Source organism: Trachurus japonicus, chromosome 10 (assembly GCF_045865225.1).
Source record: "Trachurus japonicus isolate A0001 chromosome 10, Traja_1.0".
NCBI lineage: Eukaryota > Metazoa > Chordata > Actinopteri > Carangiformes > Carangidae > Trachurus > Trachurus japonicus.
In genome coordinates, this window is record NC_140916.1 from 18,303,881 (window position 1) to 18,373,487 (window position 69,607).

The window sequence follows — 69,607 nt, forward strand, 5'->3', positions numbered from 1 at the left end:
GTTCCTTAAAAGGCAGAAATAGAAGAAGGGCAAGAGTAGAGGGGTAATACTTGAGGCCTGAGACACTAAGACCTCCACCATTCCTCCGTCAATCCATCTTTTGTTTTGCCTTTCACTCCCATCCCTCCATCCAGAGTTTGTGTTACACCAGTTAGCCCTGTCTCTTTCTCCGCTCACCTTGTTCATGTTTTCTTTCCCTATAGCTCATCCATCATGTGCTGTCGCCAGCGGTTCAGATGCTGTCGTGTAATTATCTCATATTTATGCGAATATGCTTGTTCTATGTTGCCGCGTTGGTTTAATGCACACTCAGGGCTCTTTTGAATCCGTGCCCTCGACTTTAAGAGCTTCATGCCATAATTCAAGCCAGAGGTAGATGTTTGATTGGGCCCAACGGCACTGAGGGAATCTCTTTGATTTTTACTTTGCTCTCAGTGGTGTCTGTCATTCTCAACCAGCAGGCATCCCCTGGAAAGAAGAGGGAAAAAAAGCGATGAGTGTGTTAATCACCTTTAGGCACCTCCTCGCCTCACAGGGGACAAATGCACCGTAAGTAATTTGGAGGATACTTTTTATTACTGGTCTTTCAAGACTGTGCAAACATACAGTTTCTATTTGAGGAGCAACAGAGGGAGTCTAACTCCCCTAACCACAGCGCGGCCAATGCCATGCTCTGCCCATTGAGCTTCAGAGCAGGAGCGTGCAGAGACACAGCAGGGAGGCTAATCACAGCCTGCACTCAGTGCCCCGAGGGCCCACGAATGCCCAACGAAAGCATAACTCAGGCCACATTCAAACTGGACTCATTTTTCACATCTTCTTTTAATTCTAACCACGTTCTTATTTTGTTAGAATAAATCTGATCTCATGTACTATGTCTTTCTTGCCAGCATGCCTGGCCCCTCACTACAAAACACAATCTCGAAAGTTCCCAGGGTCTGCTTCTTCTGAAGCGAGGGTTATTGCCAAGAGGTTAAAAAGTCAAACTGAAATTTAAATTTTCTTCACTTTTCTGTCACAGGAAATAGAAACTACAATGCAGCTATTGTTCTCATTGTTCTATTTTTAAAACGAGAATAATATAATAAAGACTTTTTGGACATACCTGAGTGGACTCAATTCTCACAGTCAGCATTGAGAGCAGACACACTGTCAACTTCCATAACGTGCAGCTGACTGGAGCATGTAATACCCACACATGGCCAACGAAAAAGTGAAACAAGAGTTTTTATTTTCCTTTTTTACAAGCCCATATAGCATTGGTTGTGCACCATTAGCGATTGAAAATGTATATCCCTATAGCAAGATAATTTACCATTTTCACAAGTAACACAAAAAAACTCACTCACTGCTGTTAAGTTTGTGTTTTATTTGTCTCCATGAAGATGTTTTACCAGCAATATCTCTGCCTTTGACTGTTTGTAATGAAAACCACTGAATCTTCACAATCTATTCAGATATTTTATAACCCGCTAGACATTGTTTGTTTTTATATGGTCTCACTTACAAATTCTGCTCCAAATATGGTAACATTGCAAAACTAGCTAAGGTAGGATGTTTAAATAATGTGGCCACAAAGCGCTAGCAGTGGCAAGTAGCAGAAGCCATACTGGAATAATTCTCCACAGTCTGGAGGTTTTCAGAGACCAATCACACAAGGTAAACAAATAAACATGCTTTAATTTCTTTGTTTCTTAAGAGCAATTTTGTCCAAATAAAAACACAACTGATTTCAGAAGAAAAATTATTCTAATCTCAGGTCATCTCCCCCAAAAAACCTTTAAAGTCTTATGTTTCATCTTGTTTTGTAGTTAACTTTCCCATTATTGTCTCAGTATTTGATACGATGCAAGAGTGTGTGTGTGCGCACAGGGGCGTTGCAGGTTTTGGATGCATTTCTGGTGAGTCCATTCATCTTACAGGACTGGAGGATCACAGCCACATAGAGATGATGCATAGAGTCCTGCAGTGAAGCAACCAGTGAGATAGTGAGCAGAATTGTTGTACAGAAGAATAATGGGGAAAATAGTTTCCAACTTGGACAAGGCAAGAGATATACGTTTTTTTTAAGTTACAGGAGGGAACAAGAGGCTGGAAAACAAGGAGATGTGTCAAAAAGATGTATATGTGCTTTGTTTTCTTGGGTCAAAGGAAGGCACTGGTTTGTATTAAGGAAAAAGCTCCTGCTCCCAAGTTTTTTTTTTAGTTTTTTTTTTTTTTTACCGGCGGGTAAATAACCTCACTGGAAACTGTTTTGTTTCAGCCCACAGTGCTGTTTCCTAAATGACTGGCCAGTAGTTAAAGAGGTTAAATAGACTTCTCTTGTAAAAAGTAGCACCCAGCTGTTTTTATAGGCCTCTGTTGCCCTCCTGTGGCGATTAGTGTGTGTTACTATTAGCTGTTCATGACTTCTCAGGGGCTGCGAGCGTGTTCGACCACCTGTGTGTAGTTTCGAGCTGAGAAGAATGATGTGTTATGGTCTTCTGCTAATGGAATCATGGGATTAGATATGTTTTATGTTTCAGGTACCGTGAGACTCGCCCCCTCCCCTGCCAACCCTCCAACCGTCCTCGCATTAATGAAAATTAAGACCACATTGAGTTTGTGCGAGTGTGTGTGTATGCGTTCGCTGATTGCTGTCTGGACCCTATTTAAGTAGAAACAGATTGAAGAATGATAATTAGGTCTAATAAGATGGAATTTCCCTAACTATGTCAAACAGCAGCAGCATCACAGGGCTGCTTTAAAAGGGACCTCTGATCAAATGAAACCACACACACTCATGTACACACACATACAAAAGGTAATGTGAGGCCTGTGATAACTCTACTTAGTATTTTCCTGATAAAAATGGTATAACATTTACAAGTGATGTGGATGCATGCTACATGCAAACTCAGCGGTTCAACTCTTTGGGAAAACACGTATCTGCTTTTCTTCTGAAAGTCAATACCGCTTTCATACGTGTGTACACTCCTATAAGAAATAGCCACACACACACCTAGGAAAAACTAGTATGTTTTTTACACTTTTGTTTTTGTGAACAATACAGTATGTGTTTTTAGGTGAGTTTTAGTGATGCTCGTAGATTGTTTTCAGTATTTTCATATCTTATTTAACTAGTACTAATAAGATGGGGAGGCTCGGCCCAAAGATAATAAAAATCTGCCTGCTATCACCTTTAAAGTTCACTAGTTCACATGTCGTATCTTATTTCTTTATCTGCACTGAGGACTAAAGAATAAAAATAATGATTTGCTGTTGAAAAACTTGAGTGAATTGTCATTTTTGCACCATCCTTAACTAAAAAAGCATGTAAATGTACCTTTTTAGTTGATTTTTGAACTCTAGAGATGCTCAGACAGGGCCAAGCAAAGCAAAGCAAAGTCACCGATCAGCCTTTTAGATTAATGGACAGTGGTATTTATCTTATTCAACTGAAGTTGCCAAAAATGTCAAACTATTCCTTTACATTTTGAGTTTCCTTAGAGCCTACTCAGATCAGTGGGAGTCAGAGAAAATATTATATGTTAGAGCCTTGTCTCATTTCTCAAGACTTTTGCAAAAGCGGCAGCCATCCTGTCCGATCTGGATCAGACTCAGAGTAACTTTGGCCTTCACCATGAGAGAGAAGCTATCAGCGTACGGATTTCACAACCATGTCATATCATGATCAAACAAAATCTTCTTCATCTCATGAGAGAAGATGTTGACGCCTGTCAGTCTGGAAATGTTTCCAGAGTCATTCCAAAAGCTCCAGGGCTCCGCTGAATCCCCGCCAGCTACATATCATACAAGTGGAGAAACTGTGGGACAGCAATGAATCTTCCCAGACGTGGTCATCCTGCCAAAACCTCTCTCAGCTCAGTAAGTATAAAAATCATGCAAATGAAAATAAAAAATAAAAAAAGAACCTTCATTTCAACACGCAGCGATCTGCAGGCGTCTTCGTCCTTGGCTCGGGTCAGCGCTCAAGAGTCCTCCGTTAAAAGGAAGCTGGAGAAAAATGAGAGTCGTGGCAGGGTACCAAGACAGGAACCACTGCTCTCTAGCAAGAGAAATGAACGCTTGTCTCCAGTTTGCCAGAACACACCTATGTGATCCTTAAGAGTTAAAACCTTTTGGCAAACTCACATACAGTAGGCTTCATAACTAACCCCCTGCCGTTAATGGTAGAAAAAATAAATGGTGTATTCATGTCAAGATACTGTATATATTCACAGTCAAACACAGTATAAGCAGCATTTCTACTTCTGTATTGACAGTGAATCTGGAGGCATCCTGCTTTGATTAAGCTAAATTAACTTATCAAAGCCAGAAGTCTTGGCACGACTCTAGATGCTTGACTAACTCGGTTGTTTTCGTTCCTTATTATCAGGACCATTGTTTTCATTCTGGCAATTAGAAAAACAAAGGTATTTACAACTGGTTAGCCAGAACATGTAGAAAACAACCACTGCTCCTGAACCGTTTGACCCGCGTTGACATTGAGTTTGTGGTTTCGTATTCTGACAGAGAAACTCTTGAGATGTCTGACTTACACAGAAAACCAACATCAGCCAAACGTGGTGTTATATTGCCAGTGAATTTTAACATAAAGCTCTGCAATCACACCACATCTTGACGACACTTGCAGGTCTAATTAACACAGAACTCTTTCCCGCCTTCCTTCCTACACGATACATATGTGACTAAAGTGCAGGTGTTGTTGATACCAGTAAAAACAGCTGCATCTCATTTAACTATAGTTGGCACCAGGTCAGCCGGTTGATCGTGTGCACGCTGTCTCATCGCTATATGACTTACCACTACACTACTACTGAAGTCAGTTCAGTCTGATGTGAAAAAATGATTTTATATTCAACAAAATGTTGGAAACTAAAACAGGAACTTAACACTCAGAAGTCACAGATGTCTCCGGGGGTGAATCAGTCCTGAATTGAACAGAAGGTCAAAGCGAGAGGAATTCACACTGTGAAGAGGCTCAGCTTCTACATGTTGGCTGCAAAAGTTATGTAGAAAAGTGTTAACTGCTTTTTGAACTGAAGTGGTTTTGCGTTGTTTCCCAAAGTGGGTATTTTCTTGGCTGCCTTCTGCATCCAAATGAAAAACATACTTTGTATTCACCGTTGCAGTGGAACATAACAGGATGTGAAATATATACTTACCTCACTTCAGCCTCACATGTTTTATAGGAAGCCAATGCAAAAGGCCACTCGTATCGTTTCAGACTCGGATTTCGGTGACATTTCAGAAGCCGTTTTTGGGTTTCACATCTTTTGGACTCCTCCATCAAACAGACATGTCTTGTACATACGATGAAAACCTTCATCTGTCACTGTGAAACTGATCTTTTTAAACTGCTCAGTGTAAATCTTAATGCATAGCAGGTTTTTTTTTTTTTTTTTTTTTTACGATCCATGGTTTGCACAAGAGTTGTCTTTGAAGCGCCATCATAGATGAGAACAACAGATGATAACTTGATAATAAAGGGAAAAAAAGCCAAATACAAAAGGTCCTGGTTCAGATAAGGGACTGGTGTTGTGACTATGTTGCGTAAATTGTGAATTTAATTTATTCTTGTTAGTAAAATAATGTACAGGTATATTTTACATGTGAGTGTATTTGAGTATTACCATTTATTCAACATACAATTCATAAAAACACCAGTTTAGAAATGACTACATTGTTGATCATGAAATGTTTATTTAGTTTAGATTTTAACATTTATTTATTTTTGATAATCAATTGCAATGCTCTTGACATTGGTCGCCTAAAAGTCAGTTAATTGGAATATTTCGCAAAGCTCCCTTTGTCGTCCATTCAAGAGTCTCTGAACTTCTTTCTGAATTTGATCCGTCTGTGCCTGGTTTATATACTTCACCCATGAATCAGTCTAAACTTGCTCCTGGTGTATCGTGGACGTCAGATGTCCTCATTTAACTCACCAGACGCTGCTCTGTTTGTCCAAGTTTGCCAGTCGCTCGTGGTGATAAAACAATTTCTTCAATCTCTGGTGTTGACACATCTGTGGAGAAGAATCAAAGAGTGTGTGTCACATGTGTCCCTGCACACTTCTTCAAATGACTGGCTTTGATACCTCGCTTCACTGTGCATCGTCAGCTGAATGAGATGCACAGAAAGCAGCAACGATGGCTGTAATTTGTAGCAGTTGGTCACACTAACGTCTTGAGACTGTGACCATCTTAATGACTTCTAGCTGCACGGAAAGACCTCATTAATACATTTTTCCTTTGCCTGATTTCCTTATGTTTATTCCAGATGTGTCACTCATTAACTAATTGTGTACATGCTGCACATCATTAAAAGTGCAGTTTTGCTTTGGGGAAAGGGGGATGTAGCTACAGTGAGCAGACGGACTGTGGACCGGCTGAAACGTCCTCCGGAGACATACTGCATCCTCTCAGGTGCTGCTTTGAAGTTGACCTAAACTTTGACCTCTCAGTGATATGTCTAAAAAAAGAACCATAATCACGATAACATCACTATATGATATTCTTACTGGGAGCTTTGATAATAATTCAAAGTTATTATGTAATTCTTTCTTAAATAATTCAAATGAAAGCCCAACTTCTTGAATAAGATCACTTCAACATGAAAATAAAAGGTGCATTTAGAGTGATGTAGTCTTTTGGCTTTTAGGAGATCAGGGACCTGCATGAAACTGGATATGTGTGCATGGTAAACACATGTTCACTGATCGCTCTGTTTAATATTGTATCCTTTCCTGTAGTTGTTGCCTGAATCCCTCATCAGTACTGCAGCTTGTCCTCCAGGTGGAGCAGTCCATCAAGAGTCCAGACAGCTACATAAGGAACAGTTTCTATCCTTAGATGTTTCCTTTCCTCAGTTTGATGAGAACTATAATAAGCGTCTGACTCCATATAGAAAAAGTTGAAACAGTGGGAATTTTTGGTGCACTGCCAAATTTAAAATGTAAAAAAAAATCCAGTTATGACGCACTGCAGAGTTGAACGGGGCCACAGGGAGTCATTCCTGTCTGTGGCCCTGTTCAACTCGTCCCTCTGAGGCTCAGTTGCTCAGAAGAAATAGACTGAGCAATGGACTTGATCTCACCCTGGTCCGCAGATGTTACCTCACTATTCATTCATTCATTCATTCATTCATTCATTCATTCATTCATATATTTATTTAGGCAAGTGACAAGTGCAAATATAAAACATGCATCCATATTTCTTCTTTTATATAATATAGTAAATGAACATAATATCAGTTGTGTGACTTAATGCTATGCTTTAATAAAGCAAAACTATGTTTTGTCATACGTTTAATATGTCTATTTTATGAAATGGATGGTTGTATAAAAATATTTTACTGCAAAAGTAGTTTATCTGGATGATAAAGACCCAGAATTGAAAATATTGAAAACCATTTTTGAAAATACAAACCTTTAAACAAATGTTGCAGAAAGGTGAAAACTGGACAGATATGAAAGTGTTTTTTTAAAAAAGAGAGAGATTCACAATCCTCACAAAATGCCTTCGATTCTGATTTTAGAGAACTCAGTCTTGGCGCTTATACTTGTAGGGGAGTTACACCACAGCAACAACGTGCACACATTATAATCCAATATACACATCACAGTGAGGCCTGAGAAATGACTGTCGAACTAAATCACAGAAACGTGGACATAGCGTCTGAAACATGACCTATATACTTCTGAGGGGTTCGTTGTGAAGCCAGTTGGTGCAGTCGTGTTATTTCAGGAGAAAATGTTGCACTTGTTGAATAGATGTCTACTGACCTGAAGCTGCTTTGAGCCTTAGTCAGAAAGTTAAATACATTAATTCATTGCAATGGCTCTAACATTGTTTAGTATTTTGGATATAGCTTATTCCAAAAAAGAATCCACCATTTTATTTTTATTTTTCACTAGTTTATGAACTCCCCCTGCTTCTAGCTGTTTCTGCAGAATCAGTCAGGCCTCGGTCTTTCTCTGCACAGTCGCTCAGCTACATATTTCAGTAGGTTACCCCACTGTGAGGAAAGTACATTATGGTCAACCTGAGTCTAAACTGACCCAACTTGGACTTGTTAACATGGTCACTGCGGTTTGCAGGTGAGGTTAAAGGTCACATTTCCAGGTGCCCACAGCTGGAGAGAGCTCACACAAATTCCAAGAGGATTATTTTATTAAGAAATTGGGGCCCATAGTTTCCTGATTTGCCCCTGCAGCTGGAACAAATGTTTTCCGGACCAAGTGTGTAGCTGTGAATATGCAGCATAAACTATGGCAAATTGCTATAGGCTTGAAATGGAAAGCTGGACACTTCCCCGGTGAGCCCAGCAGGGAGCAGATTTTTCTTTTGTGGTGTGAGTACAGAGCATGAAGGACTAATGCTTTTGTATGGAAACCTGAATTAGTTGAGAATTATTAGTTCTCAGTTGTGGATCCAAGGAAGCAAAAAAGATGGAGGCTGAATGTTCTGCACATACAGGAAAAATTAAGCTGATATAAGCTGATGATCCACACCACTCCTCCTCTTTGAAGAATATTTGCACTCACAGATATTTTAAGATTTATTACCAATAGGCCTCATTTGTGCCTTAAATTAGCAGGATCTACGTGTTTGAAGTGTTGTTCGGGGGCCAAAGGTTCCCAACCTTTACCTCTTGGGGGCCAGAGACCTCCTGTGATACCCCAATAAATCTGAAGGCCTAAATGCAGCAGAGACTCACAGCTTGGAAAGGCACCAACATGGCTTTTTTCTTTTTTTTCCCCTTTTTTTACAGTATGTAAATTCTGATTTCAGCTGAGGAATTTCTTATTTAACAAGAGTGTGTTCATTTCATTTTAGCCTTGGACGTGTTTGTCTTTCCATTCACAAATTCACATGCAGTAATAACCTACCACCTCTAAAAATCCCTTCACATTCTGTCAGAATTATTAGCTCATCTTAGTGAGTTTATTGTTATTTATTTAGGGAATAACTCACCCCCACCAGTGGTTTAATTATAATAATAGTAATTATAAACAACCTTTTGTGGTAGACTATCAGTGCTTTAATAGATAACGTGAAAATAATGAGGCAAATGAATAACTTGTGAATAAATAACACAATAAATACAGTCTAAAGGACTGTTTAGATGTTAAGAAAACTGGTTTACTGGAAAGTTTAGTTGTTAGGCCTCAAGGATATAGACAGTTCGCTGGGAAGAGAAATACTGAATGTAAACAGAGACCCTGTTTGTTGTTGTGCAGGTAAACTCCTCACGGCACCTTTTAGTTTTACATGTAAACACGTTAAACATTGAATACTTAGAATCTGTTGGCTCAAGGTCATAAATAAACTGGAAAATATAACAAAAAACATAGTCACTTGTTAATTTAGTTTACAGTAAATACAGAAGATTAGCCTACAAGACACTATTGCCATGCCTTTGAGTGTCAATAATGGTTGAGACCTTTATATGTTGTTGTAATAAAGACTACACTCTCGATTAAACGTAAAATTATGAAAGTAGTAAAAGTAGCAGGGTGTTTTAAACATCTTGTTGTGTTATTGCTCAATTGGATGCGTGAACTAATTTGCTTTGGTGAACTGAAATGTGTGTTTTTCCTGCTTAGTGAGTGTTATTTACACAGGGAGCAGAGACTTTAGCCTCAGTTTTCCATTTGTTTACATGTGTAAACAAATGTCCATTAACATACGTACCCTGCAACTGTCAGGGAAATGTGAGGTATAAAGTAGCCTACTGCAAATCTGTACCTACTGTCTAATTTTAGTTTTTATAGCTCAACATCTATTTAACAATGAGCAATATCATGCCTTATGTCTGGCTACGGCTTAATTTTTGATGCATATAGCTCATTTGAATTCGCCACATTTTTGTCTTAGGAGCTTCTAATAGTTCACAGCTGTAGGCACTGAGTGAGACATTTGCATTGAAGTGAGTGGAGTAAAGACATTTGTCCCTCTGCACAGCATGAATGAAGGGTGGTGACTTCTCTCCACCCCTTTGGCGGGCCAGAGAGAGGGAAGTCAAATTAGGAGAAGGGGAGTGTGTAATGAAACCAGAGAGAGAAAAGAAGTGTGGAGCCTCTCAGGAAACTACCACGAGAGCTCCACAAGGAAGAAAGGAAGCAGGGAGGAAGAGATTTAATTCAGGGGATTGAGGCTCACACTGTTTATTAATCAAGCCAAACAGAAATCAGCTGTGAGCAGATCTTTTTTTTTTTTTTTTTTTTTTTAATAATCTGACTTTCACTTAGTGAGCAACAAAAGCTGTTCAACAAAAGACACATTTCCAGCATTTCTCCTCTCTGAGAACAACTGAAGTAAGTAAAAGACCGTTTCCACCTTAAATCTCCACTGTGCTGCTGCTGCTGCTGTGTTAATAAGTGTAGTATTAACTGTAATAAAGTGTGTGTAGTGGCGGCATGAGGCTGACCGACCGGCTGCTCACAGTCACACGTGGCATCTCGTCTCATGGATGAAACAACACAACTTTACCAACAAAAAGTCAGACTCAAACTCCACAAATGGCTCCCTGTGTATGCGATGTGTGTGTGTTTCTATGTACAGTAGCCTATTTGTGTGTGTGGGTGTGTGTGTGCGCGGATGTGTGTGTGTTGTTTGTATTAGTAAAGGTATGAAAGTGTCACAAAGAGTAAAAGTGTCGGTATTTAGCAGCGAGTGGATGTCGAGGCTTTGTAGGAAGTAACTGAATGCGGCTTTTACTGTATTTTCTTAGCTAATCTTCTCGACGGCTAAATAGTAAACTGCTGCTGCTGTGAACTGACTGACGGGGTCTGTGGTAGTCTACGGACACAGCTACACACACTGTATAGTATTTAACTTTATTTCAAACACCCTTTTCTGTCGCTTGTTTCTTTTTTCTTTTCTTTTTTGTAAATCATGTTGAGCCAGACGCAGGCGGGTAACCATCAGGAAGATAACATGCGGATGGCGCCTTCACGTGCACCCATTAAAGTTAGTTAGTTAGTTTTCAAGACAGATAGCCTAATAATAGGCTAATATATGTTTTAAAAAGAGTTAGCAAACGCGTTTAAGTGGATTTTCTTCGCAGGAGAAACTGTGCAATTGAGACTAGAACCACCACGATGACAGACACGATTGATCTGTTTCACGGATTATCCCAAAGTTGTAGCTAGCTTACCTGTCAATACTGTCATTATTGATTAGTTGGTTCATGTCAGTCTGTGAAAAAGATCAGGGGGCAATCACCTGGTTAATTTTGTCTGACCAATTCATTCATTCATCATTCATTCATTCATTCATTCATCCAAATTCCCAGTAGGCTATGCAGCAGATCCTGAGGAGCTGGTAGCTACTGAGTCAGAAATGTTTTATTTAATTCTAGTTTATTGGCCTCAAAGTAGAGTTTTTCAAATAGTTTCACCTGCAATTCACTATAAAACAAAACTAGTAAAGCAAATATTCATATTCATGTAGGTAGGCTGTGTAAGAAATGATGTTAAAAGGTCAATCAATCATCAAAGAGGCTTATGTGGATCAATTTTCTGTTGTTGTAGTTTCAGCTTTCTTTGCTTCTCAAATGACCCGATGTACAGTATCAATCAGCAATTTCACCATCAACGAGCTTATCGAGCAGCCTAATCTCCTCAGCCCTTGTTGCCCCTCTGAGCAGGCATCACCGAGAGGGGGAATGGGCTGAATTCCGACATTTCGCACGGCACGTGAATGGGCCTCCTCCAGCCGGTAACCGGACCCGGCCGGGGGCTGGGGTCATGCTCGCCGCGGGGAGAGGGGGACAGCTGCTGGCCGGCCATGCAGGCGGCTCCGGGGCGGGTTGCTTCTTCTGGACTCCTCGGGGAGCAGAGGCTCCTAGGGCGCGTAGTTTATTTTCTTGGAAACCTGTGAGAATAAAGAGTTTGCCCTGCGGCCCTTTGTGTCCCGCAGAGGTCGGTAAACACGGCTGGTCAAGGTCAGAAACATCAACGCGAGAGAGAGAGAGAAAAAAGATGGTTGGATGGGAGCAGCAGCAGCAGCTAGACTTGAAAGAGAGCAAGACACGTGATGAATTAAATATGTATAACCATGCTCAAGTGTGAGCTGGGCCGGTTTGTTTGGATAACACTGACCCAAAGTGTCATGAAGCCTGATGATGAGCACACAACTTATCCATGGTCTTGAACACTAAACACTTCAGTCTATATTGCATCAGTCAGGTATTTCAGGAAACAGCCTCCTTATATGGTTTTCTTCCCAAAGCAGACTTCACCTGCTCTCCTTACTGCACACACACACACGCACACACACTTAGCAGTGATCCTTCAGTGGATCACAGCTGCCTGCCAACTTTAAAGGTGTCATGTTTTGGCTTGTTTGCAGGTCGTTGTTGTGGTGGGTTGACTTTCCCGCGCTCGCTCGCAGCACCGGGACACTCCTGACTGTGTACACCACAGCGTAGTTAATAGTTGTCAGTCCACTGTCCATAAGAGGTTTCCAAGCAACACAAGAATGTGTGACAACAAGCAAAGGTGGAGGTGGTGGCATCGGGCCAGGCTGCTGTTGTGTTGGATTTGCAACACTAGTGTGTCTTGCATCAGTCCACGTGGTCATATAACCTGAGCACAAGACGAGCAACTGATACCTCGGCCTTTCTTACAGACACGCACTCTGTTTTCGTGACAGACTCCCAGTTGTATTTACAACATTGTGTTCTCCTGGGCAATGTCCGTCATGAGCCTGGATGCAATGTGAAGCATTTATTGTGTGTTGATGCTCATGGTGCAGCCGCGACACTGGGAAAATCCAATCCATGTGACAGCAGCCTCTATACTTAGGCCTTTAATGGACTGTGTCCAGTTGAGTCTGAAATACTGCTCTGTCTGTCCACTCTGCTGCATCCGCTCATGAACAAATACTACATGATTTTTAGAGTATGCACACTTCATACTGAGGCTAATATGTTAAACAGAGTCACAAGACCCCGTGTCTTTGAGTGTGTTGGTTCTGAAAGTGTAGACAGGATTAATGAAGCTCAGACGACCACGGGCAGAAGTCGGCATTCAGCCTAAAAACCTGGATTAACACCTGGGTGTAAAGAGCAGATTAAAATCTACATGGTTTTTTTTTGTTCTTTTTTGTTTTTACTTCATTAGTGTTTATTAGAGCTAATAGTCTGATTTAGTTGATAGCAAGTTGAAAAAGTCACAATCTTAGTCTAAATCACCAATGACGCCTTCAGAGTCAGTTCTGGGTCTGCACCCATCTATCCTGAACTCTTATACTTTAAGAGTCTGATATTGCCATGACTTGTGTTTTCTTATCACTTTGGTGCACCTGTCCCCTGATCTCCCTGCACTCACTCGGTCTCATGCTCTACTGAAGAGTTAGTGTTGTTCCGAACTTGTTAGTTGTTTTAGTAGAAGTGTCTGTCAAATGAGTCAAATCTAATTGTTAGATGATTTGCATGACTGCTGAGATGACAGTTTAAATAATCTATTCACTTGCATTAAATTGAAGATTTGGCCGTTTGGACTGACAAAACAAGACATTCAACAAAGTCACCTCGGGGATTTGCTGAAGCTTGTTGTGACGGCCATTTTATTTGACTATTTACTGATGTGTAATGGCTTAAACATTTAATGGAGAAAATAACGGGCAGATTGTCTGATTCAGAAACAGTCAGTAGGCCTAGTTGCTGCCCTAGTTTTCCTGTCAGTTTTTACTGTCACCTCTGATGAGAGACACCCATATCCAAACCCCCTTGACTCTGTGTACTTTTATACACATTGTACTCTGTGCACCGTTAAGTGTGTGTTCTTAATTAACGGGTTAATTGGTGTGTTATACATTCACAGAGAAGGGTCAATGAGCACCCTCTTACCTCATTTTTTTTGTGTGTGTGTGTGCGTGTGCACTCAGTGGGTTTTTCTTTGTGGGGTGTCAATTACAAAGAAATCCCCCTTTTCAGACTTTCTTCTCGGCACAAAGCCGGTTCACTGGGCCGTAGATAATCGCATTACACGCACGGCCCCTGAGCACATACGAAGACTCATGGGCACACACAGAGACAAATCTGTCCCCATTAGATCCTGTCTCTGTCTCCAGTCACATGCATACACACCAACACACACCCCGACACACACACACACGCACAGGAGATGCCCTCATTAGGAACTACTGAAAGTGTTTCCTATTGGAGACCTTCACCGCCAGCGGCTGTGATTTTTCCGCCCTCTGTTCCTTCCTTCTTCTCCTTGGGCTCAACACTGAATGGAAAAGCTGGTTCATTTTGGGGTCTTTTGTGTTTTGTTGCCAGATGTGTGTGTGTGTGTGTGTGTGTGTGTGTGTGTGAGAGAGAGAGATCACCATAGGATGACCATGACTGTTACTCATATCAGGTTGAAATGACTGTGACATGTCCTGTGTGTGTCTGTGCCTGAGTTGTGTACCTTTGAGGTGGTCATGACTAACCTGAGTTTATTTGATGAGTCATGTCATCAGTTTCCCGTTTTATTTGTGTGATGTTTACATAAAGCCAGAATCACCTCTTACCTTACTTGACCTAGACAGATAAACCCAAGCACTTAACTGCGTTTTCATGCTGTTTAAAGACCCGTCAATTCATCTCTGTGCTGCTTTCAGAAGGAAATGTTGTCCTATCTTAAAATGCAAACCCTATTTCCAAAACAAAAGCAGAGAGCTGCTCGGCTGACAGCACAGTGTGTGAGCTGCTGAGGTGTCAGGTACCCAACTGGGCTTTAGGAAACAATTTACAGAACAATGACTTGTCACATTCGCATTGTCTCTAGGTTGAGAGGAAAAGGTGATGTGTCCTTGTGATGAAATATTAAGGTAAAGAAAAGTCTGCAACACCAAAGGAGCTATTAAACCAGTCTAACATCTGAGGAAGAGCCGTTGGTGCTCGAAATGTGACATAGCTTCAATAAATTGCATTGGAGCTCCTTTGGTGTTGCGGACTTTTCTTTACCTTTATGTTACGTCTTTTGGTCCAGCACCCACCAAACATTGGGCAACAAGGATATGCGTGCTGTTTTTTACTTCTATCCTTATGATGAAATATCACGCTTTTCTGTTTAGTGGAGTCAATAGATGGAAAGATGGCAACATTGGCAACCTTTAACACGCTCCTCTCTGATTGGAACAGGAATAATATTAACTTGTTACCAACAGAACTCATCAGTGGAAACAGTATGTAGAACAGAGCGAAGCAAAAAATCTTCAGAGGCAACTATCTAGATTCATTTGGCATGAGAATATTTGGTTGGCTGTTTATTTCATAGATGTTTATCCTGGTAATTCACCTCTTTCTGACCCTCTCTCTGCCCCCCCCTCCTTCACAGAGCAGCAGCGATGTCGCCCTCTCTCCTCCAGGCCTACAGGAGGCGCTGGTGGATGGCAGTGACGGCGGTTATTGAAAACCTGCTGTGTTCTGCCGTCCTGCTTGGCTGGGGCTCCCTGCTCATCATGCTGAAGAGGGAGGGCTTCTACTCCCACCTGTGCACAGGTAAAATCAGCATCGCTGAATTTGTATCTGCTGTTTGTGCAAGACCACAGAGATCAAAAATCATACAAACTTTGCTTTATCATCCTTGGTGCATCCTCATTTCGCCTAGTTAAATGAACATCTGAAGCCTGATTTTAATTGATAACATCTAACAGAAATCTGTTTCATAAAGCATGAGCTGCTACAGAAACACTGATAATGCTACACCAATGACCAATGTCCATACACAGTCCATATTATTTGAAAGGGGAGTGGAATAGCAGAGAGTCTTTATCCTGTTTGGCATTTGACTCAAATCAATGTAAGCTCTTTTCAAACGTGTAAAGGGTAAAATGAACAGCAACAATGAAATGTCTCTTTTCTGTTTGTTATTTTCCTAATCATCTCCACTTTGCACCAGATTGAGCTCCTAATCCATTGTTGAGGTCCTGTTGAGTTGAAACCTGCACTGCCTGGACTTTCTATTTACTCATTCTTACCACTCGTTTCTACAGAGAATGACTCCATAGTTGTATCTCCGGGGAACTCCTCTGACGGCGAGGCGGAGGTCTGGTTCAGCTGCGTGGACCAGGAGGAGATGCTCAATCTGGGCTTCACCATCGGCTCCTTCCTGCTCAGCGCCACCACCCTGCCGCTCGGGATCCTGATGGACAAGTTTGGGCCTCGACCTCTACGCCTGGTGGGCAGGTAAGTCTCGTCGGCATCGTCACAGATGTGTCAAATGTGTAGGGAAATTTGCATTTTAGTGTGGCTGACATGTTTTAATGTTGAATGTTTAGTACAATTCACAGACAAATAAACCTTTTCCTTTTGGATTGTCTTGTGGAGATTTAATAACGTAATTAACAACTTAATTATTAATGCTACGCTGAGAATGAGGAATGAAAGCTGTGTGACTCAAAAGTCAACCACTTCTCAGAATATACAGTATATAGGGGAGGAAAAAGTTGACCGATCACATTCCCAGAGTAGGAGGAGAGACTAAATTACTGAGCGGAGGTGTGGCGCTACTGAGCGTATAGTAGTGAATTCCTCTGGGTGTGGAAATGTCAACACAATTCTACGTTCTTACAAGCTGTGACAATGGGCAGGGATGTGAGTAATCACATATGCATGCACCAGTATCTAGGACATAGCATTTTCCAGTCATTCACCCACTCCACACCTGTGCTGCTCTCACACACACTCACAGTTTTCTGGGCTCATTTGCATATCAGATGTTTCCAGCACGGCCCTGCAGGGGTTTCTGTGCTGCAATTGTATATCCACACACAAACTGTAAATGTGTGACTTTCAGCTCACTGCAATAATGTTATAATACAAGTCAGCAAGGGTTTAAAATGTCCTCAATGTCTCGTTGCAGCTTTTGTTTCGGGATGTCCTGTGTTATGATGGCCGGGTCTGCCTACAACCCTGAAGGTGAGAACAAACATAAACTTAAGCACCAACACGTAACGCTCCATATCAATTAAATCAACTGCACAGTGTGACGTCAGAAATGTAACAAATGTCGTCAGTATCACACACTGTGAAGCTTTGGTTGGTTTGAATGTGGACTGACAGGTGGATGTTCTCCACCTGAGGTCATGATTTACTTTCAGATTACAAGGGGCCAGAAGAGCGACATTCTCCATTTTGACGTTACTTTATATTATATAACACACTGTACACAGCTCAGACACAATGCTCTTCCCACACGTAACAACGCACATCTGCGGCTTCTTTTAAGTCCCAGGCTGGAATTTCCTGGTGATCTGTCAGACGTACACTCTGACATTTTTCAAATGTTGCTCTATTATGTTAACACGTATATATGTGTACTACGTATATTCAAATGTATAACACATGACATGACTACATTAAAGTATGAATACTCTCTCAGAAGAACTGCTAAAAGCTAATTTTAGGACATTGTGGTCCGTGTTGCTGCTTTTCGAGACAGACAGTTGAGCTGTTGCACCAGGTGCAGGTGCGCAAAAATGTAAACAGGGCAGCCGCAACACTGTCGGCACATTTTTTCACATTCACCCTTCTACCTAGTGAATGGCATCGCCCATCACAGCCATTGCAGTCACGTACTTGTACTTTCAGAAAAAAGGTGTGACTTCAGTTTTAGATAATAACACCCTCTTGTAAATGCAATATTTTAGTCCTTTTATTTATTGAGCTCGTCCACCAGCTGCTTCTTCCGCATTATTATTTATATTATGAATTATTATAATATTTACATTGTCCTAATTGCCCATAGGAGTTTAAAAGAATCAACTTAGAGATGTGGCTACAGAAACACAACAATCAAGACAAAACAAAAAAACAGGAGAGTAAGAATGAAAAAGTAACTGGTGGACATGAGGATATTTCTTTTGTCACTTCCAACTTCCTGTCTCATCCTTAAGTGTCATCAGTGAAGAAAAACGGAGAACTTGACTTGTTGTGGAGATATTGTCTGTCAAACTTGCCATGAACTCTTCTCATGTGTTTCTCTGTTGCTCCGCAGTTCTGTCAGCACTCATCTTCTTGGCTCTGTCTCTAAACGGCTTTGGAGGCATCTGCCTGACCTTCACCTCCCTAACGGTGAGACACATCACTCCCTCATCATCAGTGTTTTACAGGTGGACATTGTGAGGAGTTAACACTCAGACATCTGTGGACAAATACACCTCTTGTCCCTCTTAAAGTAGGACTGGTAGGCTTTGGCTTCCTACAGAGTCAGTTCAGTTGTTTCCCAAGGAAAAGGTCTGGGAAAGGCAGCTCCTGGTTTCTCCTGGTTTTGATAGATCATTGATTGGACCTGAGAAAAAAATGAAAAACGATAACTCACCTCTGGCTGTCTGTTGATCTAAATACAAACCACAAATCGGATTAGATGGTCATTGAATTTCACAATGAGAGCTTTCACACATGCACAGTATGTGACATATTACAGTAAAGTTAACTTGATAAGTCTTTTATTTATAGTGTATGTAAAGCTGTCTAAATCAGATGAGGACACTGAGGACAAAATGTAATATTTACTGTAATGTGAACAGACCAGTTGTTAAAGTAATGATTGGCTCCAAGGTGAAGAAATAAAACAAGGAGAAAATTCACAAAATATATTAAATGATGCATACCAGATTCTTTTCATTTATTTATTTGGTTCATTTCAGGCATGTCAATTAGTCATCATCATCACACATCATCTCAATCCAATTAATACAATACACATGACCGAAAGGGAAAGCGGGAGAAGCAAAAGCTTATCTAGTCCCGCCCCCATCACAAAGAAGAAAATAAATCATACAACATATGTTTTCCTGCAGTGTACAATATGTCCAATAGAGCTGCAAACTGCAAACATGGTTACATAAGTGATATTGGGAGGACGTGCTGATGTGAGACTGTGTTTTTGGTACAAAGGAGTAGGTAGCTGAGCGTCTCAGCGTGGCCGGGTCCTCTATTTGTCTCAGCTGACGAAACAGTGCGTGTTGTGACTGGGAGCTGTGTTTATTTACCTTCACATCAGGCATGTGCTTTTGCGTGTGATGTGTCAGCTGGTGCCAGTATTATCAAGTGTTTTATTGTTGCCGCTGCCTCCTGTGTCCTGGGAAGTATTTAGGTTGCGCTGTGTGTTGCTGCTACACTGTGTGCGTATGTGTGTGTGTATGTTTGTTTGGATATGTGCATGTGCGCATTAACGGCGTTTCTCTCAGAGCTGCACATGACTTGTCCCAGATGGAAAGTCTCCCATTTGTGTTCCCACCAATGACGGCCTGCGGTTAACCACACACCCTCCCCGAAGCTCAGCCCACTCACCTCTGTTCAAAACACTCAAGGCCACACTGAGTCTCGTCTTTTCTCCGCTCCCTCACTTCTGTCCTCCTTTCTCTTTTTTCTCTTCATGTCTCCCCGTCTCCCTGCTCTCCTGTTTCTTTGTTCTGCCCAGCAGTCAGCGGAAAATCAGTACAGAGCCGTTTCAACTCCACATGACACGTGTGGATGTACAAATGTGTGTGCATGCTTATGTACACACAGGGAGACGAACATGAAACAGATGTTTTGATAATGAAGGCCCAAGCTGAGTATGGACATATGACCCTCTCCTCTGAGAGCCGACTGTAGAAGACAAGTGTGTCTCTGTGTCCCTCTGTGGACTTACTCAGGTTGAATAGATATTCATTAGCACAGTGCATATAGCTCACTGAAAGCTAAAATAAAAATAAATTACTCACATGGCCGAAAAGTGGTTCAAAAATGAAATATCATCAATACACACATGCCAAGGTGAAAAAAAAAACTTTATTCAAAGACACTGAACTGTATTATACATTTTTTAAATCTATATTTTTGGACTATTTACATCTTTTGAGACGTGACAGGAAATCACGGGGATACATGCAGCAAAGAGCCGCTGGAGCGCCCCTGTGTTGTAAATTTAAGTTAGTACACTAAAGTATGTAATTTGCCAGATACAGATTAAACTAGGCCTATATGTTAAAAAAAAAAAATCAAAATATTTTGAATTTATTTCAGGTTTTCAATTTTGAGCATCTTTTTATTAGACTGTATTTTATAGACAACACATATTACTCAATTACTTTATTAATCAAGATTAGTAGCAGCACTGTTCAATTATATGGAATAGTTCAACATGGACTTTTTGTTTTTAGAATTTCCACCTGTATCTTTATTGATGCTGACTCATAAACCTTATGGAGTGCTATTAATACATAAGTAGATACATAGATTCATATGATTTTAGTAAAAATGATCAGTAATTAAAGCTTTGGCAGGAAAACACTGCACTCTTTTGTATTGTATCACTAACACACAATATTTAAATGAGTATAACACACACACACAAACACACCTCCTCTTTGTCCTTGAGTGACATCTGTGTCCCCCTCTCTCACTCTCTGTCCAGTTTGGGTTGGGTGTACCACACTGACTGACCTCCACACTGTTGTTGTTGTTGTTGTTGTTCTGAAGAGCAAATGACGCTCGGGCACAAAGATAGAGTGTCTTACGCACACACACACATCATGTCCTGATTTAAACCACGTGCTTCAGCTCATATTGGATTAAAAAAGTATAAATGTTATTATGAATTATATGGAAAGAACATGTGTCCTTGTATAGTCAGTTAATGAAGGGACATAACGTAGGGTCTGCCATAAAATTTGATACAGTTGATGTTTACAGTTAATATACAATAAGAAAATAATATATTATTTGTTGAGGTGAGGAAATTATAATTCAAGGCCCATTTGAACACTACGAGAAATCATGTCCCAGTGCCCTCACTCTACAGATGTTATTTGCATTTGTGTTGTGTGCACATTAACTGTGTATACTACTAATACATGAAATCATGCTGCAAACAAGAGCATAAAACTGGCAGAGAAATGATCAGGCTTGCTGCTGCTGCTGCACCCCTTTGTGTGTGTGTGTGTGTGTGCGTGCGTGCATGAAAGCCTGCCTGTGGCCCTTAAAGAATAATATTTAACAAATAATAATTTAGATAGCTAAATGAAATGACCAGGCTACCCTTGGTCACATGATCCACCTAGACGTGACCCTGTCGCTGTGAGAGACGGGCACCCAATGCTGAAAACCCAATAGACGAACTGTAACACAAAAATGATGCTAATTGCATTTTCGTTGCAAAACGGGAGTGCTGGTGTGAGTGAACATTATCAGGTGTATGGTAAGATGACGTGAAGAAGTGAAAATCCTGTGCGTGTGTGACTGTCATCCACCTGCAGCCTATAGCCGCCAGCTAACCACAAGGGGAAAAAGTATGTCAGGCTTCTTGTTTCTGTATGTTTTTTGCGTATCTCTTACTACTAGGTCTACTAAATTCCAACTGTAATTTTCTATATATATATATATATATATATATATATATGTATATATTTGAGCACCTGTCCCCCCAGAGGTCTCTGCAGAATGAATGAAGAATGACAACTGGAATCACACAGAACCAGTTCATCCGAGCCAAACAGCCTGTTTAAACAACTTGTAAATGTGTAGTTAGTCACTGATTAGAGGAGTTCAGGATGTAGGTGTTTGCTTTTTGTCAACAGTTTCAAGTGTTTATATGACCTTAGTGGAGAAATGTATCTCAATATGTTTTCTATTTTAAAAATAGTTTGATGTTAACATAAATAGGTAGCAGTGTGAACGGGTAAACTACTCGACCGTTTCAGTGGGTTCAGTATGTAAATGAATATGGTTACGTATCAGTCTGGATGATAACAGCTGGTAGTGTACCTGGTTTGTAGGTGTGTCTGTGCACGTATTTGGTTTGTTTATATGGGAGTAAAAAAAAAAAAAAGATAATGTAAATTTAAACAGTAGAGTAGAGAGATAAGACAAAAGAGATAATGCAGCCATCTTTAAAGACTATGTTGCAGGTTCAGGTTTGCACAGTGTAAATGTAACAGGAACAGTTCTGTGAAGGATGTTGCTTAATTTAGCAAAGGGTTGAGGTTGTGCCCTGCAGCCCATTGTGGCTGCATCTCTTCCCTTGTAAAATTTAAAACTGATTGGCCAAAAAAAAAAAAAAAAAGCATAAGCTTTGAAAAATGTCCAAATCTCATTACTCAACTATTTCTTCAAATCATTAGTTTGGGCTGATCTCTAGCCTCATTAACCTGTGTGAACACACCCATGCGGTTCTGAGGTTCATACAAGGGCATGGTTGCATAATATAGAGGAGAATCACTCGTGACAGAAACTTGTGTGTCACCTATCACCATTGAAGAGGAATGAAGCCGCTCTCCTTGAATCTGTACCCTATCAGACGGCGGTTGCCCTTCAACAGCATTGGCTCAGTGCAGGGGCCTGTCTGTTCACATCATAGTGAGACAAGTGCTTCCGCCTGTTCCTCGTAGAGCTGTCACTCTTCCACGTGCTGCCTTCAGGGTCGGCCGGCAGAGAGGCAGAGCTGCTTTTAAAAATTGCTCAACAAATAAAAAGACATTAGAGGGTTACACAGGGGGGCGATTCTTAGAAACATGCCTAGTGTCAAATACAAGGAAATCTCAAGAGCAGCAGCGGCGGTCATAGACTGAGATCTACACCCTCCATGAAGGGCAGTTGAACCAACGTCTTGACATGTGGCCACTTTTTTTTGAGTTATGTAAGTTGACTGCAGCTGGACAAGAGTGCTGTGCCAACGCTGTGAGGAGTAAAGGGTTTGATGTTCAGTGACAAAGGGAGCCGGAGAGCTGAGGTGGAGAGGAGAAGCCGGCGCTAATCAGCTGTGGTTTCCTGCTGGGAGCTCCTCAGAGAGAGAGAGGGAGCTGCAGCTGTGGCTTGGAGAGATCAGTCAAACCCCCCCCCCCCCAAAAAAAACTTACTCCCACTGTCTCTCTCCTACTCATCCTCTTGTCCTTCCTTATCTTTCATATACCTCTCCTCTCCTCTCCTTCCCATCCCATTATATTCAATTCCCTCTCCTTCAATCTACCTCTCACAGCCTCATGCATCAAAATCTCTCCGCTCATTAAGCTACTATTTGGCCCGCTCTCTCAGCAGTTGAGGGCTTAATTAAACTCGGTGCCAAAGACTCACTACACCCAAGTGAGTGAGCACAGCACGAGTAGAGCCTGGACTGATTAGTCGGGACAAGTGGACGGCCAAGGCTCCATCTGTGTGTGACTTCTTGAAACCAGTTGACCTTCATGTGGTCACGTGTTTCTGTCCACATCTCCTCCTGGCACTCTTAGCACGCAGGACACATTTGCTGCAAAGGCCCCTCTGTGAAATATGTATTGTATACCTCTGAAGAACTGCACAGGATGCAGTGACAGGAAGTCACACGTGCCTCTGCCACACGCACACATTTCACACTCTTGCCCTCTACCGTGCACACAATCCTCTCAGACAGGGACTCAGGTTGCAGCTCGTACACCTCAGAGAGCAAACATCGGTTAGCTGACATCTCGCACCGCAGGAATATCTTTGCTTTAACTTTAGCGAGAGATGCTAAACTCTCCCCTGTGTGCTCAGAGGGCCCTCTCGCCTACATTCCTCAGACCTCCGCAGTCCGAGAGAGTCCGGCGCTGCACATCTCGTGGCCACAGACGGGCCGTGAAGTATTTCAGTTCTCAGAAGCGCTGAATGAGGACGGGTGTTCTCTAAGATGTTTTTCTCCCCTCACACAGACAGTGGGGCTCTCTCAAACATCCACAGGAAAGCTTCTTTTTTCCTGTTTGCCTGTCAACCTCATTGTTGTGTCACTCACAGTGACCTTCAGGGGCGGCTGGCATCACCGCAGCCCCTATCACCTCCTTCTTTAAAACCCACTCCCCACACCTTCCATGTAAATTTCCACCTACATTTTCTTGTTGGACTAGCAGCTCTAGAAGTGCTCATGTGGGGTAATTCAGTCCTGAGAAGCCAAAGCGATAAACATCATGATGATTAGAAACAGATACTGTGTTATCAGCATTACTTAAAGCTGCCATGTGTATGTGCATGGGGTCACTCGGGGAAATAAACCCATTATCACCTTAAACTGAAGTTCGCTGCCACTCCAGAGACCTTTATATCAACCTTTAACAAACTGTTTTACATTTTTTAGTTTTTGATTTGCTGGTGAAGTGCATCAGTAGAGCAGTTAGCAGCTACAGACCCAGATATTTTCCTCAGGAGATGGTGGAGACTCAAAACAGAGCTACACAGAGTGAGTAGTTCACAGGTGCTGCTTAACAAGTAAGCCATGTAAACTCTTTGAGGTGATGTTATGTCAGTAATGTGGAGATAAATGTCTGAAAAGTTGAATAAGTTAAAAAAAAAAAAATTCAGTGGGCACTGAAATATTTGATCATATTCTGACACCTATCTAAGTCAATTTGTCCGGCCTTCAGTCATTGTTCTCCCCATGGACCAAGTGTACACAAAATTATATATTTTGTCATTCCAAGTTTTTTTTTTGACTCAGCATATTAACCATTTTCCAACCCTGACTTGATGTCACTTGGTCGGGCCTCAGAGAGCTCTGCGTAACCGTGTAAAAAGTGCACTCTGTAGCTAAAGGGACACAGACACTAGTTGGTGAACTCTGACCCAGCGGAAAGATTAGGTGACGCCAGCAGAAGTTTGGACAACCAAGGTTAATGTTGAAAGAGAATAGCGAGCTTGTCATGCAACACGCCTAAAATCCCACACATGTGATTCTTTAATCATGATTGACCCATTTAAAACTCTAATCAAAGGACACTGAGTGTGCTGCCAGCACAATAGGTCATTGTTATGTTCACTAAGCTACTTACTACTGTAAATAGGTCGACCTAATGTATGATGTGTTAGTGCCTGGTGCCCGCTAACTTGTCCCCTCCGCCGTGTGTCATGCGTGCCCCCACGCTGGGTCCAAAGAGCCAAGGGAAGTTCATCAAGCAGTGGCTATAGATCGGCTTCGACGTTTTTAATCCTAATTCAAAGAATCTGTTGAAATTGCAAGAATAAAGACCATGAATGTGTGTCTAAGTATAGCTTAGTCTGTGTTTGAACAATGGGGTCAAGGCCCAAACTGGGCCATGACTTTGTTTCTTGTTTCCCATGACATGGAAACTAATATTTTTTTAATGAGTCTGCTGTGCAGGGAGATGAAGGTGTTACTGAGTGCAGACTCTGTAGGTAGGAACAGCTCAGCTCTCTGAGTCTGGTTCATCCTGCTGACACAAAGCAGCTGGCTGCCCTCTGCTGGCCAAAGTAACACACTGCACCTCCACCACACATGTTCACTGCACAGAGGCTTAATCGATTTCACATCGGCCAGGTCAAACTGAACCTGGTTTATTAGTGATGATGAATTCCACATGCTGTGTCTAGTTATATCATGTGTTTCTTATGTCTCCTCTCCTCTGTCCTTGCAGCTCCCCAACATGTTTGGTGCTCTGAGCTCCACCGTTATGTCTCTGATGATCGGCTCCTACGCCTCCTCTGCTGTCACCTTCCCCGGGGTCAAGGTAACTTACAAAGATTACATTACCAAAATAACTGTGACCATCTACATGCTATTCTCTAATAAACCATACAGGCATGTAATGTGACCATGTTATGGTGCCTTTTTGGTCAGTGTTTGGGTAAAATCCAAAACCATAGTTGAACTTCTTTTTTACATAGGAGAGCTTGGAAAAGTAAGATTTTATCATTTTTATTTTATTAATAAAACATTTTGAATCTTATGTGATCTTGTGTTGACATCTCTAAATAATCGTGGTCAAGTTTGAGAGATACTGGAGTTAAAAAGTTGGATCTAGAGGTTGATGTATCATTCACCATTTCAGTCACTCTATAGTCAAACTTGAAAGCTGCACTAAGTCTTTTTTTTTTTTTTTAATCAAATTACCATAATCTAATGTGACAGAGGATGATCTGTGATTGATGTCCACTCATCAACCCTGTTTGCTGTTCACTACCTGATCAGGTAACATCAGGAACACATCTGGTGAACGTAATGGAGCAAGTAGCAGTTTAAGAGCCAGATATTTCCCTCAGGGTTTAGTGGAGACCAAACCAGACAGATTTATACTGAAGCTGCTCCGTGTCCGCTGAACGTGTAAACAGTCAACTGTTTTCTGACACATTCGCGTAAAAACTTTACAAGGTGATAATAGGTCAGTGTTGTGTTTACAGCTTCTGCTGTTGCCCACAAGTCCAAGTCAACATCTTAAAAAACCATCTGCTATTTACAAAAACATAATAATGCTCATTGACACCCTGTTCCTCTTCTTTACAGTTGATCTACGACGCAGGCGTGTCCTTCCAGGTGATCATGTGGGTGTGGTCGGGTCTCGCTGGGTCCGTCTTCTTTAACTGCTTCCTCAACTGGCCTAAAGAAGGCTTCCCAACACCCGACGAGGTGGACTACAGGTCAGTGTGGAGCCGGTCCGACATTCGGTGACACTAACGCAGAGAAATAAAGAATCCTCATCCTGAGCCTCCAGACTTATCGTGTGTGTGTGTTTGTGTGAACAACAGTAAGATCCTCACCACTGTGAAAGAGCCCCCCTCGACGGACGAGAAGGCGCTGGAGGAGAGCTTGAGACAGAAAAACGGAGCCATCCGACACTCCACTGAGAAGCTTCCTAATGGTCATGACGCTGCACCCAGTGAGTCAACAAACACACATGGCAAATATTTGCTTCTGGCAGTTCCCAAAGTTTTTTTTTTCCGTGTTCCTAACCACAGGTCACATATGCCAACAAAGTGTCACTGAGTCAAACCAAATTATTCTTTCTCCTTATATTGTTTTGCAGTTCTTGAAAAAGCTGAAAAGGAGTAAATTAGAAGAGAAAGTCTTCATTTGTTTTCTACATTTAGGATCATCTGTATGCCCCCTATGATTTTAATGGTTAATCCCTAATGAGAAATCAATCCTGATGATCAGCCCTCATGTAAAAACAAACACACAAAACAGACCTATCCTTCCATCCTTAGATACCGTCCCTTTCCGCCGCTCCGTCTTCTCTCCCATCTTCTTGTGGAGTTTGGTTACCATGGGGATGACGCAGTTGAGGATCATCTTCTTCATGGGCGCGATGAACAAAATGCTGGAGTTCATGGTCACACACGGCAAAGAGCATCGTGAGTGTCCCACCCTCACAGATGATGACTGTTTTTCTTTATTTTATTTTATTTATTGCACGTTGTTGTGAAACTTGTGAGCATCACTGACTTTTTGTTCGTGTTTCAGCTTCCGATGAGCTGGTGATTGAGGCAAAAGAAAAAGGTGAGTGGTGTAATAACGTGACTTCAGACGTAAGTGCTTAACATAACTTATTGGATGTATCTTTACAATTCTTCTTCTTCTTACTTCCTCGCTCCTTCAGTGAGTTTCTACTCCTCCATCTTCGGCACGCTGCAGCTGCTGTGTCTGGTCACGTGTCCTCTGATCGGATACATCATGGACTGGAGGATGAAGGAGTGTGACGACGAGAAGGTTGTCCCCACAGGCAAAGAGCAGAGGTACATTCATACAGCTGTGTAAAATAAAGTTGTTTTTGCTGTTTTTTCCCATTAATTATAGGGAAATATATAACAGACAAAGGTCGCCTTCCAGAAGCAAACTTTGCTTTCATGTAATATGTGACTGAGCAAGGCCGCCGGGGGCAGATGGGTCACAGTCAGTGGACCGGGTCGTGGCCTTTCCATGTGGTGAAGTCAAATGTAAACATGGCTGTGGATGACTTCATGTTAACGTCTCTCTGTCTGTGAATCATCAGAAAGCCCGGTGGGAGAGACCGTAAGATCCAGAAAGTGACCAATGCCATGAGAGCCTTCGTCCTCACCAACCTGCTGCTGCTCGCCTTCGGCTGCTGCTGCCTCATAGACAGCCTGCCTCTACAGGTAGCACACACACACACACACACACACACACCTGAACACACATTATAGCAGCAAGGGAACAAGAAATACAACTCTCACAACTTTTCTTATTTTCTCTTTAGATTTTGACCTTCATCCTCCACACTATGGTGCGAGGCTTCATCCACTCCTGCTGCGGAGGCCTCTACGCTGCTGTGTGAGTGCTGCGCTGCTGCTGCTTCATCACACACACACCAGAGCTGAAGCTCTGAAACACACCATTACATTTAAGAGGAAACTGGATACATTATCTTAGGGGTGAAAAGTTTCCCATTTAAACCACAAAGCGGCTGTCATGATGGTGTTATGAGTGAATGTGCTTATAACAAAGTAGAAAAACAGAGTAAGAAAAGTGCTTTTAGTTTCCACTTCATTAATTAGACATTCAGCCAAACACCTTTACAATATTTAAGACCTGGAGAGGAGACAACAGACTCTTTTCTGGCCCATTTAGAGTCGTTTCACAGCACCATATTATCACAGAACATAAAGCAGCAGTTTACAGTGTGATAAAAGCAACCAGATGTGGTGACAGGACCAGGGGATGTTTTATGTGTGTTCAACAGCCACTCCAACAATTTCTTTTTCAAGTATTTCTCTGACTGTTTCAAATCAGTATTCATCTGATCTTGAACCATGCAGAACATTGTTAGGCTATATAATAGTACACATGTAATTTCTAACTCCTGTTGTTTCTTAGAGAATAGAATAGAGAAGAATAGAAAGACTTTATTGTCCACCGTAGTGGAAATTTGTCTTTGGCCTCTCCAAGACAACAAAGCATAAAACAATCAAAGCACTCCACAGCATACACATAAAAGACATAGAAACAAGAAACAAACTGAAATGTTGTGCAAAACAGGCATAGACAACAACAGCAGCAGATACAACAGCCCTCTAAGGGGGTTGCCAGGTGCAGTCAAACAATCATAACATATTCAGAGCTTGTATGGCCTGTGGAATAAAGGATTTCTTAAACATTTCCCGGCTCATCCTGGGAACTCTGAATCTTCGGCCTTTACTATAGAGGAAAGCTTCTTTTTTTGCTGCACCTTCAGGTTGCCATACCAGGCAGCTATATTAAACTTCAAAATACTTTCAACAAGGCCTCTGTATGTCATTTCCAGTATATGTCAACATCCATTAGTACATCCATTATCTCATATGTAAACAGCTATATGCAGCAGACCTAAAGTATCTGCATTAATTGAATTATAATACAATCTGTGAGAAGTAACGTTTGATGAATAACAAGCTGAGAAGTGTTGGTTGGGACTCTTGGTAACCACCCAGTATCTGTCCCACAGCTACCCGTCAAACCACTTCGGCACCCTGACCGGCCTCCAGTCCATGATCAGCGCCGTGGTGGCCCTGCTGCAGCAGCCGCTCTTCATCGCCATGGTCGGCCCACTGAACGGAGACCCCTACTATGTGAGGAGCCACTTTTAATATTTTCTATTTTCTTTTATTTTACTTTTTTTTATTCTTCTTTGCTCCTGTTTTTAACTCTGTGTTTTTATGTTGTTTTATGCTGTTCTTCTTTTTTTTTAAATGTTTTGTCTTTATGTAAAGCACATTGAGTTGCCTTGGTATGAAATGCGCTATATAAATAAAGATGCCTTGCCTTGCCTTTATTTCTGCACATATACACACCTCACACAGAGAAAGTAAACTGTGCCTCATACTTTTCCTCCCCTCCTCCGTCCTGCAGATCAACCTCGGCCTGCTCATCTTCTCACTCAGTGGTTTCCTGTTGCCGGGTTACCTGCTCTACCACCGCTCACGCCTGCAAAGGGAAAAGGACGCCAGAGACAAGCGGGCCGGCGAGCAGGAGATGCAGGCACTCAACCACGCCGAGGCCAACGGGCACAAGCCCCACAGCAACGGTGTCGCTGCTGTGGAGGCTTAGACAGCGCCGCAGGAACCGAGAGTTGGGGGAAATTGTAGGATTTATTTTTGTATGTGCCTTCAAAAGGAGCGCCCGCAAGCAATACAAAAACAAAGTCCATGTCAAACTATGTATATCTTGATATGGCTTTAGTTTTTTTTTCATTGCTGGTGCAAATTTTGCTCACCACAAACCATATCACAGAGTAAACAGGACCCTCGCCCTCCCCCCACCCTCCCCCAGGAGAAGATGTGTCATCATCACTTGTTTCTGTCTATTTATTTTTTTTGGTTTAGATCAACAAACCAAATTAGCGTGATGTTGTTAAAGCCATAGATTTCACTCACATGAACACGCACAGCCGCACGACGCACGTGCCTCTTTGTGTCCGACTGCATACGTCACGGTACTTGAAACACTGTTGTGTAGTTTTCACAGCCCTCTGACAACCATCCCCATCCTCGCTAACACCAAAGAACAGCTTAGTGACATTAGCAGCATTTCACTCGATAGTTCGTTATCGTACCACAAGTTTTGCTAATGGGGCAAATGTTAAGTATTTGATTCCACTCTGATCCCCTCATTTAAAGCTATAAACATATATCAATACACTATTAAAAGCATGTGAACGTCTGAACACCAAAGCTTTGGTACAGATAGAGAAGGTTTTGGGGGCTATTTTCACTGTCATTCACACACACAGACACACACACACACACACACACACACACAGATAGGCTGGTTGTAGAGACACATATCTACCTCCTCTGTTTCCTTGTCTTGTACTGTCTCTCTGCAACCGACTCCTATGTCTGTCTATCATATGTTTTCTTTTTTAAATTAGGAAATATTAATCCCTTAAATGTCAAACAACATCCCAAATGACAGATTTAATCAGTGCAGGATTTTCTCCTTGTGTACTTATACCTGTTGCGGCGTAATGCTGATTCAGCCTTTGCGTTTCTAGAGTTTTTATACATAGGAAAAACATTTTTTAAAGGAAATTTCACAAGGAAAAATATGACTGATTTTTTAAAAATTCTGACCCACAGTGTGTGTCAGTGTTGTTAAACACTTTGTACTGCTTTATGCACAGAAATGAACTAGTGTGTGTATAAAATATGTATTTAAGTGTATTTTTTATACTTTAGCTGCAGTAGCATTCAAAAGGGAAGCGTTTGTTTCTGTATGTTATTTTGTAGTGTGCTGATCATACTGTGTTGTCTGCTTTTGCTTTTTTTTTGTCATGTATCGATTTGAAGCAAACAAACCTCCAGCAAAATTGTATTTTGTAAATAGAAACTGAGGTGTGTCTTTTATTTTATTATATATTCTGCTTGCTTTACTATATATTGGTGTGTACAGTATATTACAGAATATGAACCAATGGCTGAGGAGTCAATGGCTGCAGTTAAACTTGTTGATTTTTCTGTTGTGATGTTATGAAGTTGCAGTGAAAAGACAGATGTAGCTGCAGCTGTTGATCTCCTTGTTGCAGCCAGCCGCACATGAAAACAGAAAAGTGTACATTTCTTCCAAAGTGACAACAAAATGTATCCGTTCTGTACATGTTTGTTCTGCACACAGCAGTAGTGTCATGTAGATTTTAGAAATCAGTTGTAATGTATAGGTTTTCATTTTTCAGTAGGTCCATTTCAGTGAGACAGCTTTAGGTTTTGAGCATTAGACGACTTTTCCCTCCTTCTAGGGTGCATTTCTTTTCTACATGTGTTCATCTCTCACACTGTGGATGATCGAGACTCTGTGCTTCGCTTCCTTTCTGTGCCTTTGCTTCCATCCTGAGTGTGAGCTTATGCCTCTGCCAAATGTTATCTTTGTAAACCAAAGCCATGATTAGGGACTGTAAAGGTAGTTGATAGTACAGTACATTTCCTCAGGAGGACATACAGAGGCAAAATAACACAACTGCCTTACGACAAAATGTTTCATCACCAAATTGGCTACACTATTTTGATTTTCATTGATTTTTTTTTCCAGGTGTTAATTCAGCTTGGTGGTCATTTTAGAGGCTGTGGTTTGTGCTCTTCGTTATAACAACTGTTAGGTGTATTTCAATCACTGTTGGGAAGGTTTTCCAGTTTCAGTTACTCTGTCTTCCCTCATGTCAGTGTTTTATATTTTAAACTATTTTACCAGCAGTTCCAACAACTATCTGACCTCTTCGTACCTCTGTAAGACACCTTAAACGTCCCTGTTGAAGCTGACAAATACTGCCAAAGGGCCTTAATGTCACTCCGCTCTGCTTACGCCTTTGTAACTGAGATTTACTGTATTGTACTTGTTACCTAAATTGTGTGAAGTTCAATCATTGCCTTTACTGTCTCCACAACAAAATAAACATAGATTTACTGTAGCTGTATCTTAATATTGTATCATATACACCAAGGTGTTTGTATGTTTTTGCTAAATGTACGCATTTCTTTACCACCTTCAATCAATATATCCAGCTTGTGCATTTGAAAAATAAATGTATGAATGTAAATGTATTGTTAGAGTAGCATTTTTCTTTTATCGTCCTTTTAAATGGAGCAGCAAGGTGCCCCAGAGTCAGTGGGTCACATTGTTTAAAAAAGAAAAAAAAAGCCAAAACTCAAAATTCAAAAAGGAAGTCTCAAAAAAAAAAAAAAGGGAGAAACAACCAAACTATAATAACCAATGTTTATTTGATTTTGGCATTATGGTCAAAAGATATCACAACAAAATTAAAGAGGGACATACATACTGCGCCTGCTCAGTCATCCATAAAACCACACAGCTTATCAACATCAGGTTTCTGCCTTTTACACTGCTCTGTAACATGTCGTCCTGAAATCATCCACATCCACTGTGTCGCTGCTCCTCTCACTCTCACTCAAACAAACAACCACTTTCATCCTCTCAATCTTCCCCTCTCTCATCTCTCAACATACTCTCAATAATACAGTGATCTGTAAAACATACGCACCCACATGCATCCTTTTACAAAATGGACAGTCACACAAACATTCAAACACAGGCATGCACACAGTGGGCTCCTGTCTATCTGAGGCTATTGCTGTTGGGTTGTGATCCCGCGAGGCCGGGGTGGTCGGGACTGTGGCGGTTCTGGAGGGGGACAGAGCAGCAGTAAAATACACCGTTTATAAAGTTCATTCAAGTTTGCATTCATAATGAAAGATGAGACTGTGCTTTACAGTTGTTATGTACAGTTATGTGCATCTAATTTGAGACGCTGAAGCAACAGATACAAAGTAAGGATGTAATAGTAAGTGTAGTCTCATTAAAGGGATAGTTCAACATTTTGGCAAATTGGCCCATTGCCATAATCCCTATAGTTTTAGCAGTAGGTTCGTTACCTTTATTTGTCGGTGCAAGCTACTTTTAGAACGGCGGAGCAGAGCCGTGAGCTGCTCAGAGCTACGCTACGGAGGCTAAGGGAATTTCTTGGTTTCCTTCATCAAACTCATCAAATACACAATCCAAAAACTCCAAAACACTTTCGTGGACAAGTTGTGACCTGCACAGTCATCACGCTATGAGATAATAACGGAACTTTACGAGACAGTAGCGATTATGGCAATGGGCCAATTTGCCAAAATGTTGAACTATCCCTTTAAATACTGATAAAACCTCGATATTCATATTTAAGATTATTTGGGCTAAATGCCACTGATATTCAGCCTCTTCTGGTCAATCACAAACTGATTAATGAACGTCCAGGGATCACAGTCTCACAGTAGACAAACCAAATTGTTTAAATTTGATTAATTGATATTTAGTGTGACTGCTGAAGCAGTCACACTATTGTTCTTCTGTTTGGCCATTTTCTTCCGCCTTTTTACGGTCTTCTTCTAGTCCTTCATACTTTGTGCTATTTCAACAATTCATATATCAAAACGTGCAGCTTTTTTTGAACTTTATCGGCATTACTTTTCTCTTTTTAACTATTTATACTTTTTCAAATATTTAACTTTTTCACAAAAAATCTCACATTCATCAAAGTCTCAACCTCTCTTCTTCACAACTCCACTGTAGTGTAGGGGGTAGGGTAACTGGTTGCCAACCCTAAGGTCACTGGTTCGAATCCAAGGGAAGAATTCTTGTTATGTTATGTTGAATTCTGCTCTCCTCCCCCGCCTTCAATTGGTTACAGGTGTTTGTTATCTCCTTGATTACTCGTACCAGTTTGCAGCACATCATCACATTACAATGAATGACAACAGACTTGAAAGCAGTGTGCTCTCTGTAGCCGAGTGGCAGAGTAAAGGTTTAGTGATCATATGGTCATGGGTTCGATTCCTGCCTCAGTCTTTTCACTTCATTGCTTGACTTTTGATTCCAATTATTCAGCTGTCATTGGACAGTCTTTGATTCCTCATAGTATAAAGCTCATTTTAACTCAGGTTCTCTGTGGCCATATGGTTAGTGCTCAGCCTGAAATTCATAGAAATTTTCATTCTAAGTCATTCAAGCTTGACTCTCAAGCTTTCTTGATGTTGACAGTGTGCAGATCATTAACAGACAACAGTCTCTGCAACTGTGTGTGCACTGTGGCCTAGAGGCAGAGTGGAAGTCTAATGACCATGAGGATGTGGGTTCGATTCCAACCTTGGTCAAACATTTGTATGGTGATCACTGCTTGCACTATTTGCTAATTCTGCAACAGCGTTCAGTTGCTGTCAGCAGTCACACCATTTCCATTCTTGGAAATGCTTTTTCTAGTTTTATATTCAAATGTCTTTGAGTGATGCAAAATTTCTGAAGTTTGTACTGTGTTGAGGTTTGCAACATTATCCAAGTCTCTCAGGTTATATCCTCATGGCATTATGCTAAGCTACTTGAAGACTTCGCAAACCTGCTTTGCTGTAGTTTGACCACAAGTGTGCAGTAAAGAGTAAGGTACAATGTGTTTTTGACTGAGACATCTTCACTCACAACAAGCTAAAGCTTGTGCATAAATTATAAATTACTTAAAGCAGAAGTAAGCGATCCAGTCGTTTTCGCTAATGCTGCGTTCGAGGCAGGCTTTTGAAATCGTAAATTACAGCTTCAAGTCACAACTTACGACTTTGTAGCGTTCCAGGCAACCCACTCGTGTTTTTCCGACCTGTTTTACCGGTGAAAGTCACTATAACGGCCACTCGTAACTTCCGACCGGTGAACTCGTACCAGATCGAACTGATACAACTTCACAGGACGGAAAAACACGAGTCTACGAGTTTCCTTGAACGCACCATAACAGTCCTCGTCCCTACGTCGCCACATTCACGGCGTCCCTTGGCTGCACACACAGCCCTGCATGCCGTTCTCTCTCCTCATTGGATAAAAACTGTAGGATACGATAAATGTTTTCTCCTCGGCTCAGAGCAGAGCAGAGGGACTGACAGACCCGTGTTTCGGTCCAAACACTCTATGTAAGTGATTGCTGTCGGAAGATATAACTATTTAAGACTTATATTAACACAAATATATCACTTACTTCTGCTTTAACACTGGATGTTTTGTATTTGGTCTACCTTTGTGGTTTTTAAGTCAGGATTAGGGTTTTGGATGGACTTTCATCTTTGTCCATGACTGCAGTAGGATCCATAATGACATCTACACCTGGCAACTCTGTGGCTCACTGAGGTTTTGCAAATGCATTTACTTACCTTCTTCTTTTTCTTGTCTTTCTTCTTTTTCTTGCGGTCGGGATCATCGTCTCTCTTTTTCTTCTTCTTCTTGGGATCAGAGTCTGATGGAGTTTCTGTGATGTTGAAAAGAAGCAGGTCAATAGCCTGAAAATATATACAGTATATATATATTTTACATTCCTTTGTGTTTGAGCACATGCACAGTTCATGTTATACCTTGTGGTAGTGGGTCCTGTGGTCGATGGTGTTTGTGCTTGTGTTTGCTCTTCTTCTTTGGAGGCTGTATGTGCATCAGTCTGTACTGTTCTGGGAGCTGAGGAAAAAAACACAATTATATGTGTGTAAGTATTTAACTAAACAACCTAATTAAAAAGTATAACTGGTTTCAAGCAGGTCTTAATATTCTAACTAACAACAAATACCATACCATCATAATTGATGCGATTAGTTTCTAAAAAATTGTGACACTTTTTTTTACGTCTTGTGGGTAAATGTGTTGTGCATTGTGTTCAGTTAGTACCGGTCCTGTGTGTAGTCTGAAGCCTGTGAGCAGGGCACCGGTCAGTGGGCTGAAGGAGTTCCCACACACTGGAGGCTTATCAATCAAAGAGCGCAAAGAGCTGCCGTCCTGAGTGCCCGGGCAGTCGATCATACCTGCAAAAAAAAGAAAAAGCATGTTTCAATGAGTGGTGAAAGGGAACAAACAACAAAATGCAGGAGAAGCATTGAGAGGCAAAGCAAGGCAGTGAGCACTGTGCAGGCAGCTATAAGGAAATGAAATAGACAAAATACATGGAGGGATTTAGATGTATTTGGAGTTTCAATGGCATGTTCACATTTCCACTACTATATTTGCTGCCGTGGGTTTACAGATCTGTAATACTCCCAGATCACCTTTGTAACTTACTTTTATGTATCTAAACATCTCTGCAGGAGGTTAAAGTGTTCCTACCGCAAATGCCAGTAAAAAGTTTTGAACCTGTGATAAACCTTTGATAACTCCATTTCCAGAGTGAGGCTCCCACAATGATGACAAACACAGGAGAATCAACATCTATCAAAGATTACTTAGCTTGTACACTAATGTCTCAAGTGAGTGCAGTCCAGTCCTTGTCATTAACACCTCTGCCACTATATTATAAACCCACCTGGTAACTCTGGTAGGAAGTTGCTGAGCTTCTCCTTCACCTTCTTCCCACAGAACTTGTTGTAGGCGTGCTCCAGGTTGTAGTGCGTGATGAGGTTGGTGTTGCCCGTCAACTCGTTTCCCACTAAACACACAGGTTCATGTTAGTACATACAATTTCTCAAGCACTCTCTGAAGGTCCTTGTCACATAATAATAATAATACTACATTTAATTTGTATAGCGCTTTTCAGGGACCCAAAGACGCTTACATAGGACAAGCAAAAGACAACACAAACAGGTACAACAACAGTTACAAGTAAGTAAGTAAGACGGAGGGGGCAGATGAGGAGGGTTGAGAGGAGAGTAGAGGGAAACGTCAAGGGGAGAAGACAGTGGGGTGAAGGTGGTTAGGGGTAGGCGAGGTCATAGCTTGGGAGGAGAGGTAGGTGTTCAGGCAGGATTTGAATATAGTATAGTAACCACCTCCGATTAGTGAGCAAAAAAAACATCACACCCCAACATGGGGGTGACTGGAGTCAAAGTTTGGTGGTTTCAGGAAGACTGAGATACAGAAAGAGACGTTTGGACTGCAATCGAACTATTCTGTTATGAGTTGCCATATGTCTGCTCCATTTATTTCCTTTTGCTTATTTTTTTTCTTCCAAGTTTAGTTTGTGGTGGTTGCTTTATTAATGCATTATGTGGCCTGCTTGATTCAGAATAACTGTCTTTGTTAAATATTTGAGCATGTATGTGTACATTTATATGTACAGTATGTATGTGTATATTCAGATTGAGTATATGAACTTTTAAAAAAAAACAACAACTTTAATATACTGTGGACCCGAGGAAGTACAGTCCCACTAATGGGGATCTTCTATAATAAACTAATAATGTTAGTTAAGGGATGCCCCTTGCTGTGGTTGTAGTAGCAGTTACATAACATCTAACATTAAACACGCACCAGACTTAAAACATGAAACACTCGTTCATGTTTATGGTGTCACACACAGTTAACAACATAGTAAGTAACTTCACCAAGCAGCAGTGGTAACTAACTACCTACAGAAAACAGGTGAGCTCATACCGGCAGCTAGCTCTGCTAACACTCATCTTACTGGATAACATCGGCTAACCTAGCAGCACTGTTTACAAACTGCCTAGCAACCCTTCACGGAAACTACACTCTTAAATTAAAACAGAGAAATAACACAAAGCAGCAATACGAGTCCGACACTATACCTGGTAGCTCCCGCAGTAAGTAGAAAGGCTCATTCATGGCTCCGGGTTTCCGCAGAGCAGGCCCTTCATCCCCGAGCTGCGGTGGCATCTGCCCCGACATGGAGACCTGGTTCTGCGGGAGAGGCGGCGGAGGTTTCCCCGGTCCGAAAGCCAGAGACGGTCCCTGAGCTTCATTTTGCCCGAACATAGTTGTAAACATTTCCGTCATATCTTTATCTTATCGTGAGTAATACATTGATGTGGGAAGGGAAGAGAAAAGCCGGGTTGGTGGTTGTTTTCTTCAGGTTGTTTTCTGTACAGTCGTGATCCACCGTGAATCCTTCCGAGTCTCAACTACTCGGCTTCTTTGTGGCATTTATTTCCATGTCCCACGTACCGTAAATACTGACGTTAACACGCACGTTATTACCGTAATGATTGGTGTATGATGGACCACACTATAAGGGTCACAGAAACACAACAGAATGTATTTTATAGGGACTTAAGTTTATTTTAAGACAAACAGACAGAATAAACAAAATCAATATGTACAGTTTTAAATTATTTGATTAGTGGACAGAGTTGAAGATCACACATCGAAGACGTCAGCGGGGGAGAGAGATGACGCCAACCTTTCAAACTCTGTGACTGAGGCCTGAGGTTGGGGGGAAAGACAATAAAACTGTTAACACTCAATGCAAATCTACCTATGGTTATGTTGTAATGGTAATACATATATACATTTGTCCCTCAGCAATAATAAATATATCAAACATCTTGACGTGCAAAAGAGTAGAACCCCGGCCAGATTAATTTTATGAGTCCCTTATTAGATTTCATGAGATATTCAACCCTCTTGCTAAAAGCTTTGAGTCTCGAGTGTGTTAAATTAAAACGCTAAAGTAAAAAGTAAAATACTGAAATGTTGACTCAATGATTAACATCTGGGTGCCTCACACAATCTGCTCTACAGGAAAACACAGGTTATGAGAAATCCTGTCACATGAAACACCTGTTACAGTATTCAGGAAAATAAAATTATAACACTGTATTTTCTTTGTATTATGCAAAAAGGTGGATATATGGATGAATATACCAAAAATATTTGGTATATTCTATTATTTGTTATCCGTAATTTATTAGAACAAATACACAATTTTAAACTTGCTTACACGTGAATCTTCTTAGAAAGTGAAAAAATAAACATCTTAAATGCATTTTTTTGTGAATACTTTCTTTGCCAGCTCCAAATTGCTCTGTTACTGATGTTAGGTCTTTCCCCTCTTACCTTCCACTCATCAACAGCGGCTGAAATGCGGTTTTCCGTCTGAGCAATACTCTCTCTGCCAGCCTGAGCCTTCTGTGCGAGTGCAGCGTTCTCCGCTTGGATCTTTTTGAGCTCCAGTCGCATGTAAGCTTCCTGCTTTTTATAGTAGGGCATCAAGAAGCTGCAAAAGTCCTGCTCAGGAACCCCACTTGGCCTCCTGACAGAATAAGTGACATTGTAATGGTTTCAAATGTTTTGTATTTTAATCATATTGAAAAATGGAGATATTCCAGTAATGCAGCAATATAACGTAACAATGTAAAATACAGTGGTTGAACAATAACATTGCTTAGTGCTTAATACAACAATGCACCAGCAAATTATCGCTGCCCAAAAAGTTGCCCTCTTTGTTCTGCTCTGAATTACAGTGCAAATTATACATTGTTTGAGTACTTTCAGTACTTACAATTACACATTTGACCAACAACAGTTTCCATACAATTAATTTGGTTATTCAAATAAGTAAGATGTCGAAGAGAAAAGGGTGTTTTATAGGGGAAACCAAGCGTAAACAGTGCCTAAATGATAATTTGTTATCATAGTGCTATAAGCGCAACAGTTAATGTTTAAGTGTATACCAACCATGCAGGCTCTGGGTTGTTCTTGGCAGCGCGCTCCAGTTTGTCCAGCTCATTCAGTTTGACCTCTAGCCGACCTTCTTCAATCAGTCTGGTGATGTCCTCCTGCAACACAAACATGAAGACAATATACCTTCTATTTGTTGCTAATTTTCAAACATAGCGTTAATCATTAACGGTATGTTTGAAAATTAAGGGTTAATGTATTATGCTACACACCTGTATTGTCCTCCGCAGCTCCTCTGTGAACTGTTTGTGAATGCTCTCCATCCTCTGAGGGTTTTTCTTGTACAGTGGACGAAACGTGCTCGCAAATCTGTTAAAACTGTGAGAGAAAGCAGTGTCAAGCAAAAGTCATCACCAGACCTTTTCTTAGATAACTACATCTAGAACTAAAATGTTTGGTTATTTAATAATTAAAACAATGAAAAATAATTTATAACAACAATTTTGATTACTGGATAACTTAATACACACGGGTGTTGGACTTCTTGTAGTTCTCTCAAATATCTTCTATTGTCATTGTTCTATTGCTAAATACAGCGCCTTGCAAAAGTATTCATACCCCCTGAACTTTTCCACATTTTGTCACGTTACATCCACAAACTCAAATGTGTTTTATTGAGATGGTATGTGATAGACCAACACAAAGTAGTGCATAATTGTGAAGTTTTTTTTTTTTACAAATAAAAATCTGAAAAGTGTGGCATGCATATGTATTCAGTCCCCCTGAGTTAATCCTTTGTTGAACCACCTTTCGCTGCAAGTCTTTTGGGGTATGTCTCTCTCTACCAGCTTTGCACGTCTACAGACTGCAGTTTTTGCCCATTCTTCTTTGCAAAATAGCTCAAATTGAGTCAGATTGAATGGAGAGCATCTGTGAACAGTCTTGCCACAGATTCTCAGTAGGATTCAGGTCTAGACTTTGACTAGGCCATTCAAACACATGGATATGCTTTGATGTAAACCAGTCCATTGTAGATCTGGCTGTATGTTCAGGCTCGTTGTTCTGCTGGAAGGTGACCCTCTGTCCCAGTCTCAAGTCTTTTGCTGCCTCTAACAGCTTTTCCTCCAGGATTGCCCTGTTTTTAGCTCCATCCATCTTCCCATCAACTCTGAGCAGCTTCCCTGTCCCTGCTGAAGAAAAACATCCCCACAGCATGATGCTGCCACCACCATGTTTCACCGTGGGGATGGTGTGTTCAGGTTCATATGCAGTGTTAGGTTTCCGCCACACATAGCTTTGTGCATGTAAGATAAAAAGTTCAATTTTGGTCTTTGATTTGTAAAAAAAAATCTTGAACACCACGTATCATTATCCTTCCACTTCACAATTATGTGCTACTTTAAAAAAAACTATCACATAAAATCCCAATGAAATACATTTAAGTTTGTGATTGTAACGTGACAAAATGTGGAAAAGTTGCAAGGCACTGTGTTGTGTTTTTCTCACACGAGGTTTTGCATTTAACTATGCAATACTCACTGTATATGAAAACTACTGGTGATATTATTGATCAAAAGGAGAAAATTAAATGAAAAGCAATCTGATTAGTCCAGGTGTGTCTGACCTCACAACAACGGTCAGACACACCTGGATTAATCAGTTTGTCCAATAATGTAAGACAGGAAATAAAGGAGCTGGCTAAAGTTCAGGAAGTAGTGGGGCTGTACATAAAGCCGAACATTTCATGACTCCAGCCTCAATACGAAGATTTGCTTCTGTTTTTACTTAATGTTATTTCTGTTTAGAAAATATATTATAAATATTATAATTTTATACATTTTTATTTTGATATTTTATTTCATTATTTAGGAATGTATAAACCAATCAATCAATTTAGACAATAACCAGGCTCATAACTATCATTTGTTTGAGGATATGGTTTAAACATGAACTCCACCTCCTGATAGTTAGCTAAAGTAGCATTTCAAGTGACATGTTCGAGTCAGGGCTTGTAGTGATTTACTGCACGGAAAGGCAAAGCAAGGCAAGGCAGTTTTATTTGTATAGCCAGTTTTCTTTCTTTTTTTTTTTTTTTTTTTTTACAAACAGTTTGTCTCACTGGGCTATGGCATCATAACAACATCCTCTGTCCTTAGACCCTCACCGACCGACTGTGAGGAAAGGGATCTGAATACGTTTTCCATCACTGCTGTGTAAGTACCGTAAGTCGCGTTTTTAAATGTAGTGACATTCACATGCCACAAACTAGGACTACAGTTTAATCGGTTTATGGACTCTTTTCGACAGAGTTTGGTCTCTTAAACCCACAGACTGCGACTGTAGTGTTACCTGGCGTGTTCAATGAACTTCTCCAGACTCTTCTGCATCACCTTGTCGAACAGCTTCAGCCTGTTGTACCGAGCTCCGCTCTCCTCCGGCGGCTTGTGGACGGACCCAGGCTTTGAAACCTCTCCCGTGGCTTCATCAGGCTGTTTCTCAGAGGAGTTATTACTTACAGTCTCTTTCTCTTTTACTACGTCGCCTTCCTCCATTTTTTTTTATTATTATCTTCCTCTGTTTACGTTTTGCACTACCCGCCAATTCGACTTCTTCTTCTTAATGGCGACCGGGCTCTTCGCCGCCTCACTGCTGCTGCTGCTGCCGCCTCCTGGTGAGAAGTAACTCCGACAGTCTCCTGGATAATAGTCTACCTTTTTTTTGTCCACATCTCTTTATTCAGTTTCTGCAGACCAGACAGCACAGAAAGGTAGGCTACATCAGCTTCACATGACATCAGAGCGTCTGCGTTAGTGAAAGAAAACCGCAACATGAATCCTACTATCTCTCCTGATAACCCATGTGACCACAGTAAATGTGTTACATAGAAAAATAAAGTAGGCTAATTAATTAGGAGTAAGATAATATAGAGTAAAATATTAGAATGAAAAGGAAGAAAAACACTAAACAAATAAAATAAAAACAAATAGGCTACATAAATAGTAGATTTTATGGGACAATGTCAAAAATTTACCTTTGGTGTTTTCTCACAGCATTATGAAAAAAATAAGCCCCGCAGTGAGCATGTAGAAAGCCTTCTCGGCCCTCCTGTACAAATGAGCAGGACACCAAGACTGAGACGCAAAACACTGTGAAGTTAGTCATTGTTTTGCATAGTTGTGTATTTACTTTCTAGTATTATGTCCCCATGTCACTTTGCAGATCCTTTTGCATTGCTTTGTAGTCATGCTGACGCACTTTGTGGATTGTGGTCGTTATAGGCTATGTCCTATGGTAATATTTACTTTTATTCTTCACTGGTTTGAAGTTATTTTACAATACTTTGTGTTTGACATAATTAACAGCCATCTGTAACACAACTGCTCCTGTATAATCTCACACCTCTCCTGGATAACGACTAGTATAAGCTATAGCCTATATAAATCATGGATGTAGCCTATGATAAAATGAAGGATTCCAGAAGACCACTATTATTTGAGAAACCAAAGACTCGAACTACTGTAAAAAATCACTGTCTTTCTGTTAGAGGGGTTAACATCTGGAATAATTGTCCTGAAAATATTAAATTATGCTGTACTCTAGTCAGCTTTAAAAAACTTTATAAGAACAACATAATTTCTCGTTACAGTATGGAAAATTAAGTTCAATGATTTTGTACTATTTTGCATGCGCTGTGTACAATTCTTTATTTTGTTGTGATCAGAAATGTAAGTGTACTGATTAATTTCAAATGTCTGTGATCTGATCCTATTGTATTAATGCGTATTATTTTATTTTAATTTAATTTTTTAAGGTAAAAGGGGTAGAAGCTTTGGCTTCAACCTACACCCTTATAAGCTTGATATAGGCCTACCGAAATAAATAAATTCATTCATTATATTATCATGATGTAAATAAACGTGTGTCAAATCTACGGCAAACGCCTGTGTCCAAATACTACTACTAAAAAAGCAAAGCAGTTTCCTTGGCGCAGGCGCAGCTGGCCCCGGCCGGCAGCTGCACCTCCACTGACTCCTTCAGCTGTCACTGCTCCTCTGCCCCCCCCCCCCGCGGTGTGCTGCTGTGCTGTGTCTGTCGGCGGTGCCAACATGGGTCTGCTCACAGGACTCTGTACTTTCTTGTACCATTTGCCTCAGATTTACAAATGGCTGCTGAGACCTTACTATCTCACGTCGTTCTTCATGACCATCGCCTTCCTGCTGGTGCGAAAGGCTCCGGGTCTGTGCGAGCACCTGGCGACCCAGCGCGAGGACGGCAACTCCTGCGACTTTGACTGGGTGAGCACGCGCTGCGGTGCGGGGCTATTGGGCTAAATATGGTGGTGGTGGGCTGCTGGTGCATGGCCTCTAGTCGGCTGCTGCTGCTGCTGCTGCTCTCACATGGGTTACTTACAAAAGTTGTTGCATGTTTGTTTTTTGTTTTTGTGCTCGTGTTTTTACAGAGAGAGCTGGAGATCCTCATGTTCCTCAGTGCAATAGTGATGATGAAGAACAGGAGAGCCAGTAAGTAAACCCACCTCATGACCCCCAGGGGCCCAGAAACCTCATGATTACAATGTCAGATATTGTGATGAAAAGCTAAAACGAGATATTTACATCTATGATCGGACCCCAAACCAAAACCCGGTTGTTAAAGTTTATACTATGCTCATTTATTGTAATGTTCTGTATCAAACTGATTTTATTTATTTATTTGATTTGCCAAGTGTCAAATAATATTCCATAATTAGAGGACTGTAGCCTAAGTCTATAACCACAAGCTATCTATCATCATTATTGGGCCTAACAGTTTAAAAATTAAATAAATACGTTTATTTTTCAATGTACAAATGATAGAGAATAGTTCAAAATGGGCATTATTTTTCAAATAATTTAACATAATCAATTGCTGCTGATTTACCACTACTCAATGGGGGATCAAGAGGCCCCAACAACAAGCCTTGTAGGAGGGTAATGCCCCTACCCCACCTCCTTACACACATACACACACTATTATTTATGTGTAAACCACCTGGCGAGTGTTTTGTTTACACCATCAACAGCCTCATTGTTAAAGACGCCTAGCTGCGACATGTCAGTGATGCTCAGTTTAGGAGCTGGAAACCTACGAGAAACTTCTCTTAACTCCTTTATTCCATAGTGTTTACATAGAAAGACCCCAACCCCCCACCACTACCACCACTGTGTTTCACATCACAACTAACGGCAAAGACACTGGGTATTTGTTTCCTATCACATGTAACTGTTAAACTATTAAGTTAAATATGTGACTGTGGCTTTATACTATCTGTTTTCATGAGTCACAGCCATGAAGTGCTATAATAAAGACTTGGCTGTGCTGTGTAAACATTGCAGTGGCAGTGTAATCTGGCCTTCCTCCGACCTTGTAGCAACAGGCTGAAGGTTATTTGTCTGCTTCATTCATTGTTCCTTCTCTCTGCTGCCTGTTCTTCTTCTTCTCCTCTTCTCTTCTCTCTCTTTCTCAGTCACACTGGAGCAGCACATAGGAAACTTATTCCTGTTCAGCAAAGTGGCCAACACCATCCTCTTCTTCAGACTGGACATCCGGCTCGGCATCCTTTACCTGGCACTGTGTGTCGGTCAGTGGCCTCATCATAGTCTTTACCAACAGGCAAACACAGAATGTAAATCATAGATTCATAGATAGATAGATAGATAGATAGATAGATAGATAGATGACAGAAAGTCTCACAAGGCTCACAGTGTTTTTGCTGTTTCAGTGACCTCATATCTTTGACCTCATATCTTGAGCCTGTTTATCTCTGCCTTGTCTCCAGCGTTCGTCATGACCTGTAAGCCTCCTCTCTACATGGGCCCAGAGTACATCAAGTACTTCAGTGACAAGACCATAGATGTGAGTCTCACACTATTCTGTGATTATGAAGAACTGCAGAGTTGTGATTATGATTGTAACTCTCATATCATGTAAGAAGGTGCCATTGTTGTCTTTATAATTTGTCACAACTCGTGGTAGTTAGAAACTATTGATTTAATTAGTTGAAAACTTAATGAGAGAAGCTGTCAGACCAACTTAGCAGAGTAAAAATAAGTATAGTACAAGTAGAAAAGACACATTTCCCACTAAAATGAACAACTGCAGTGCCTACAGTAAATGTGTCAGTATTATAATAGTGTGAGCTCTACACCTCTGGTCTAATTGTGTGTTATTGAGTCCTTAGGAGGAGCTGCAGAAGGACAGCCGCGTCACCTGGATTGTTGAATTCTACGCCAACTGGTCGTCTGACTGCCAGTCCTTCGCTCCCGTCTTTGCCGACCTCTCTCTCAAGTGAGACCCCCACCTTCACTCGTCTCGCTGCCTCTTAAGCTAATGTATTGTGTAAATAATGGGCCTCCCAGTAATCAAGATAGTGAGGTTTACAGGTTATATTTCAGTTAGTTTCTCAGCTGCAACCACTGCAGTTTATCAGTCACCGTTAATGAAACATGTTTAGGTCTTACTGATATAATGTACTTTAGATTTTAAACAAAAATAAGCTGTCAGGTGCATTTAATATTATCTTATGTAATCACATACACATTGCTTCGGTTCTGCAAGAGAAATGTAAATACCCTCCCCTTTGTGCTGCAGGTACAACTGCACTGGACTGAGGTTTGGGAAAGTGGACATCGGACGCTACGGCGAGGTTTCAGAGAGGTGAGCAGGTGTAGTTAAATTAACGCAACTGTATTTTTGACATTTTCTCCGAGCACAGGCGTTGACTGCTCCCGTCTGAACAGGTACCGGGTCAGTACCTCCCCTCTGGCCAAGCAGCTGCCTTCGCTGGTGCTTTTCCAAGGAGGACGGGAAATTATGAGACGTCCAATGGTGGACAACAAAGGGAGAGCGGTATCTTGGACCTTCAATGAGGTGCGTCCTGTCTCGTCCGTCGGATAAGCTGCGCAGCGGTGTGCAGGCAGGTGCAGGCAGGTGCTGCTTGCCTTCACATGCCCACAGCTGTTCTAACACGAAGCTTACTCGTCCGTAGGAAAACATCATCCGGGAGTTCAACCTCAACGAGCTCTTCCAGAAAGCCAAGAAACTCAACAAAGGCCGCGGGGCGAAGGGAGAGGAGCACAGCGGCCCTCAGCCAGGAGAGGGCAGCGACGAGCTCCACGACGACTCCGACGGCCAGGAGCAGCCCACAGAGAGCAAGAAAGACCAGTGAGGCGATGAAGACCATGATGAAGACGACACCGAGGGGAGGGCGGAGCTGCATGGAGTCTCGCCCCGTTTCCCCAGCGTTACCGAGCCTTACGTTATTGCTTAAGTCCAAAATATAAAGAAGTGGAGTTCAACCGCTACTAGATGTCATCTCTACATTAAAGGGATAGTTCAACATTTTGGCAAATTCATCCATTGCCATAATCCCTATAGTCATAGGAGTAGGTTCATTACCTTTAATTATTGGTGCATGTTGTTTTGAGGTCCACAGGGCAGAGAACACAATTGAGGGAATGGTACAGGTCTCCTGTCCCTCATCAAATACACAATCTAACATCTCCAAAACACTCTTGTGGAGAAGTTTTGACCTGCACATTCACAGTGCTATGAAAAAATAGTGTAACATTATGAGACATGAGTGTTTTCGAGGCAAATGCGGCCGAAACTACATGCCAGACACGGCTGCTGGGCGGAGTGATTTCAAAAGCGCAAGTAGATTTGAGTATTTGCTTCATGTGTTGTAATGTTACATAATTATATCATGATTATTTCATAGCGTGGTGAATGTGCAGGTCAGAACTTGTCAACAAGAGACTTTTGGAGTTGTTGGACTGTATATATGATGATTTTTGAGGGACAGGGGATCTGTACCCTTCACCTCCATTGTGTTCGCTGAGCAGCTGGCGTCTCTACCCCGTGGATCTCAAAACAACATGCACTGATAATTAAAGGTAATTAACCTACTCCTATGACTATAGGGATGATGGCAATAGATGAATTTGCCAAAATGTTGAACTATCCCTTTAAGTCTATACTGCGACAAATCCAAAGAAGCTGGACCACATTTCCCTGGTCTGACTGGGTGTGATGCAGTGTTTGATTGCAGCTGCGCAAAAGATCAAACAACGATTTGGGGACATTTTATTACAGACCTTAAGTTATTTGAGAACAAATGCCTTTTTTTTGTAATGTTTATTTTTGGCTACATCTCATCCACTCTGTCTAAACTTTTGCTGTCTGTATTTTGCAACTACAGTGTTTACTGGTGTTTCATATTTCCAACAAAAAAAAAAGAAAAGGGAAGAGGTGAAACTGAAATAAAAATATCTATGTGCAAAGTTAAGATTCATGACACGTTACGTTTTCTTTTTTTCATCAGTTTGACCTTTTTATTCTGATAAGACATCTTTTTAAAAATTCTTGATAAGGCCATTTTGGAAATGTCTTAATGTACTCATTACAGATATTTGTGAAACTCGTTCCATTCATCACAGCCCACAATAGCGATATTTTATCTCACATAGAAGTATACTTACTATACTCACATGGTGTCAATTGTTCACTGGCCACCGTCCGTGACCAGAGAAGGAAGAAAAGTAACACAGGTTCTCTTTATCTCTTTACGATGGCTGCTTGTGCCATAATGATGCCTCTTTTCTTGTTCACCACCCACACATGAACCAGGTTGGCATTTGACAATATTCTCACAAGTATGCACGCCAGTGAAGCATTCAGCACGACAAACAAACAAACAAAAAAAAATCACATGCACACTGAAGACAGAGCCTGGGAGGGTCGAAAACTCGTAACACAGTCGTTTGGGTTAAGCGATGGTACTCGTGTGCTTCAAGCGTGTACTTTCTCCCGAAATATGTGCTACCTTAAAAGCTAGCTTTGACATTCTGCTGCAAACACCGCTGCGGGTCTTGACAGAGAAAAAAACCCCCATAAAATTAAATACATCCTTTACTGTAATGCCCAATCCTGAAAGACAAACTCACATACACTCCTCCCTCCCTGTTATTTTTCCTTTCTCGACGTGGCTGTAGGAAAAACAAAAGGACTGTACCTTTACAGAATTATTTTTTTTAAATGAGCAAGTCGATCAACAAAAAGATCTTTTTTTTTCCTCAGAAAAGTGTAAAAAATAAAAACCAATAGAAAAAAAATAAAAATCCGCTTGCTTCACTATGAATGGTCTCAAGGCAAAACAACGATCAAAACAGTCTCCAGTTACAAACCAGTCCCTCCTTAAAAATCTACTCAGTGGCATATTGCATTTAAAAGTTCCTTTTTTATAAACTTTTTTTCAGAAAAAAAAAAAAACTTTCATACTTTCTCTCAGAAAAAAAGAATGAAAATCAAAAAATTGGTAGAGACTGGTTTGAAAATATGTCCAGAACTACAAGGTTGTCTTGTCTGGTGAAAATAAATAAGCCCTTCCCTCGCTGCCCCTATTTGGCTGGCCATCCGTTAAAGGTACAAGGTTATGCTAGCGTCTCGACTGACTGACGGACAAAACATTACAGAAAAGAAGAAGAAAAAACAAGACAAAAAGACATACAATGATCTTAAAGCTACAAACAGATTTTGCATAATGTCTCTAGCATAAACATTACAAGCGTACATTCCACAAAGATGCTTGTGCTGCAATCGTGATTCAAAATTTCTTTGTGGCTTCCAAAAAAAAAATTAAGCTCAATGATTTGCCACTTCAGCTGTCCACCAAAGGATGATCTTTCTCTTTGGACGATGAAAATTTCCAGCGAGAGCTCACGAGTGGCTGATGCAGCCATCAAATATAAACAGGCAACTGATTTGAAAACCGCTTTCATGAATAATTACACACGGTACGTCTGCCACCCTCATCAATAGTCACCTTCAATACCTGACAATTTGACCCAATAACAATCTGTAAGATTTTATACATGTATATAAAACAATATTTAAAAAAAGATTTATAAAACTAAAATGATACTGTGTTTTTTAGGTTGGACTCTTTTCTCCACAACTCTCACCAATAAACAGGCTGTGTGGTCCGTTCAGACAGTGGAAAAGAAGACGTTTTCTATTGGTCAACAGTCCTAAATCTTCCCTCTTTACATCCACCGGATAAAGGCCATTCTTTCCTAAGTGTCGGACATCGCTGTCAGTACTCCGTACTGTGCTAATGTACCAAAGTTAAACAGCAAATCATTGAGTAGCTATGCGTGTTCTATAGACATATCTGTACCCAGTCGTGGCGATACAGTCCCGTCAGTCTATGGCTCACAAAGTGACTAAATGGACTCAAATTGATCCTGTGAAAAATGAACCAGTGTCCCCAGTTCCTCTTTGTTCAAATCTGAAAGGCTGGCAGAGACTGGCCAGTGGTGTTACAAAGATAACAAAGTGAGTACCAGACAGGATTTGCTCCGTCAGTCCCGTCGCAGTGGAAAAACCGTCATTTTTCGAGGAGCCTGCAGTTGCGGAGAGCATCCATAGCTCCATGAAGAGACTAGTGGAAGTAGTCCAGTGTCTTTGTCCCCCCTCCTTGTGATGGAAACCTGTCACTCAAACCGATATCTCGTAAGTGGTCCCCCCGACGCCCGTCACCTTCTTCACCCCGCCCCCTGGTTTGGATGTGGTGTGATTGGCCAGGACTGGGCGAGAGGTGGATCTGATTGGACAGCCATCAGGAAGGGGAGGGGGAGGAGTGTATGGGGGAGGGAGGGGGAGACAAAAGGGATGTGGAGGTGAGTGGTTCTACTTCAAAAATAATGACAAACAAGTGCAAACAGCAAAAGGTTTTCTCTACCAGTGATGGCGTAAGGCATTTGGTAACTATGGTGAGTGAGGAAGAACAGGACAAGGACAGAAAAAAGGCTACAGGGGAGAATAGCAGCGTGGTTAGACATGCTCTCTGAGCTGAACACATACTGGCATGCTCATAATAACACAAGCCCACACATACCAACACCTGAATCAATAAAGCTTTCGTACACACACACACACACACACCCTGATCGCTAAACAAGCAACGACAGACTGTAAACCGTGGAGGAGGAAAAGGAAGACTCACACAGATCAGAGAGGAAGAGGAAGGCTGACACAAACCAGGGAGGAAGAAGAGGAGCATTAGGAGGAAAAGGAGGAGGAAGAGCAGCAGGCTGGACGGGTCTGGCGACGGATCACTACTCACTGTGGAGCCTGTTGCCCTCCTCCGGCCCCTCCCCCTCCCAGCACAGCGCCTCCTCCTGCGGGCCGAGGCTTGTGCTGAGGTCCCGCCTCCCCGGTGTACGAGTGGGACTTGCCCAGGGAGAGGCCGCGGGGCGGCGGGGAGACGGGGGGCTCTAGTGAGCGCGCCCCGGGGGACGAGGAGGAGGAGGAGGGGTTACGGGGGCTTCGATAAGAGGAGTCCTGGTTGTGGAGGAGGAGGTGGTGGTGGTGGTGGGTCTCGGGGGGGCCGGCGGAGGAGGGAGGCGGTGGACTGACGGCACGCAGGTAGGCCCTGTGGGGGGAGGAGAAAGTGGCAGAGCCCTGGAGCAGCTGCCCCTCCCTCTGCTGGGCGATCTGAGCCGAGAGGAAGGGCGACATGTAGCCCTGCAGGGGGGCGCCGGGCGACCCCGGCTCAGGCTGGCCCGTGAAAGTCGCCGCAGGAAACGGGGCGTGAGGCTTCTGCGGCGAGAGCTCGTGGGCCGCCGACTCGAACTCAGGGCTCTCGGACGGCGTCAGCAGACTGTCGTAGGACAGGCTGCCGTTCCGAGGCGTCTGATTGGCCAGGCTCTTGTAGCTGGTGTCTGTGGTGCCTTCCGACTGGAGCGTGGCCAGCGGGTTGTGGGCCGTGTGCGCCGAGCGCAGGCTGGAGGAGCGCGAGCCCCCGGCGGACAGAACGAGAGAGGACGGGTAGGAGGTGTAGGAGCGCCCGGTCAGGGAGTAACCTGACATGCCCCCTGACACCCCCCCAGCGGGCCCGCCGGGGCCTCCGGGGCCCTCGCCCCTCTCCCCTCCCCCCCTGCGCGCCCCTACACCTCCCCCCACCACGGTGGCCCCGTCCAGGCTGCTCGGCTCCGAGCGGTAGCTGGGCTGGCGGCTGGACTGGAGGATGGTGGGTGACGGAGAGTCGAGACTCTCACCGCGGATCATCTGAGGACAGGAGAGAGGAGGGGACACAGACGGGAGGCAGAGTGGGGGAGAGGGTGAGGAAAACACCACCATGTTACCTCAGCAACAGATAACACAGCACTAATCAATTATTTAACACTTTACTTTCAGTCACGGTAATTAACATTTATAAGCAGTATCAACAATCAAAAAAAGGTTTATAACACATTATAGTGTAGTTTAAAGCAGTTTTAAGAAGATCTTCAAGTGTTTATTAACATATACTATTTGTCAATAATCTTGTATTAAGTTTGTTCTTTCTACATTGACATTTATTATTGTATTTAGGACGGAGCTATAGCTGTAGACAAATAAATTAATAAACACTTCACACACACACATCTATTGACAACTGCATTATAGTGTGTTAACTTGTTATTCTAATTATCAGTTAAAGATATATTAAATCAATTGTTTGTATACTGCTTATAAAGGCTGAATAAAAAAGGGACTTAAAATAAAGTGTCGCCCAGTTTTCTGTTAATTCTACCAGATAAAAAAAGAAACAGTGGTAGGGAGAAACTGGATGCTTGACCGGTGCTCTACTCCATCATCACACTACTGGACTGGAAACATTGACTGGCTTGAACAAGCACTGACGTTGCATATCAAAGACTGTGTGTATTGACATAGAAATGGAAATACAAATGCATACAGTACATGGACTACACATTCCAGTCAATGCAGTCTCGGGGTAGGGGGAGGATAGATTCACTCAAAACACACAGAGACAGCCAAAGGGATAAACACACAGATGACACTAGCTGAGACTTACTGATCGACCGATGGCCACTGAATGATCAATTTAAAGTAAAAACAAAAAGAGGGGCACGGTATTAACCACAAAGGAAATTAGAAGGGGAGGGCATAACAGCCACCAGACCATCTGTTACAGTCATCTATGGGACATTGTTTGTTTGGCTCTTTGCTTAAAAAGGATATGAGTCTTATATGTTTTGTTTCCAATCAGGAAAAGACATATGATTAATAGGAGGGACCTACATACAGTAAGGTTATGTTATTAAGTTATATCTAACACTTTGAGGTCTACGCATATGTAAATTGACATGTACCTTGTTGGGGTGTGTGAGGGCGGTGTGGTTCCTTCCCGGGCTGTTGTAAGCTGGTCGATACTTGTACATCGACGGCGTAGGTGGAGCTTCAGTCAACAAACTGCTCTCTGAGTGACAGGAAAGAAACCGTTGAACAACCAACACTCAGGATGACGTGTCAGGTGATACACCTGCAACTATCTAGGCTCCCTTGTTGTTTTGTCATGTGTTTGTGAACGTCTCACCCTCTGTGTCAGCACGGGGAAGGCCGGGGTAACGCAGCTCTGGCTTCGGAGGAGGTGGAGGCTCTGCATCAGCTGACTGGCTCTCCATCTGGTCAAGGCTGCTCTTGGACTGGTTAAGACACAGAGAAACTTGAATGAATGATTGAATGAATAAATGAATGAATGAATGAATGAAGGCTTTATTTCAAAACGTGTGAGTAATGTATAACACATTTCAAGCACTTCGGTCCATACAACAATTTGCATGTTTGAAGAGGAGTAGAAAGAAGCATTTGCTTATTTAGTCCTACCCCTTCTCCACTTAGTACTTGTTTAGCCTACTTCCTGTGTATCCTGTTTTTAAATTACATACTGTACTTCCAACACAAAACAAACAACAACATAGTTTCAACAATACAAAACTTAATGAAGAGACATTCCAATAAATAAAGGAAACATTAATTGATATAGATAATTATTATCGTTCAGCTGTTTATCATGCTGATGGACGATACTTGTTGCCATAATAATGTTCTAGTTTATAAAGCAATCACTGTCCAATGTTTTGGTATACATCTAAAAAGGTAGGGGTCTCTCTATTATACATGTGTAGTTAAAGCAGAAGTAAGCGATCCAGTCGTTTTGGCTAACTTCTTTTCAGCAGATGGAGTTAGCAGCCCCCGCCCTCGTCATGGATCTATTGGCCCTCGTCCCTACGTCACCACATTCACGCGCATCCCTTGGCTGCACACACAGAGAGGACTGCCCCTTTATGCTGTTCTCTCTCCTCATTGGATAAAGGTTGTAGGATACAAGGAATGTTTTCTCCTCGGCTCACAGCAGAGCAGAGTGACTGACAGACCCGTGTTTCGGACCAAACACTCTATATTAAGTGATTACCGTCGGAAGATATAACTATTTAAGACTTATATTTACACAAACATTCGGCTTACTTCTGCTTTAATACTCATGGTTCATCTGTTTTGCATTAACGCAATGTCTACCACTCATTTCTGAACAAATACAGAAGAGTTTCTTCCATTTGAAACTTCCACATGCAGATTGTTTTTTTCTCGGGGCGTCTGTGGGATTAACTACCACTCACCCTGGTGCTGTGTCGATCGTTCTGGATGCCGTTGTCCAGAACCTTGGCTTCTAGCTGGGCCTCAGTGAGAGGCGGTCTGAGAAACGGTGGCTGTACCTCCACAGATTGAGGGCTGCGCCACCGACCCATATATCTGCAAGAGGAACGTACTCGAATGATTAAATTCCAATTAAAACAATACAAGCGTCAAACAGCGTTATTTTGCTCTAGGGACAAACACAATGTAACACCAACTCTGCTGAAAACTTGAGCTCATTTATTCCATGAACTGAACGGACGAGTGAGAACAATAAAAGAGAAGGGCGGAAAAGTGGAACGGGGAGAGAGAGAGAGAGAGAGTGAGCAGTGGAAAGAAAGAGGCAGTGGAAAAGGGGATAATTGTGGAGCAGAGTGTTAAAGGACTGGAGTAAACAGATGGGTTCAGATGGCAGAGGAAAGGCTGACCTGGGCGCCTGGGAGCTGCAGAGCACATGTGAAATATTCCTCATGCAGCCATTGGTGAAAGGGTTAACGCCACCCCGAAACTTTCCTGTCACCTACAAGAAGGGGAGAGAATAATGATCCTGTTCACACACCGACGCCAACATTAATGATTTAATACTGGAGAGACAAATCTGTTTCAACTGTCTCAGTGAAGTCAATGGTGCAGGATGTGAAACGCTCAATCAAGCGCTTTAATGTACCTGTTCATTCGTGGTCCGACCGCGGGCCACCAGCACTATGTGGAACCCAGTCAGGCCAGCGACTGGGACAAAAAATAGACCAGCCACACACATTACAGCCATACTGGGAGGAGAGGGTCAAGGATTTTACAAAAAGAAATCTTACATAAGTGGGAAAAGTCAGAAAAATGGGGAAAAAAGACAGTTTCTTGAAGTGTTTTGTATTTTTTATGACTGTGGGCCAAGTGAAGGATACGTGACAGCAGCATGTGGCGTGTCCAGCCGCTGGCGGTGGTGCAGGACGTAAACCAAGCCGAACCCAAACACGTCCATGATGTGGGTGGTAAGTGACAGCAGGAAGAGGAAGAAATAGCGATAATTCCTCCGACCGATACAGTTGTTCACCCAAGGACAGTGGTGGTCGAAATCCTGACAGAGAGCACAGGGTCAAAGGACACCGAGGTGCAAGCACGAGTCAATATGTGACAGATTATATGACAGAGAGCAGAAAAAAACGATAAGATCTCCACACAATTTTCAACCTCCCACACTCACACATGGAAAAACTAAGAATAGGACGGATCTAGGCTGAAGAGTCGAGTCACACAGGAGTTTATAAAAGCTCGCTGTGAAAGTAGGACTTGCTATTAAAACTAAGACTCCTAACACACAGAGATCTGTGTAATGAAAACTCACAAAGCAGCGTTAACCAGACTTATAGACATTAATATTTCTATAATTGAATAAAAGTTCCACCGATATACTAAACAACAATACAATCTAAGATTTAAAATCCAGAAGGAGCCCAGATCATCACAAACTGTTTCACTGTAGAACTCATACTTGCATGAAATTGCGAAATGAATTATTACATATAGAGAAAACCAAGTCATGCTTGGTGTGTGTGTGTGTGTGTGTGTGTCTTGTACCTCCACACAGTTGTCGCAGACTGAGCAGTGTGAGCAGCGCGGCGGGCGGTAGAAGCGACAGGTTGAGCACCATTTCATGCGCACCTGGATGCCTTTGATCTCCACTGTCTTATAGAGTGGAGCGCGGAAATCATCCTCTTTATCCTCATCCTCCTCCGCTGCAGACACATCACAATACACGATCACTAGTTTGCCTATTATTGATGATTCTTTGTCTCCTTCTTAGTCTAAATTTATCTAAAATGACCTAAAAAAAAAAAAAAAAAAGACTGACGGACAAAGAATCGCACATCCACACTCTTCATGTCTGCTCACCTCTGGGGAAGACTCCAGGGTCCATGAAAGTGGCCATGCAGAAGTTGGCGAGGGTGAAGAGGAAGATCACGGCATTGTAGATGGGAATGACAGAGGAGAAATACTCTGACAACCACGGGCACCTGGACAGCAGGAAAGAGGAAGAAAACACAACTAGAGTTTAGAATACTATTGCCACAACTGCTTGTCTTTCAAAGCCTGACGTATTTTCTATGCAAGACAGAAACAGATAATAAACAAGCATGCCCGGGGTCCTTGTATTGTTAACAAGCAACGCTCCATGCTCCATCAACAGCAGCTGATAAGTTTTGTTACCAGACAACCCCCCTCCGCCCCCCCGGTGCCCAAAAAGCTTTTCAGTGGCCAGAAATAGAAGACTGGCTTTAGGGTAAGGAAGTGTGTGCAAGTTGCTCAAAGGAGGGAAAGTGTGCTCAGTAAACTTTCTCTGAGGTAGAGTACACTCAGTATTCAAGTATTCAGACCACTTCATTTTTCTATATTGCAGCCCTATGAAAAAGATCCATGATCTAGATTTTATACCTCATAATGGCGTTGGCAGAAAAGAATATTAGACATTTTTTGCAAATTTAGTAAACAAGAAAATATTGAAAGAACCGCTTCCACAACTACAGTGTAAAAATCGATCGAGAGAAATGAGACCTGAGCTCAATTTCAAGTTCCATTCCAAAGAATCTGAATACTTTCATTTGTGCATTTATTTTCCAGTATACAGCTGCAACATAATAAAAAGTAAAATCGTAGGAAAGGTCTGAATACTTTCTAGATGCACTATGTGGTTAAATAAACAACGGGACACCTTAAGGTGCAACACCGTGACAGTGATATTTACACATGCCTTTAGCAAACACAAATATACGCAAGGATCAGTTTGTGACACAACTGTGTGTAAATACTTTGAGCCTCTGGCACCATGTTTGCATTGCATTGTCAGTGTTTGCATACCGTATATATGGAAGGGATGGACCAAGAGACACTTACGTGAAACAGAAGAACAGTGTGGTGGATCCAACGAGGAAAGTGGTGGCTGCCGACACCGGGACGTATCGGCTGGGACGAAACGGACGGGGAGGAGCAGAAGCGGGGCCACCTACTCCTCCCCCAACCCCCCCACCACTGAAGCCCGGCATCAGAGACAGAGAGAGAGAGGGAAGGAAGACAGAGAGGTAGATATCTACTGTCTACCTACTGTAAAGGGTGTTCTGCAGGTCAAAATGGCAAATATGGTGTTGGTTTGGGAGGAGGGGCCATGACTACAGACTGGAAAAGAAAACCAACACTATGCAAAGCAGCGTCTCAACAGGGACATGAGGGATTCTCTGTGTCCACACGCAAAATGTCTCCCAGCACTAAAATACTCACTCAAAAATGTTTTTTTTTCTTATATAGCGTTATACAGCTATTCTTGCATGTGTGAAGTTTGTTGTAAATATTTAATTTGTGTGCATAATCTTAATAGAGGCATATAAAAGCAAAATTATACAAGAGAAAGGTGATACAAAAATATGTGTAGGTAATTCATAAATATTTTTGTATGGCTTTAATGTAACCGTATTTGGTGCAACAATATAAATAAAAGTAATCTTAAGCTGCTCCCTGGCACCTGCAACAACCCTAACAATGCTGTGCATGTGCACAAAAGCGCAGACACTCCCATACGCAACTACATTTGGAGAAACCCAGGTTTCTCTTCCTGCTCCCGAAACTCAGTGTTTACATCAGTCCTCGAGTTCAGATTATGCCTCTCGGAGGAAACGAATAAAGAAAAGAAAAGAGCAGAGAACTAAAAGAGGTAGTGAGTGAATAGCCAGCACGCTGAGAGCAGAAGCACATGGAGGAGAGCAGGCAGAGGACTGAGCGTAGCAGCTGCTGATGACTTCTGTGATTGTCCCAAGAGGGCTTGTTGAGGCACTGGGTGGGTTGAAGAAACGGAGGGTGGCGGCAGGAGGGACAGTTCCAGCGTTTCAAACTAAGTCAGCAGGGAAAAACAACTAAAAAAAACAAACTCACTTTTAACCCGCTTGTGGGAAGTGGCTCAACATCAAAACAAAAAGTCCAGCTGGAATTTGTTTTTAAAAAGCTGCTAAAAAACAAACAAAATGTTTTTTTTTTTTTAAATGATGTCTAGCTTTGCCTTTCCACGTAAAATAACTCAAAATATCCAAGCAGAGTCGTCTGGATCTTGTGGGACCACTGCCTCCAGTCTTTGTTTTAATATGGGGACAAAATCAACTCATTCCAAAGAGGAGTCCCGTGTATGTCACCGAGGTGTCGCTGCGCTTGGCCGGGGCAGCACGTAGAGACCTCTCCCGCCTCCAGACTCTCTGCAGATAGACCTCCTTTCCCATTTTGCATCTCTTAAAGCCATGAGCAGCAGCGATGTTATGTAGTCGCATGCATTTTTAGTCCTTTTCTTTCCTCTTTATCCACCTGTCTTCTCTCACCCACTTGCTCCGTGGGTACGCTGTTGGATGTCTCTGTTCCTGTTGAAAACAAATTACACAATTTGTCAGTGGTAGCCAAAACACACGGAGACAAAAGGGAGAACGTTACAGATATTGAAGCTATAATTAGTACTTTGTTAGATCACATAGCAACTAAGCTGATAGCTAGTTTCTGTTTCTGTTAACCCATGTGTTAATAGATCAAAAATCTTGGTTAGGTTTCATGCTGGATTGCAAGGCGGGGTTATACACTTGCAGCAGAGGTTTCACTCTGATTTCACAACAATCAGACTGACTAATCAACCTCGTAGTGTCCTAGAAAAAAAAACTTGCCTTTTTCTATGGGAGTGCACAGTTCTCACCATTACTCATAAAGTTGTCCAACAGCCTGCTGTTGTTACACAGACAGCTGTCACCTCAATGCCCCCAGGTGGTCGACTGAAACACCTCCCATTACTGGAAATTCAAAACACCACGGAGACAACGAGCTGTGACACACATATCATGCTAATTTACCCAATCACCAAATGAAAAAACTAGTCGGGCCAGTGTGTGAAAACACTGAAAACGAACCCGGACTAACAATGTAATCTGATAGTTTGGACACACCCCTCTTTTCAGCAATCATCGGTGCTAACAAATACTGAGCTGTGGGCAAGCCAGAGTGTCAGTGTGCCTGTTGTTAATCATCTCATCTGCCACACAACAAATCCCCCTCGACTATAATGGATGTTAATCCTAAAATCTCCGTGTCGAGTTCTGCCTGTCATGTCACCGCAGCGATCTGCAGCTCGCAAAAGCTTCATCGTTATTAAGTGGCCGGTCGAGTAATTATAATAATCAATGTCGGAGGAACAGTGACACTCAAGACAGTTTTCTATCTGATGATGTCTCGTTTTTACCTGTAACATTTGCCTGGCTATCACTTCATCTTTGAGTCATAGGTTCAAACAAACTAGGCGTTAAACAACAGGCCAGGGCAGAGCTAGGATTCAGTCAAGACAGCACTGCCACAGTATGAACCCCTTTAAATTACACTACACTTCTTTATGACTAGCTAACAGAGCCCTGCGATGTTTAACCTAAAAAACGAGAAATAACGGGAGATATAATAGCTAACCATACTTAATAATCACTTGGCTCTTACCTAGCCTCGAAAGTTTTTTTGCGACTCAGTTCAATCCTTTACCACTGCTAAAAGAGTTAGCTACCATTACCTGGCTAGCATGGCAGCTTTACACTCGCTCACACGGACAGCTTTCACTGACAACACAAGCGTGGCCACGTTAAGCGAAACTGTCACCGTAAAAAAAAAAAAGAGGAGATAAAAACGAGCACCTAAAGCCGGACATGCGAGCTCTCTTGCCTGTGGGGTGTGGGTCGCTTGCTTTAGGTCCTCCTTGAGTTAGCCGCCGCTAGCAATGTAGTTAGCTCGCTGGCTAGGCCGACGTCGGAATCCCGGAACTGGTCCATCGTCCCTCAGGTGGGAGGAACAGCCAATCAGAGAGCGAGGGGGGCGTGGCCTGTGGAAGCAGCTCAAACACCGTAGATGGTGATTGGCTGCGAGAAAAATGTCTGTTGTGACTCTCGGTTGTGAGTTTGTGACCCATGTTGTGCCCACAGACTGTAGATAGACGAAGTGTGTAAATCATATATATTCACAACATACAGCATGTGAATTTCTCATGTTGAATGTAATGTTTGAACTTTATACAGAAGCTTTATGTAGCAGTATGTACACATTATGATGAACAGGATACAGTTCATAGACCTTGTAATATAAAAACATACATACAGTCTAAAGTTTGTCAAGCACAGTAGCCTTTATTATCACATACAATTAAAAGGCCAAATCTTAATACAATGTACACATATCCTTGTAGCACATTTAACTGTAGCACATAAAATTAAATTGAACTACAGATGCCATGTATTGGGGTAAAAGGGTAAAACATTTCTCTCCCTTCCATGAAATGCAGTGTTTTCACTCCACTGCATTTCATTCATTTCAATTAAATAACATAACGTAGACATACAGTACTCATTCAAGGCACTAGTACCTCAAATCTGAAACATTTTTGCATCACTGTTCAACAAATGAATTAGCTACTCAAATTACCCATGTGTGTCCTTTCAGTAGACCTGTAAAGAAAAACATTGAAAACACAAGATACTATACATGAATCTACAAATTGGATCACATGGCACACCATTAAACTGGCAATCACTTAACACTTAACAATTTTCAATTTCCAAAAGAACAACTCTAACCGACAGTCATTGTGTTAAGCATTACATATTGGCATTGGTAATAGTACATTAGTTTATTTATTTAAAAAAAAATGCTTTAGTTTGTTTTTTTGTGAAGTTCTCTCCACAGATCACAGATGGTCAACTTAAAACTCCCACAACAGATCCACCTACACTGAGCAACATCCTGCTATGTGAAGCTTATGTCTAGAGAGGCACAGAAAATGCCTAAATATGACAATCTAGTCAGACACATTTACCTAATAGAGTAGCTTCAGTTGAAAACAAAAATACATATAGAGACAAACACAAAGAAGTAGCCTAAAGCTGAAAAAAATAAGTACCAAGCAGAAAATATACTTACTCATTTGTGTCAGTTTAACGGATTGGATTTATGTTATATTTTATTCTATTTTATTATTTAATTTCACCACATAGGCCTATAGATGTACATGATTTTATATGGATGTATGTAGTGTATATCTTTTTCTTACCTTTCTTATCTCTGTTTTATTTTGCTCTACTATGCCCTTATGTATGTCTGCACTACTGGATACTTGAATTTCCTCTGGGATTAATAAAGTATCTCTAAGTCTAGATAACATGTCATGTGTCTACTTACTTATGTTCATATTTAGAAAAGTTACATAAAATTTCAATGATGTGACAGTGAAACACTGAAACTTACTATACTGTAGGTTGGATGAGCTCCTGTATGAGCTGGCAGGTGTTGACAGAACAAACAAAAGAGTTCACCTTGTTGTGCTCTTTAACATTTACTGACATAATGGTGTGTCTGTTTAGTGTTGTTTGTAGTGATGAAGGATATTTTGAGAATAACTAACTCAAGAACAAGCACCAGTGTCAAAGTATGAAAATGCTCTATTCAGTAAAAGGCCTGCATTCAAGATTACTGTCAATTTGAAGCAGCTAAGGTATCAAAAAAGTACTCTGTGTACAGAATGGGACCATACGTATATCTATCATATTATTGGATTTTTGATACTCATGTATTGAGCAGCATTTTATTATTTTAACTGGGCTGGCTTTTAACAATTGTATCTAACAATGCATCATACTTGTATGTAAAATATGGACTTGTAAAATAACCTGTAAATATGGTATCGCAGGTTAGTACCTGGAAATACTCATGTGAAGTGCCTCCAAACTGAATTGCAAGAAACATTAAGTGCCGTCTTTGGACTTGCCTCCATTTAGGTATACATTTGTAAACTATGGGGAATCAGGAGTTATCAACCTGGGAGTCTAATCAATAAATAAGACTTGAGGCTTGTGTGTTGTGAGTTACATTGACCAAAAAAAAGACACTAACATTTTTACAACAGTACTGTAAATTTTCAATGTGGTTCAGTAAAGGCACAAAATATTATAATTGCTCATTAAACATGTGATTTTATCTTAGGTACACTGTTCATCTTCAGCTTTCAGTCCTAGATGAACATCACACCACATCCTATGGCCAATAAATGCAAAAAAAAAAAGAAAATCATTCTAGCCTTTTCTGTGCTTTTGTGTTGTGAGCGTACTGTGCGAATACATTATCCACTTGATTTTGCCCTACACAAGGCTTTGTGAAAATAATGTCTTTAAATACAGACACACTACTGCTTTTCTGTTTTTCATAACCAATCCATTAGGTACTGGATTCATGCAAATAAATGTAAACTGATTTGCTTTGTAGTTTATGAAAGTAGGATAGGAAAAGATGCTGACCATGGAGCATAGTGGTTAATAGAAAACACAGAACTTTTCACATTAAAAACATTTATTAATTATGAAAAAATCAATGTTTATAAAACAGATTATCAAGAAAATAATTCATCCACTGATAAAAAAAACTGCCCAAAATGCCCAAACATCTGTACAGAATAATCTATGAAATAGGGCATAATTTACAGCAGAAATTAATTCTGTTTATACATTTCTCATTTTGCCCGCTGAAGTTTATACAAAGCCCAAACATGACAATTTGAAAACAAAATCCACCTTCCCCCGGTGCAAATATCTTCTCAGCACAACTCTTCCCTAACATGAGCCCCACTTCCTTTTAGATTGAGTCCTCTTTCCTGAAGTGTTACTTCATTTCATGTCCATGAAGCGGATGTCCATGATGAGCAGAGTGTGTCTGGGCAGCGGTCTGGGTGCTGGAGACAGTACTTTCATCACCTGTGCTTGTGTGTCCACATTAGTCACCACGATGAAGCCGCACACTGGGCTCTCCACTATTCCCTTTCTGGCACCTTCCTCTCCGTCCTCAGCGCTGCTCACACTCAGCACATGATACGTGAGGTCTCTCCCTGGCGTCACCGGCACCAACTTCAGCTGCGTGTCGTCCTGAGACATTCCCAGCGGCAGGCATGAATCTGGGATGGACGGTGCTCCGATCTTATAGATGCGAACGTCTGAGAAACGCACTTCGTAGGAAAAAGGGTAGAAGGACAGTCCACGGAAGCCATAGAAATACTCGCGGATCTTCTCGTCCCGGGTGTCCCGCCGGCACTCCTTGGAGCGTTCCACCACCCCGCCGGACTTGGGGAGGAGCACTACCCGCACAAAGTGAGGGAGGTCTCGTTTGAGTTCGTTGTAGAGCCTCTCGTGGTCTAGAACCAGCACAACATCCACTTGAAATGCAGAGGCGCAGTGGACCAGAGCCTGATACCCAGAGCCCTTCACCCAGCCACACGTGTTGATGATACAGCCGCCCACGCTGGCCTTCCTGTTCACCTCGCAGCGCTGGGAGAACACCTCCGCCAAGCACGACGTCAGCTACGAGTCATGAGGAAAGAGTAAGTTAAGTAGGTGCAAGAAAAATTACAACGCAGAATAACTGTGACAGTGATTTCATATTGTTTTGTTACAAAATGTCTAAACTCCGTCTTCTCACCTTGTTGTAAAGTTTGATGTTGGTCCCTGGGGTAGTAGAACCAAAGTGGTAGACCAAAGGAGCCTGAACCGAGAAACCTTCCTCCACGTCTGCTGGACGTTCAATGCATAGTGCGGACACTGTCCCAGGTACAGACACCTACAGGAGCAAAATGATCCTTATAACTTAAACCAAATCTGAAATTCGATGATGCAGGTAAAAACATACCACTATAATACTATTTTAATCTAAGCATAACTTCCAATTCAGTGAGGTAGTACTGCTGCTTCACAAGAACAATAGAAGTGAAAAATTACTGTCTTCCAGTACACTGGGCACTTTCACTTTTTTAAAAAAATGTTGAGTCTTTATGCTGTGTTTCATTCGTTGTAATAAGTAAAGAGGATAATCAATGATCTAAGTCTGCTCCATATTTCTAGGCCAAAAGGTGGGACATCATTCATTCTATAAAACGGATGCAATCCAGGTTGAAGTTTTAATACTGTATGAATTTAAGTCAATTATGATGCAAGACAGTTGAAATATCAGCTGGTGATAATCCACTATTGTCCAACGCTTGGGTTGATTATGACTCAAATTCAACTTACCCCACTCTGACCAACATCCAGTTCCACTAGGGTCGGCCTTCTGCCCACCCTTACAGCATAGCTTAATAACAGCCGGCACACTGTGGACTTCCCCACATCTGTTGGTCCCACCACCATCACCTGAGGGATGAGTTTATTGGTTAATACTAATGCAAAATTCACTTACTGGGATCTTATAAAGAGGCCCGCTGAAAAGAGTAGCTCTTAATTTCAAACATACCCTCGGCCCCCTCTCATTGTCCCGCTCTGCTTGTTTTCTCATCTGTTCCAGGGCAGCATGTGTGTTCAGGTAGAGCAGCATAGGAGTGTCCTTGGACACATAAGCCACCTGTGTAGGGGGAGAAAACTGGTTATTTGAGCCTCTCATTTCATTAATTGTCAAAGACAAGTGGCACCAGGGTAAATGTGATACAGGTTTTCATGAGCTCTAAGCAGGTGTTATTGAAATATTACTGTGTAATGACTGTATATACATTTTTCACTTTTAGAATTAAATTATGAGGGAAAAAAACGTCCATGATATTCAATTTTTTTTGTATGCACCCGAATATACCATAGGTTAATTCAAATACTGTGGTATACAAAGCAGAAACCCTCATGGAAACTTTCATAAAATGATATAGACTCTCCTCCCGGGGCTCACCTCTGGTTTCCCATAAAGATTGACACTGCAACCTTGCCAGGTGAAAACAGCAATTTTAGAGCCAGGTCCAAATGTGTACTTCTTGTTGCGGTTCAGCTCTGAACCAAACACCTCAGCCATCCCCGTGAGGAGCTCCAGCTCAACCTGCTCTGCTGCCTCTCCTGCCTCCACCTCAAACCGAAGCTCCGTCTCCTTCTCCAGGTCAAACCTGGTGCTGACCTTTCCAGCTGCCGGAGCATCTTCACTCGGCTTCTCCCCTCCCTCCGCTGTTATGACTGGTGAGAGAAAGGAAAGTCTGGGTTACAAATACCTAACAATCGCAACCCATTGAAAGGAAAAAGTTACATGCATGCAAAGTGTCCTTGAGTGGCTTGACAGGCGCACCACCCAGATTGCCAATCTACTAATACTCTAACGTTACTCTAACTAACAGAGTAACGTCTCCTCCAGGCTGGTGACTCGTATACTCATAAACAAATAAAGGATAGCTTCATAAAAAATTAAATGCCAACTAGCTTAACTTTGGTAGTTTTTCAAGCAAAACTGCAAACCACTTGCTGATCCCAACTTCTCTTGAATAAATCGAATATAGTTGTCTTTTGGACAGTTAGTCAAATGAAATTAACATTTTTTTGGTTAATTAAATGAGGTATCTTTCTATATTTACAGTTTAAAAGGACGAACACACACCAGCATGCTAGCAGTTAGCAGGCCGGGGCTAACTTAGCCTAACTAATATTAGCAGCAAAGGCGAAGCGCCAAACTACAGAAGCTCCATCTGTAACAATAAACGACTGCCGTATTACCAAGTCAGTGTTTGTGAGTTTATATATTTTTATATCTTGTACTTACGTGCTAAATCCAGTTTGGCTGTAGAAACAAAGTATCCTATCGACTGAACAACCGTGCTACTGTGACAGACCACGTGCCGATGACGCCACTTCCTTGGCAACCAAATCGTAGCATTTGGTTACTTCAGTTGGAAAGAAAATTTGAGGTTCAAAGTGATTAAAAAGTTATAAATACTGTCAAGTTGGTAAATTATGGTAAAATATTCTACCAAGAGTCTGCCCCTGGATGGACAGTTTTCTTTTACAACATTTTCCAGCCAGGGTAGTGTACATATCACCAACCCTCTGCCTAAATCAGTCGGTCTAAATAGACCGGTCAGGCCCAGACAAGCTGCTTGAAGCTTCAGCAGTCCTTCTTATCTGTGCTGGACCTTATCACAACGTGAACAATCTGGTGTGTCAGATCTAATCATACTGTTAGGCTACATCTGTTTTAATGTCGAGATAAATATCAACAGCATCATACAATACTGGATATTGCTCTGCCCAATTTTTAGTCAGACTAGACAAGATAATATCAGGTTAATAATACTTTGTGCAAAGTACACTTTCATAATCATGTTTCAAACCAAAATTAATATATGTTGACTGCAACATGTAGCCTACTAATTGGGTCTGAAATTTACAGACCAAACAAGGCATTCACTTCTCAATGTAATGAGAGTCTGAAGAAATAACCTAAATTTAATTCCTGACTTAAAGCAGAAGTAATCGATCCGGTCGTTTTGGTTAACTTCTTGTCAGCCGATGGAGTTAGCAGTCCCCACCCTCGTCCCTACGTCACCACATTCACGCGCATCCCTTGGCTGCACACACAGAGAGGACCGCCCCTTTATGCCGTTCTCTCTCCTCATTGGATAAAGGTTGTAGGATACAAGGAAAGTTTTCTCCTCGGCTTACAGCAGAGCAGAGTGACTGACAGACCCGTGTTTTGGACCAAACACTCTATGTAAGTGATTGCCGTCGGAAGATATAACTATTTAAGACTTATATTAACACAAACATTCCGCTTACTTCTGCTTTAAATTAATACATTCTTGGTTGCAATCAATCCAACTCAATACAGCATTTGTCAGATGTTGTGGCTTGTCTCCAAACATCAACAACATGATTCCTGAAACTACAGAAAGAAATTCTAAAATGCAAGACAGCAATTAAAAAAAGAAAGATTTTATTTACCAAAAACAGACCTAAAAGTACAGTAATGACTGAGGGAACAACAAACGGCAAAATTGTGCGTTTGAGAAACATGTTGTAGAGTCTCCACTAGGTGTCACCCTGTGTCCGGAGGATGAGCTGTTGGAGCTTGGATCATCAGAGGAGGGACTGAGTGCATCTCGTTGGTCGCTCTTCATCATTCTGCTTCCACAGCCACATCTTCTGAACTCTTGGCTGCATCCAAGGCAAGATCGCATGTGTTAGACTCATATAAATACTCCCAACAAAGCACTGTTTAATAAAACGTAGATACTCCTAAACAGCCCGAGTAACCAATGAGGCTATCAGTCCAGCAGCAGTTGGCACAGTATGTAAGGGGGTGAGGATAGAAGTTCTGACTTAATTAAGTAAAATCCATAATGTTATATGCAAAATTAACATTCAACTTGCCAACTATGGAAGTTTAACTATAGAGGAGGGGTCCACGCCAATCAGTTTGCAAGTCAAAGTATAAAGCATGTTGTTAGATATAGCTGAAGGCCAACTGTGTTGTAACCTTGACTAACAAAGAGTGAACAGCTCCTCTAGGCTGGTGACTCAAAGTGTTAAGATATGAAAGGAAATCTTAGTTTAGGTTATGGCACATGGGCCTGGGGAAAAAACTGAAATATGCATGAAGGAACAGTGAATCAAGACAAATACTCAGAAGCAACAACTGCTTACTCTTTTATGTTTGAGACAGCTACAGGGGCATGCAAAAGTTTGTGCACCCATGGCCAAAATCTCTGCTAATGTGAACAGTTAGGCAAGTGGAAGATTCAATGATCTCCAAGGGGCATAAAGTTAAACATGAAACACTCTTTTGCAGCATTTTAAGAAATATCAGTGTATAATTTTTGTTTTCTACAAGGTAGACCAAGGTATCAGACAAACTATTTACTATTTACACGCTGTGATTTCCAAAGGGGGTGCCACTAGGTACTAACTATGCAGGGTGCCCAAACTTTTGCAGCAGGTCCTTTTCCTTTACTGTCATTTTGAAAATGTAAAAGATGAAAAAAATAAATAAAAAAATAAATATATATATGTATATGTTGTTTAAAATGTAAAGGGTCATCTGTAACTTTGTCTTTTGAAGATCATTTCATCTTCCACTTGTGTAACTGATTACATTAACAGAAATTTTGACCAGGGGTGCCCAAACCTTTGCATGCCACTGTAATACGTTTATATTGAGACAATTTAAAATAAATTAATTAAGAAAAAATTAATTTAAAGGTGCAATATGTAAGAATGTGGCCAAAAACGGTTACTGCAGTCAAATTCAAAACACAGCAATCTAATTTTTTCTCCCAGTCGTAGCGGCAGCTCAGTGGAAGCAGACTGAGGCTGAAATGCCACTGACGCCGCTGTGACTGGGAGAGAGGGCTAGGTGGCGCAACATGTAAACACGTAAATTCAAAACATAAACATGATTTGCAGTCTGCAAAAAAAGATTTTTAATGCGAATACTCTGGCTGTACTATTGTTGTTGGTGAGTTCATCATGTTATATGAACATTATTCCTGAGCCTCTGTGACATATTAGGAGGATTTTACGGCCAGTTGCTTTAGATTTCTTACATACTGTACCTTTAATACAAAAATAAAGTAAAAATTTGTAATAATAAAAAATGCTTTAAATCTTTGGGGGGGGGGGGGTTCACAAAAATATCAATGTATACACATGTTAGATTCTTGTTTAGTACTTGTCTGTGAAACCTTTCACCTCCACTATATTTGACTGCATTTCTATCTGTATTACAATTAATTTAAACAAAGTGTAAGGGTGAAATACGTGTGTGTTTCTGTGTGTTGTGTGTCAGACATCTTTGAAACACACCTTCACTGGGCGTCTACTCGGTCTTCATTGCCTCCTGTAGGGCAGTAACTACAACATCAGGCTGAGGAAACTTCAGCTTACGAGGCGGACCCTTCTTTATTCCAGTCCAGAGAGTCGTTTCTTTAGAGACGAGACATAAAAGGATAGTGTCATTCATAGGAACAGTGCAGATATTAAACCTGTGTTACAAGAGGGAGCAGGGAAATCAAAAGCCTGCAAGACATTTTGAGATGTGCTGTCTTAAAAACTAAGATATTAAAAGTGAGGAGAATATGATGTAACAACCTCATTTACTCAAAGAGTAAAATCATCATCATGTATATTGAAACAGGAAATATTGGGCAAACATTGCGTCTAATTAGACAAGAGGGTATCGTTTGTTAGCACTTTGTCTTCAGCTGCTTCCACTGGTAAACATAGCTCTCTGTTTACTGTTCAAGGAGGGATTTATGAGCCAGAAGACACACCGACTCTGACCAAGTACAAGTTCTGGCAAAGTGTCTTTCTTCACTTCTTTGATTAACGTCTGGGATTTATAAAGGGGTGTGAAACCTTAAAAACTTTTGGATGAAAAACAAATTTGTATTGTTGGGACTATGCTGAATGGTTGGAGAACGCTAATTCTGTAGTTTGAGTCCATATACTGTATACCATTCCTGAAATAGTCTGTGTCCTTACTGTTCATTCAACCCACCATGCCCCAGTTTAATCATAGTTATAACAGATGACACGGGTCACAACGTTGTGAACAGTTACCATTTAACAGTTACCCAAAACAAGACCTGCTGTAGTCCGAAATAACTGTAGCATTGATTCCAGATAGATACACTGTAAATTGACTTTTTTCAATGCTATGAAAGGCAAAGGAACTTCAATT

The 69,607-nt window shown here is 41.6% G+C and overlaps 7 protein-coding genes across 8 annotated transcripts in view; 2 read left to right on the forward strand and 5 right to left on the reverse strand.

The window, feature by feature from the left end:
• The first annotated feature begins 10,039 nt into the window (after positions 1-10,039).
• Positions 10,040-32,252, forward strand: slc43a1a (solute carrier family 43 member 1a). The gene is made up of 15 exons (XM_085789725.1): positions 10,040-10,321; positions 15,341-15,504; positions 15,999-16,191; positions 16,868-16,923; positions 18,002-18,078; positions 25,368-25,460; positions 26,234-26,367; positions 26,476-26,606; positions 26,935-27,081; positions 27,191-27,226; positions 27,327-27,462; positions 27,720-27,843; positions 27,945-28,018; positions 29,169-29,292; positions 29,573-32,252. The coding sequence occupies exons 2-15, from the start codon at positions 15,351-15,353 to the stop codon at positions 29,768-29,770; spliced, it is 1,677 nt and encodes a 558-aa protein (XP_085645851.1). The 5' UTR covers positions 10,040-10,321; positions 15,341-15,350; the 3' UTR covers positions 29,771-32,252.
• A 162-nt stretch (positions 32,253-32,414) lies between these two features.
• med19a (mediator complex subunit 19a) lies at positions 32,415-38,164 on the reverse strand. Its single transcript, XM_085789726.1, has 6 exons — positions 37,753-38,164; positions 36,531-36,653; positions 35,903-36,036; positions 35,599-35,695; positions 35,401-35,495; positions 32,415-32,854 (listed from the first exon to the last, which is right to left on the reverse strand). Exons 1-6 carry the CDS (start codon positions 37,958-37,960, stop codon positions 32,789-32,791), a joined length of 723 nt encoding a protein of 240 aa, XP_085645852.1. The 5' UTR covers positions 37,961-38,164; the 3' UTR covers positions 32,415-32,788.
• Positions 38,165-38,227: 63 nt separating this feature from the next.
• pmf1 (polyamine modulated factor 1) lies at positions 38,228-42,190 on the reverse strand. Its single transcript, XM_085788724.1, has 5 exons — positions 41,933-42,190; positions 39,856-39,961; positions 39,641-39,741; positions 39,020-39,215; positions 38,228-38,386 (listed from the first exon to the last, which is right to left on the reverse strand). Exons 1-5 carry the CDS (start codon positions 42,133-42,135, stop codon positions 38,321-38,323), a joined length of 672 nt encoding a protein of 223 aa, XP_085644850.1. The 5' UTR covers positions 42,136-42,190; the 3' UTR covers positions 38,228-38,320.
• Positions 42,191-43,661: 1,471 nt separating this feature from the next.
• tmx2a (thioredoxin-related transmembrane protein 2a) lies at positions 43,662-49,120 on the forward strand. Its single transcript, XM_085789729.1, has 8 exons — positions 43,662-43,878; positions 44,043-44,103; positions 45,087-45,200; positions 45,399-45,475; positions 45,801-45,907; positions 46,211-46,276; positions 46,360-46,489; positions 46,608-49,120. Exons 1-8 carry the CDS (start codon positions 43,690-43,692, stop codon positions 46,785-46,787), a joined length of 924 nt encoding a protein of 307 aa, XP_085645855.1. The 5' UTR covers positions 43,662-43,689; the 3' UTR covers positions 46,788-49,120.
• On the reverse strand, positions 47,925-59,934 carry LOC146979733 (palmitoyltransferase ZDHHC5-B-like). 2 transcript variants are annotated; one of them, XM_085789727.1, is made up of 12 exons: positions 59,822-59,934; positions 56,993-58,494; positions 55,994-56,115; positions 55,679-55,836; positions 55,006-55,178; positions 54,771-54,873; positions 54,532-54,623; positions 54,088-54,220; positions 53,004-53,112; positions 52,780-52,886; positions 50,745-51,688; positions 47,925-50,222 (listed from the first exon to the last, which is right to left on the reverse strand). In XM_085789727.1, exons 2-12 carry the CDS (start codon positions 57,139-57,141, stop codon positions 50,117-50,119), a joined length of 2,196 nt encoding a protein of 731 aa, XP_085645853.1. In that variant the 5' UTR covers positions 57,142-58,494; positions 59,822-59,934; the 3' UTR covers positions 47,925-50,116. The 2 variants fall into 2 exon arrangements, with proteins under 2 accessions (XP_085645853.1, XP_085645854.1); XM_085789728.1 differs by lacking the exon at positions 59,822-59,934 and adding an exon at positions 59,673-59,692.
• Positions 59,935-62,290: 2,356 nt separating this feature from the next.
• clp1 (cleavage factor polyribonucleotide kinase subunit 1) lies at positions 62,291-65,781 on the reverse strand. Its single transcript, XM_085789730.1, has 6 exons — positions 65,693-65,781; positions 64,841-65,115; positions 64,418-64,525; positions 64,198-64,317; positions 63,611-63,748; positions 62,291-63,492 (listed from the first exon to the last, which is right to left on the reverse strand). Exons 2-6 carry the CDS (start codon positions 64,958-64,960, stop codon positions 62,806-62,808), a joined length of 1,173 nt encoding a protein of 390 aa, XP_085645856.1. The 5' UTR covers positions 64,961-65,115; positions 65,693-65,781; the 3' UTR covers positions 62,291-62,805.
• A 1,064-nt stretch (positions 65,782-66,845) lies between these two features.
• Positions 66,846-69,607, reverse strand: part of selenoh (selenoprotein H) — a 4,483-nt gene continuing 1,721 nt past the window's right edge. Inside the window, exons 4-5 of the mRNA XM_085788725.1 lie at positions 68,731-68,850; positions 66,846-67,083 (exon numbers count right to left, since the gene is read on the reverse strand). Of these exons, the coding sequence (XP_085644851.1) occupies positions 68,744-68,850 (107 nt within the window). The 3' untranslated portion in view covers positions 66,846-67,083; positions 68,731-68,743. The remainder of the gene's footprint in view (positions 67,084-68,730; positions 68,851-69,607) is intronic.

Coding starts and splice junctions, on each gene's coding strand:
- clp1 (XM_085789730.1), bottom strand. CDS start 64,960: ATGGCTGAGGTGTTTGGTTCAGAGCTGAACCGCAACAAGAAGTACACA. Junction 64,526..64,840: donor ATCTTTATGGGAAACCAGAG/GTGAGCCCCGGG, acceptor CCCCCTACACAG/GTGGCTTATGTGTCCAAGGA. Junction 64,318..64,417: donor ACAATGAGAGGGGGCCGAGG/GTATGTTTGAAA, acceptor CTCATCCCTCAG/GTGATGGTGGTGGGACCAAC.
- pmf1 (XM_085788724.1), bottom strand. CDS start 42,135: ATGGAGGAAGGCGACGTAGTAAAAGAGAAAGAGACTGTAAGTAATAAC. Junction 39,742..39,855: donor AGCTGCGGAGGACAATACAG/GTGTGTAGCATA, acceptor TTTGTGTTGCAG/GAGGACATCACCAGACTGAT. Junction 39,216..39,640: donor AACAACCCAGAGCCTGCATG/GTTGGTATACAC, acceptor TTATTCTGTCAG/GAGGCCAAGTGGGGTTCCTG.
- slc43a1a (XM_085789725.1), top strand. CDS start 15,351: ATGTCGCCCTCTCTCCTCCAGGCCTACAGGAGGCGCTGGTGGATGGCA. Junction 27,082..27,190: donor CACACACGGCAAAGAGCATC/GTGAGTGTCCCA, acceptor TTCGTGTTTCAG/CTTCCGATGAGCTGGTGATT. Junction 27,463..27,719: donor CCCACAGGCAAAGAGCAGAG/GTACATTCATAC, acceptor GTGAATCATCAG/AAAGCCCGGTGGGAGAGACC.
- tmx2a (XM_085789729.1), top strand. CDS start 43,690: ATGGGTCTGCTCACAGGACTCTGTACTTTCTTGTACCATTTGCCTCAG. Junction 43,879..44,042: donor ACTCCTGCGACTTTGACTGG/GTGAGCACGCGC, acceptor GTGTTTTTACAG/AGAGAGCTGGAGATCCTCAT. Junction 46,490..46,607: donor TATCTTGGACCTTCAATGAG/GTGCGTCCTGTC, acceptor ACTCGTCCGTAG/GAAAACATCATCCGGGAGTT.
- LOC146979733 (XM_085789727.1), bottom strand. CDS start 57,141: ATGCCGGGCTTCAGTGGTGGGGGGGTTGGGGGAGGAGTAGGTGGCCCC. Junction 54,221..54,531: donor TGCAGCTCCCAGGCGCCCAG/GTCAGCCTTTCC, acceptor TTCCTCTTGCAG/ATATATGGGTCGGTGGCGCA. Junction 53,113..54,087: donor ACGATCGACACAGCACCAGG/GTGAGTGGTAGT, acceptor TGTCTTAACCAG/TCCAAGAGCAGCCTTGACCA.
- med19a (XM_085789726.1), bottom strand. CDS start 37,960: ATGACGGAAATGTTTACAACTATGTTCGGGCAAAATGAAGCTCAGGGA. Junction 36,654..37,752: donor CTTACTGCGGGAGCTACCAG/GTATAGTGTCGG, acceptor CTGTGTGTTTAG/TGGGAAACGAGTTGACGGGC. Junction 32,855..35,400: donor AAGACAAGAAAAAGAAGAAG/GTAAGTAAATGC, acceptor GTCCCCCTCCAG/AACCGCCACAGTCCCGACCA.